This window comes from Melospiza georgiana, chromosome 2 (genome assembly GCF_028018845.1).
Source record: "Melospiza georgiana isolate bMelGeo1 chromosome 2, bMelGeo1.pri, whole genome shotgun sequence".
Lineage (NCBI taxonomy): Eukaryota > Metazoa > Chordata > Aves > Passeriformes > Passerellidae > Melospiza > Melospiza georgiana.
The window spans coordinates 67,294,021-67,365,279 of record NC_080431.1 but is presented as its reverse complement, the minus strand read 5'-3'; the positions used below and the strand labels follow the sequence as shown (position 1 = coordinate 67,365,279).

Sequence of the window (71,259 nt, the reverse complement as noted above, 5' to 3'; positions counted from 1 at the left end):
GCTAAAGCAGTCAGATGACTATCTCCCTCAAATGTCTACCATACCACCCCACTTTAGGCTTACATTTTCTTAGGGATGAAAATGGTGATGGTGCTCCCCATGATGAGACTTGCAGATTAGTGAAACATCACATTCAATCCTTTACTTTGATTTCCTGGTGGGATCAAAGCCAGTGGGTTTCTCACAGCAATAGCAGCAGCACGGTGGTACTGCTGCTGTCTACAGCAAGTCAGGTGGGCAAGGTTCATGCTGGGGCACTGCATTGTTATAAAAATATACACAGCAAAAAGAAACATCTTACTAAATCATGGGAGAGGTGTGTAAAACAGACAAATATGTGAGAACTGGAGAACAGCAGGACAAACCAATACTGAGACCAGGTTCTCAGATATTCCCAGCCATGCACTCAGTATGGCCAAGAACTTGGTAGTGTGTTCTGGGCCTGTTTCCAGAACTAAATGTAAAAGAAATACCTGTAGAGGATATGACTGTGACTCTATAAATTTTGTCTGATTTTGTGAGGAGTTTGCATGGCCACAAATTTTGATGCCTCTGGAGTTTGCATCTGGCAATAAACGCCAGATGTATGAAAAGCACATGATTTGTATCAGCAGAGCAAAGGTTGTGCTCCATGACATGGTGGTTGAATCTATTCTTGAACAGGACAGGGCTGATGTGTGAAGGATGTAATTCATAGCTTCAGACAAAGTGAACACTGATGAAATGGTAATTTTTATGCTATAAAGACTGATCAGGGTGATTATCAGGTGAAATAATTTATTCAGACATTGGCACTTCAGAGTGATTTGGTGTCAAAGTACTGTTGTGATATGAAAGGGACAAGGCTACAACAGCCAAAGAAGAGCAGGACAAGAGGCAGGAAAATGCATCTTCTGCACAGTGCAGAAAAGCAAGTAGCTAATGAAAGCTTGTATCTTGCAGATGGAGAGAAGAGAAGCTTGCTCTTTGGAGAGAAAAGAGGCAAAGTACAAACATTGTATGCTGGAGGGATAATAGAATATCAACCTGCAGCTTTCACACCTCAGAAATGTAGAATGCCTTCAACAGATGAAGCAGAAAATAGTGCCATCAACATAAAACTCTTTATTGCCATACTATTAAAAAAAATCCCCCAAACCATCTGGAGAATAAAGTAGTAAATTATTTTGTATAATTTTCTCTTATGGGAAAAATGCGATTTTGTTCTAGTATTTGAAAATAAAATTTAAGCTGACATGTTAATTTATTAAAATACATGAAAAGTGTTTTTGAAAACTAGTCCTGTTGCCTATTCCATAGAGCGGTGTACATACAAACAATTTCTGAGATCTCTGGAATGGTAGTTACTGTCTTTCACTGAATGTAAGAAAGTTTAATGATGCTAACAGTGAAACCAGCTATTACTCTTCATTTCCCTGATAACTTTTTTAGCAACAGGGTCAAACTCCCACTGTTTCAGTCCATGAAAGAAATAGAATAATCCTGGAAATGAAAAAGAAAAGCATTATGTTATGGATACAAGAAATAGCTTCATTCTGACAAATCCCCTTCATACACACAGGAGAGCATCTCTTCATTTCTGTCTTTTGCAGGATGCAGCAACAATGACATTCATCATAGTTTCAGAACTTATGATCTTTAGAACTAAACTGATTTTACATAAAGGCTTATTTCATTTACCTTTCTGTTGAAAAACAGCATCAACTCTCTGACCAATTCCTGGAAATTCATCGACTGTCAGTCTAGGATAACCCTTCTCCATGGACTGGCTGCTTTCATCAAACCTAAATCATATGAAGGGAGACATGCAATTTTCCAGAGTTTAGACTTCAATTCTGCACAGAATTTAGCATCTTTTAAAATATGCCCACCCATCTCCAATTTAGTTGGTTTCTCTGGGGTTGCAAGAGAAAGTTGTGTTATTTACTTCCACACATGGCTGCAGGATGCTGGCCACTGTGTTTTCCAGGATGTTGTTTCTTGTTTGCTGAGAAAGGTAAGCACTTCCAAAGAAGCATCTTAAGTGAGAAAAATGGGAGGAAGACTCACATTTTTGACTCCAGGGATGAGATGTCCCTCCTCTGATGATAACAGTGTGACAGTGCATGGAAACTGGACAGATTAATTCTTGCCATAGCACATACTTATAGCGTGAATTTTGACTCTTCCTCTCAGACTTTGATAAGATATTGTACATAGTCCTCTACTAGCTGACAAATTTAGATGGTGGCAAGGAATCTGGCTTATTTCTAATACATCAAATTCTTCCCATGTGAGCCAGGACAATTTTTATGAGATAGGACTAAATTCAGGGGACTTGAAAGGAGAACCTGAACTGTTCTTCCAGATTTGAGGAACCCTCTCAGGGGAAAAAAAACCCAAAACAAACCAAGCAAACAAAGCCTTTGTTTCACTTCTCCTTGGATACAAGAAATATTTTTCACAGGCATCTGAGGCTGAGAGAATGAGTTACTAGGTAAGAAATGCGTGTTGTGGTTTACTTCCATGCTGTTGTCTTGTGACCAAGGCAGTAAAAGAACAATGCAAGATATTGTAAACACTCTACCCAAATTAATCAAAACCAAAAAACAGGAAACCACAGGAATCTCAAAATCCAGATGACACTGTATGTATCACTGAAGAACCCCACAGTTAGTCACAATAAAGTCTGTGTGGACCATGCTTGCCCTGGCTCTGTCCTCTGGTTGTCTGAGGACCTTTGCAGCCACTGTGCTTGCACACAGAAGGAATCTTTCAGCTTCCCAAAGCTGGCTTCTTTCTTCCCCTGCCTGCTCTTTGGGTATCAAGACTCACTCATGCCAGTTTGGGAATAGGGTTTGGAGGGAACCTACAGTTACCTGAAAGGTCTGCTTTCTCTTTTATCACAGGTTCACTTTAATTTTTATTCAGATTTTATTGGAGTTATTAATAGGAAAACATTTGTCAATTCTTCTTACCTCCAGTACTTGTGACCTATGAAAAAGTCTGTTTTCCCTGTATTTTTATTATAAACAGCTGCATCAACTCTCTTGACACCTTTAGGGAAGCCCAGTGTGTTGATATTCTTTGGATAACCAAGCAACACCTGATATCCACTGATAACCCAGAATTTGTTGCCTGATAAGACAAATTAAAATATTTAGTTTTGCCAGACATTTTCAGACAGTAAATTACAAAATGCATTCCTTAATTGTAGGTTGTAGGAAAATAGATGAAATATTATGAGTTTTTATTTTTACCTATTTGAAAAATGTATTTTATGCAGACATCCCTTCTGCCCACATCATTAAATTATGAAAAAAAATTAGAGAAAATCTCATACTTCACCTTTGAAAAGCAGGATCTGATCTTTTGAGTTCTCGTATGCAGCTTCAATACCAGGAGGCAGATTTGGCCAGAAGGCAGAAATTAATTCACGTTCAGCCTCTGAGTTATCAGGATATACCCGCCATAAGTGCCTGATTTAAATATGAAACAGGTTTGCAGTACATAACAAACCACAGAAACTTCTGTGTGTGCAAAAGAATGTGAGCAACATTGTGACTTACAAGCTCTTTCTTGTCAGTGGAGCTACCTGGCTTGATGTGTCAGAAAGGAAATAAGTCCCCGGACTGGGAAGTGTCTGGTTTTTTTTATTCTATCTTCATGCTGGCATTTCATTGATACTGATTGATAAATGATCAGTTATAAGCAGTTGAATATTTCAAGTTGTCCCTGTACTGTATAGTGAGAGGTTTATAGGAGCCCAGGTAGAACTTACTGTAACCTCTTCAGCAGATGAATTCCCCAGATGATTTTGGGCTTGCAGAGGGGATTGAAGGAGAGATTGGTTCAACTGTATGGTCAAATGTACTTATTTCCTAGTTTGTTAGTTACTTAGATTAGTAAAATTAGGTCACAACTGAGTGCAACCATCTATGTGTGCATTTGGGAATAAGGTCTCATTGGGACTGAGTTTTTTTCTGGAAAAATATGAAGCCATTTTTTTTCAGGGGATCCTGTAAAATATTAATACAACTAATATCTGCTAAAACTTTCATTTCCATGAATTGAAATACTTTTTTCTCATTGTAAATGCTGTAAACATGTGAACCACAAAAGTATTCAGTCTTTGTATAAATCAAGAAAAATTAAACCACATGCAGACAAATGTCACATCAGTATTTACCTGCCCTTTAGAAAAATGATTTCTTGTCGGAGTGTAGTTACAGCATCAAAAGATATCTGGGAGCCACAGATTTCAGGCGAGGTAGGGGTGGTTGGCCTTTCATCTGGGGCATTTGGTGGGGATCCTGAGGGAGAAATTTTGGAAAGATTACACCTAATTGTAGAAATATTAAGGTTTCCACACCTTGCTTTTTAAAAATATTATGTGAATATGATTAAGTTTATAGTGAAACATTGTGAAAGAGATTATTTCTCCTCTGCTTACCTTTTTTTTTAAAGCCATGGATTTTACTCACCATAAATTGATTGAATGCCACTTATATCATCTGGAGAGAGGGGAAATTCACTGGGGCTGATGTAGGCATAATTGGGGAACATGAGAGCTCTCTGATCATTAGAATGGGAGAGACCCAGGGCATGGCCAAACTCATGAGCAGCAACAAGGAACAAGTTGAACCCTTATGAAATGGATAGAGAGAAGAGATCAGTCAAATTTTACTCTGTGAATGGCTGATATGATCACAGCATCAGGCTATTGCTCAGACACAGTTTTCATACAGTATATTGACCTTCACTAGGAATGCATCTAGGTGAACATATTTTTTGCATAAGACAAGATTGTGGTCTTCCCTCAGTAGAAGGGGTAGGCTTTTGACCCTCTTGCTTTCTGTTAGCTACTGAAAGTGTGCGTGTGTCATGAGCAGATATCTGGGGATGAGTGTGGGTGCAGCTCTTTGGAATGTCCTGGCAGGGTTTCCTGGCTGAGGAAGAACAGATTGGATAGTGAGTCAGATCAAACTAACAGCTCTCCAGGGCAAGGCACGAGGACACACTCTGTGCTCACCGCAGGTATCAAAGTGTCACTCTGTGTGTCACTCTCCCTCCTACAAACCTGAGAAGGAAAGGTGAGATCATGAATGGACAAGGAAAAATAAAATAGCAGCAGAATGCTTTACCCTTTTACCATTGGGACTTTAAAGCATACAGTTTCTTAAGAGATTTATGAAACAAAATAAATTTTTAAAATATTATGCTTCTGCATGCTTATTCCCAGTCAAATATGTTAACCAAATAAAGAAATAAAAATGAAATTTCCTTCAACATGCGTCCCTCCAAGTAAGATGCCTTTCTGAATTAGGGAAGAATGATCATCTGTCCTGCAGACCAAGATCCAGAAATGTCAACAGATTTAATGAAGAGCACAAGTCTGTGGCAGAGGAGAGGACTGGTCATGGATTGCCCAAGAAAGGCTGGCTGAAGCCAAGATATTCATTTCTCAAGAACCCAAACAAAATAAAATCTCATTTTTTCCACACATATTTCCAGTCAGTCCTCCCCTCTCACAAGTCTTCTGAGTGCTCCAAGTTCTGCAATGTCTGGCTGCTGGAGCTGGGCTGCTGAGGAACAGCAGAAAACATGTGGTTGACCCATTCAGTCCCAGTGTGGGGAGAACATCACATTTTATCATGTGACATGTCCAGCACTCATCCCTCTCTTTTTTTCCCACTTTAATAAACCCACAGTCTCCTCCTTGTGCAGTGGTTTTACAGCACTTTGTTCATTAGTGCCTTGCTCTTCCTGACCTCAGTTCTCTTGTTGCAGCTTTCCACCCCAAAAAGTGGATGAGAAAAGGGTCTAAAGTAGCAGAGGGTAATGTGCCAGAGGCAGTAGGTGCTGTACAGCCAGCCTGGAGGCTGAGCACAGCAGACATCCCCAGACAGATTGAGCCTGGGCACTCAGTGTTCCCCTCTCTGCTGCCTATTGTTGAACCTACCCTGGAATTTTTAGTCAGCTCTTCATTATCCCTGGAGGATGTATTGATTTTTAGGTAGTGGGGATGTCCTCTGAGGGCTCCTGCAAAGCACAGGCTACAGTAGTGCCAGGCCTGGTGTGCACCAGAGGGGAAAAGAGAAAGCTTTTATCAAGGCTTGTGAAATTCTGGGCCACCACCAGTCCCCAGGTAACAGTGCTGTGTCTGTGGCATTGCTACCTGAAAAGGATTGTCCTGTTGGTATTTTTACCAACAGGACTAATTAGGGACTAATTAAGGACTAGAGTAGATCAAGGTGTTTATGTCTGTGTCACTGTAAGTATCCCTGTTAGTGAACAGCCTGCAATATCTGTGGAGAGCCTGGTTCAAGCGTGGCTTAAAGAAAGAGGCCATGAAGATATACAGCTGATGGGAAAGTAAAAGGCAGCTGTAAAGCAGCAGTGCCCAGGCTTGATTTTGTAAATAACTAGGCTCTCAGACACCTTTTCTATAAACATCAGGATTCTCAGACTGTCTTCCCATAACAGGCAAAACATTCTGTCCTTGGGCTCTCTGGGAACAGATAGCTGCTCTGGGAACAGATATGAAGGTTTTGAGAACTTTTCATATCACAGTGAGAACGCTGGTCCTGTTTTCAATAAACAAACGACAAGTATTGTAAAACAAAAGGAGGGGTTAGAGTTTTCTCCGTAACCTATCGTGAGCTCGAGTTTTGCAATATGCATGAAGTTAATTAACACTATTATAAAGGGTGACTGATTTGATCAATAAATCGCAGTCGATGCTGATCAACAACAAGATGGGTTGGCTCCCTTTGCTTTCAACAAATATCCTCAAACTGCTCTTATAGTTAGTACAGTGTTTCATCTCAGTCTCTTCCTTCACTTAAATAAAATCAGAATGAAATTTATTCATCTGCATAACACTTTATAAACCACTTTTGAACCTACCAGCTGAGCCTGTGGTCCAGTCTTCATCCTCGTCAAAGTGCACATCACCGCCTAAACCATTGCCAGGTGGAAAGGCGTGAGCCAGAACTCCAAGGGGGCCATCAAAATAGCGAGGGCAATGTCCATGAACTAAATAACATGAAGTTGATACAACACTAAGCTTAGATAATGACTATTGAAAAATATATTAATTAATTTTAGCATTGAGTGCAGTATTCATTTTACCTTTGGTCCCAAAAGCAATCATCATATCTGCTATTCCCCTATGAATGCGAGTGAAAATCAGCGGGGTGACAGCACTCCACACTTTAAATGCCTTCTCAACTGCTTTATCCACATCCTCCTTGCTCATATCTGGTGTGTAGTTCACAATTCTACAGTTATGAGAATTCAAGCATAATATTTAGTATTTGCAGAAAAAGGAAAATCCCTAACATGGTTAAGAAGATGAACGTAAAATAAAGAAACAATGTAACCTGTAAACAAATAGTTCCCAAGATTCATCTTGGGCTGAGCGAGTTTGATATGTAAATACAGAGTGTGTTTGAGTATGTGATAACTGTCCAACATGGCTTTTTCATAATAGTTGTGTACACATTATTGATTTTTTCTTAAAATGGGCCTTAGCCAGGAGGTTGCCCCTTGAGCATGAGGAAAGTTGTCTCCTCAGATTTCTGTGACTACTCCACTGTTGTCTCAGCAAATTTTAAAGATATAAAGATATAAATTTTGTCCAGGGTGCAATTGATGTTTCTGTTTGGCTTACAGAATATTTGTCAGGAGTGATACATGACAGGCAAAATACTATGGTTGAATCAGTAAATGTAAAATACCCAGCTTGATTTTCAGAAATTCTTCTCAGAAGCATGCCCAGCTAACAGCTGAGGAGAGAGAAACTTTTTTGTATTCCCAACAGGAAACAATTGCTATAGAAGTTATATTTAAGTATAACAAATTTGGATACCCACAAATCTAAAATTTAAACTCAAAAAGTAATTATACTACCTGTATGTCAGTTTGGTTTTTTTCCATCCAGGCAGGGTGAAGCCATAGAGACCCACATCAGGAACCCCACACCTGGGTTTCTTCATCATTTCCAATGTCTCATTATCCAGTTTTCCCGTCACTTTCAAACCAAAAAATTGTTGCATTTTCTGGAGTTTTTCAGCTGCAGATTCAGCATTTGTTTTCCATCCAAGTTGATTTGGATCTGGCTCAACAGCATAGAATTTATTCAAGTAGTTCTAGTGAAAAAAAAAAGCGACATGTTTCCCATTTTGATCTGTTTCTTGAACAAATAAACACCTTCAGACTGATATTATTTGTGTAGGTTGCTGGCAAAACTTTCCTGTGATTTTGGAGCGCAACAGATGTTTTCATGACGATCATAGCTAAACAGAAACAGACAACATTTTCCTGACTCTTATTAACTTGACATTTCCAGTTTGTACAGATTTATCCTACTTTAATATAAAGTTCGAGCAGCAGAGCTCTATGCAATAGCATTGTCTCAGAAATGCAGCAAGTCTAAAAATAGAGGGCTCATTAGATCCCAGATATGGACAACGCAGTTACCTGCACAAGCTTTGCATCTTCTTCATTGTCTTTCTCTGGGTGGAAGGGAAGAGCGCTAGAAACAGCTGTGCATATCACAAGCCAAAGTGAAAGAGCCTTCATTTTTACTCTCATCCCTGTCCTGGCAGGAGAGCTGTCTGCTTTCTGCTCCATGCGCCTCCTTTCTCGTGTCCCAGTTTGTATGGTTATGGGGTGCTCTGGAGAGTCAGCTGTAGACTGACTCAGAGCTCATCATGCTCTGATTCCCCCCACACAAGTTATAACACTGTGCAGACTAACACAATAAAACTTAATTGAGCCCATCCGACTTCACAGTCATCTGAAGTCAGTTGGGATTTGAATCTGTCTAAGCAGATTTGGCAACCCTTTCAAAACTGGCACTCAATTTCAGGTATTTTACACTGACTTTGACAAACCTGAGCAATTTCATGCCAGATTAAGTGGTGGGCAAATGCAAAACCTTTTAAGTTGTCCCAACACACCTCTGTGAATTGGGACCACCAAATGTCAGGGTACTCTACATTCTCCACCTAGAAAATGGGAATTGTGCATGAGGTATGAATCCCATAAAAAAGAAAACAGAACAGACTTTGGGAGAAATGACTGTAAGCAGAATATTTTCTTTTCAAATTGATTTATGATGGAAAATGCCAATTCCTTACCCACCTCTTTCTGGCAATTTTTTTAAAACAGTGTGTTCCTTTTAAATTATTCTGGTGGAATCCAAAATATGCATAAATGAACCTTATAAATTGAGCCTAACGAATGTGAATACTCTTATATTTCTCTCTCTCTCTATCTATCTATCTATCTATCTATCTATCTATCTATCTATCTATCTATCTATCTATCTATCTATCTTTCTGCCATTTCATCACTAAAGGTTTTTTTCAGTTTAACCACATTAGCCACAGGGCATATGATTATTTCCTGTCTTAAGTAATTCAGAATAGGGGAAGTTTCAAGAGTCACACAAGCTGTGACAAATTATGGGATTTCACCTAGTTCCAGCCAAGCACCTTCCTCTTCCACTGGCAGCAAAGGGAGATGAAGGTGTGTAGCACCCCCGAGGAGCTCTCACAGCACATACTCAGCTTTTACAAAACTGTTGAAAGAAATGACTTCACGTTGGACTGTGGCTTTTTCAGGAAACCCATGCTTCTGGTTTTTGGCTTTTTTGCTGTCCCTTCCAGCCAAATTTTCTCCAGCTGGAGGCATTAATGGTGAATTTTTTCATCCCGATATCCTCGTTGTTAGACTTGTTGTTAAAGGCGTTTCTCAGATGCTTAAAAAAAACCAAAACAACAAACTCTTCTCTTGATTATTATAATTGCACTGTATGGGCCCCATTCAGTTCTGTCTTTATTTTACCATATTGATTAGATTTTTTGTTGATATAATGCAGATTTAGACAGCTACATAACAGACACCCATGTTGTGAACAATTAGGAATGTTGAGTCCCTGCTGTTGTAGTGTTAAGGTCATGACCATGCTGCAGCACTATTTCTGGTTCCTTGGACGCTCTGTGTAACATTGTCAGTACTACTGATGTGATAGACAGTCAGCTTTCTCAGTTAAAACAGGGGTCACATTGCTGCTGCCTTCTCAGAGGAGAAAAGAAGTCATGGGGTAGTTCAATATCTACCAACTCTAATAAATGTCAAAGATAAGCATTAGGAAACCGTAAGCAGAAGCTACTTTATACAGCTTCTTCTTTTCCCAGACCCCAAGGCCAGCTACAGACGTGCTTGTGAAACATCACTTGTGAACATTTTCCGGTCTCTCTCCCTTGGGCAGTGGGAACTGGCTGCTGAGTTGTGTAGATGGCCACGTTGCAAAACCCTGGTAGTGTTTTCTGTGATGTGTATCTCCATCATTTGTCACTCAAATGTCTTCTGAGCAAACACAAATGTTAGCTGAAACTAAAAATATAGTCTAAATTAGAGATTTCAACTTCTCTAGATTGAATGAAGCCACCGTAGATAACCCTATTTTAAGTTAGTTGGTTGAATCGCTCTCCAGAGATAAGTATTTCTCTGTTTTCTGTAGAAGAAAGCTTAATTAATAAATGCATAAAGTTAGATGAGCTGATCTTAACCTAGCTGCTCTTATTGTCTCTATCCTTCACTGCTACATGGCAGACAGCTCTGGGGATCTGATAGCCAGCCACAGTGGGAAGCAAGAAAAACACTTTTCCCAGTTCATATCAAATCTGCCCATTGTTCTTGATTTTCCTATAAAATTAAATTCATGTCAACTGAAACATGTTTTCCAAAAATGTATTCTAGTGCCATGGGAAAATATGTTTGGTGCAAAAGCCCTGAACAGCATTTGTCTTTTGTGACATATGCATGAACGTAATCCGACTGTAGCACCTCTAGCTTTGAAATGTTTGAGACAAACAAATATATCAATTTAAAAATGTAAGACAGATCTCTAAAAAGAAAGCCACACTGGTGGCTGCGATCCAGAACCTAGAGGAGACCTGTGGCTTGTAGACTGGTAGTTGGAAACCAGCTGGAAACCTTCAGGCACCTTAATGGCCACTGCTCCTCAGGCTTAATCCTTCCACAGAGCCAATGAAATTGAATTTTCACTCAGCCTGGGTGAAATACATGAAGGCAAAGGCAAATGGTCCATGTACTGTCTTTGACTCTTGATGGACTTCTAACAGACTGCAGCGTGTGAGGGCAGGACCCAACCATGCCAACACAGGTCCCTAGGGACTGTGTGGTCTCTGTGGGCCTTTGGGAAGTGATGGGCTCACAGGAGTCCTGTTCCATACCTGCATGGGTTACTAGGAGACCTTACAGAACTGCAAATGTACTAAACACATTTAGGGAATTGAATTCCTGGCTGGGCAAATCTATCTTTCTGATGATATGGGCAACAATTACACACACCACCTGTAGCAAGGCCCTGGGGAGGGGTACAGTACTTTAACATAGTACAGTAATTAGCAAATAGAGGTAAACTTATTAAAAGGCAAAAAGAAAATGACAGGCAATTTTATGGACAAAACACCCTAATTTTTCTAATTCCTGAAAGCTTGCTTTGTGCCTGAAGGAAGACAAGAGCAGCTGGCAGCAGATGTGCCCTCCTCCTCATGGTGTGGCAGGTGTGGAGCAATTGCTGCACTCCACAGCAGAGGAAATGGGCTCTCACACAAGCACGGGGCAGATTTCTCATGAAGGAATCACTTCATGTAGAGCTCTCATCTTCCTGTTCATGGGAAATTCACAAAGTGAATTTCAAAACTGCATCTGGCAACTAAAATTTGGACAGGATGCGAAAAGGCACGGACTAAAAATATTGCATTAGAAACTTCATCCTATTTTTAACTTCTTCATATTCCATGGTCTGTAAATTACCCTTTATCTCTCTTTCCTCTAAAACATGATCACCACCTTACCCCTCATGTCCCATTTAACTTTTTCACTGCCCCATGACTGCTCACCACTATTTTTTTCTAGAGAGGACTAGCATTCTGCTCTAAATCTGAGAAGCTCTTTTGACATCACCTCAAGATCCTGTGCTTTTACTTAATATGTGCAGGGAAAATATGCCTCCAGTTTTTATTTTTTGAATATAAATTGTTCTAGTAAGAAATATTATCTTTGCTTGTAAATCTTGTGGTATATTTGTCGACCATTTCTGCTAAAAAAAGCAGAACACAACACAAAGAATTTAGATTAATATACTTTTAAAACCCTTTTTTTATTTAATTGTAATTCAGTAGCACTGGCTTACACAAGAAAATATGATTCAATACCATTGCTGGTGAGGTTTGATATTAAAGAACCAGTATCTATAACACCATGTGAGAACTGGATTCACATAAATTAACTTCTTAATTAAAGCTTTTGATTTGCTGCAATTTTTTTATTATTTTGCAATATTTCCTTAGGTTTTATAAAGTATATGATCAAATTAATTTTCAATTATACAGTTACTTATCTTTGAATAGTATTGAGACTGATCTATACTGAATTTAATAAAAATAAGAACTACTAACTCGGTTATGTATTTATGAAGGATAAAATTTAATACCCTTTTAATACAGACAGATAAGTATTATGACACTACACATTATTTCCTCAAAATATAGTAACTTTTATTACTCTAACCTTCAACCTTCCTCTGTAGCCCGTTGAATTATGCAGATATAACATCTAATAAATTTTGTTCTGTTCATATGGCTTCTAATGATATCAGCTGAGCTATAAAAGGCTGAGGAGAATGTGAATTCAAACACCATTTTAATTGAGGGTTTTTGCAGAAAATGTAGTTAAGCTGGAAATCAAGCGGTCCTTTTTATGATTCTTTCTATCAGAGGTATTTTTGGCCAAGAATTTTAATCTTTTAGGCAAACTTCTTGATTCTCTAAACCGCTGGAATGACGTGGGATTTAGTAAGTACTGGAGTAGTAAGAGAGTAGAAAGAGCCTTGATTACAGAAGTTTATCTGTTCATTACATGACGAACAGGTGATATATGTTCATTATATGATGGCTACCTTTGAGAGCAAGTGACGTGTTTCTTATCTCAGAGGTCATTTCTAATCTAAATTTGTGCATTTCTGGACTTGAAACCAGTTCCTAAACCCCAAAATATGAGAATATTCCTTCTCCCCTAACCCCCTGCCCTCTTCCCATAGTCGTAAAGATGAACACCCTGGAGAGTAGTCTAAGAGGGGAAGTAGGGGAAAGAGGAACAGAAAGTGGAAGTAGATCTGTACACTGATGATAATGAGCCCCAACTAATTAACCATCAGATTTTCATCAGGGTTTGTGAGGAGTGGGGGGTTCAGAGACAAGTGTGTCCTCCTTTCTCTGTCTTTGTGAAAAAACCTGACATTTCCTGCCAGAATACATTTTTTAGTGTTTGAAAGTTAGACTTGCATCTTGAGCATCAGGGCAAAAACAACATCAGGAACAAAACTATATGAGAAACATAATTTATTAGGAAACTTGACTGTAACAGGAGAAGTTGTGATAAATTATATAAATTTATTTTACTTAAAATAAATAATTATTAAGAGTATACTGCCATAGAATTTGAACAGAAATCCTTTCTGACCTGAGAATCATGAAATGCTGAGAAATGCCGCAGATAAAAACATACAATGTGCACATAGAAAAACATTGCAATTAACAATTAAACCAGCTGGTGCTCTTCATTTTTCGAACAATCCGTTTGGCATGAGGATCAAACTGGAACTGGGTTGTTCCATGGAAGAAATACACATAGCCTAGAAGTAAAATTTAATCCAATTATATTTCATTTGAAAAAAAAAAAAACCGACTATAGACAGTACATGTATACCAGATATTTTTCATTTTCTCTTCATTAAGGTTATAGCAGCTTTTTGAAAAAAAATATTCTACTTGTAGAAGCCCAAATATTCACATAAGCACAGCTTAAAGGTAAGTTTCACTCACCATCTTTCCGGAAAGCAGCATCAACCCTGCCAATGTTTCCAAAGTCAGAGACTATTTTCCTGGGATACCCATGATCCATGGATTTTTTATTTTCATCGTATCTTAGAAGAAGAAATGTCATTAGAATTTATGAGGAAGCAGACATTATTTTGAAAATTAAAAGCAAATTCTTACATGCAACTCTACTGTTACTAAGAAGTCTCATAGAGATTAACTTAAGTAGCTTTTGATTCTTCTTATCAAGTTTCTCTTGGAGATTTCACTAAGATTTGAAAATTCTGTCTATGGTAAAGTTTGTCACAATGTTTCCAGGGACCCTGGGAAGCACAGCTCAGAAATTTATTTTTGTATTTCTGGACTAGGAGAGCCCTGGCCATGACTTGCACATAAAATGAATTTCTATTTCAAGGATATCCAGTTCAAGATAAAAACAGAACATAAAATTTCGGAGAAGACAGTAGCACAGTCCTGAACCATAGTTGAATTAGTGTCCCTGATGGACTTGAAAAAATTGCTCTCTGAAATTTGTCATGAGCTTCAATTAGAAACATAAGCAACTTTAAAATTGGAGAATACTTGTAATTACTTCATAGAGGAATTTATTTACAGCACTTTGCACTGATTATTCATTTTGTTTGAAAAGTGAATTAAAAGTGGATGCTATCACAGCATAGCACAAAAAAAGCAGAACTGTTGTGGAGGAAAAGTGAGCAATCTATTAGAAATTGACTCTTTTTTAATTGGGTAGCTTTTCATTCAGGTGAAAGTACTTATAATCCTGCTACAGGAGTCTAATGTTTTGGAAAAAAAATCCTGATGAAAGGGTGATATTTTCTAGGAAATTCCTAATTTTTTTTTTAAATCCAAAGAAACACAACTAAATTTCTGGAATATGCCTGGTTTAAACATCGATCCACTCCAGCTATATAGCAATACATCAGTCCCCAGAGAAATGAAAGCACGTCTTCTGGTAAATGAACATGAGATCTTACCTCCAGTATCTGTCAGCTACAAAGAAGTATGTTTTCCCTGTGGCTTCATCGTTGTAAGCTGCATTAACCCTTTTGACAGTCTTTGGGAGCCCAAAGCGATAGATTGGTTTGGGGTAGCCAGGTAGAACATCATATCCCCTGATGACCCAATATTTATCCTCTGAAAAATAGGAGCAAGTTTCATTTGCTTTTGCTATTTATAAAAGCGGTTACTCGTGCTTTAGATGTCTGGAAAACAATATGTCTAGATCTCAGTATTTTTCCTTTCAGTTTACTACTTTAGAAAATGTTTCTAATTCTTACACTGGGACTACGTAATGAAGACAGTGGAAATGGCTTTTGTTTTTATGAGTAAAACATTACAATCATGAGGTGTGTTGGATAGAGCTTTCCCCAGAATGAAAAAAAAATGAATATAAGGTGTTTTTCTGGAAAACACCTTGGGGAGGGCTGAAGGTTGATGAGTTAAACCACTGACCTTGGATTGGGATATTGAATTTGGTAAATTCCTGTAATATGCTACTTGATTATAGAGCTGTGTAATGTTTTGAAAACTATGCAATGTGCATCAAATTAAACTATTAAGAAAAGCACATGTCTAATCAAAATGCTCTGGTAATTTTAGATGCAAGGAGCATATGGTAATAAGTAATGTATACGGTAATAGGTCATGCACTAGAGCAATTGCATATTGAATTCATCTGAGATATTTGAAGGGTATTTGAGACCTTGAAAAAGAAGGACTGATTGTTATTTCAGTGAACAATTTTTCTCTCACAGTACAATTTTCCTCCAACATTTTTTTTCTCTTTTCTTTTTCCAAAGTACAACGAATAGTAATACACATATCAGTAACTGTAATATAAAAATGCCTGTATTTATCAAATGAATTCAGTAAAAATCCTTATGCACAAAACGAAATGCTGTTACCTGAAGACAGCCAGACATGAAAAAGGGTAGCTCTTTTCATAACTTTTTTTTTCAGGGCATTAACTATAACAGAGGGGAAATTTTTCTAGAGGATGACTTCTGGAGATCTGTTACAGCAATATGACCCTTTGGTAATTATTTTCAGAATTGTAAGATTATCTGTTCAATTTCCTTAAAAACACTTTAACTTCTGTAACTGTGTAGTTTATAAGAAGCAGGAAGTAAAAGGTCAGAAAAAGTGGAGACCTTCTGATTAAAATACCTTTAAAAATTGTAATTTCATCTGTTTCAACGTTTTCATAAGCAGCTTGAATTCCTGATGGTAACCTTGGCCAGAACAGTGAGATAAAATTGAGCTCTGTCTCTGTCCTTTCGGGATGCTTGCGCAGCATGTATCTGTTTTAAAGAAAATTTAAGTCATAAAATAATTCCACTCCTATCAAAAATTCAAAATAAATATTATAGCTTCTGGAGTACAACAGAGAGGAGATGTAAATACCCCTGTCCACTGAGTGTAAAAGAAATCTGGAGCACGGACATTAGTAATTTTAGCACCTCAATTATGTGCTAAAATTTCAGCAAATTGAATATGAGACCTTCTGCTTCTCTGTAGGGCAATAAGGCTCAGACATCCTTCTCCCTGGTAGTGCTTTCCCTTCTGTCCCTGCTCCTGTACTGAGGATGAGTGTGGGACCCATGGACACACTGCTGACAGATACATGAGTGCTCTTGCTTTGCTGTTTGTTTGAATCAGTTTCAGAGATAAGTGTGCCACAGTGGCGGGCACAGGGATAGAATAGTTGGTAAACAGCATACAAGCTCCTGTCACCTTCCCTTGTCTTGTCAAATAGGGCTCTTCAGATTAATGATCTGAGAAGGATCTTCTAGTGATTCTTCTCTTTGTATTACATTCCAAAAGGACAGTTTTCCCTCAAGGATTTTTTTTTTGAACTACTGAATATTTTAAAAAAACAATGTGTATGCTTATTGTTGTTACCTGCCCTTGAAGAAGAATATTTCTCCACGCAGAGTAGTAATAGCATCAAATGTCAAATTTGGGTCACAAGCTTCTGGAGTCACAGGTCCTGTTGGCTGCACAGCAGCATTAGACCGTCCTGTAGGATGAACACTTATAATTTATTGTGGAGAAATATAAGGAGAGTGTTCAAAAGCTCTCTGAGGACCCAGAAAACATGTTTTATACAGAAGGAAAAAGGATATAATTTCAAAGTAAGAGTCTGTCATTAAATGCAGAATTATAATATTGATAAAACCAGTTGTGTTCCTCTTTTCAAAATGAGATTTTTTCTGAACTGGACTTCAGCTGAAGTTAGCTTCCAGGAATTTTCTCCCTTTTGTTATCCATTTTTCAGAAACTGATAAACTTCCTGTTTTGATGGAATGTTAAATACCTTCATTTTACCATTTTACCAGCCTCCCAAGTAGAAATATTAAATAAATATATTATTTCTTACCATAGATGGCCTGAATTCCATCAATGTCATCCTGAGGAAGACGGAATTCACTGGGGTCAGTGTAGGAGTAAGTTGGATACATCAGTGCTCCAGGATCATTTGAATGAGACAGACCCAGTGAATGGCCAAGCTCATGGGCAAGAACAATGAACAAATTGTAGCCTGTAGGATGAAAACCATATGAAACATAAAATCTGTTTCAATACTCAGCACGACTGACTAAACGGGAAACTAGTATACACTAGAGGTACAAGAGAGACTGTAAGTAATCCTATCATCATAAAAACACAAAAACATTGTTACAGAAGACCTGTACGAGTATGTAAACAATGTCTGGCCTTAATTGTGTTCTCATTGTCATCTCTCTAGTGTCCTTTTGTCTTAAGCATGAGTTGTTTCCCCACACACAAACATTGTTCACATCAAGGATCATGCCCATGATGAGGGATTGTTGGCAGTGATCCAACAGAACAAAGAACTTAAAAACAAACAATGAGATTACAGTTTCGGTGATAATTGGAGCACTCTAGTTAGCACTAAACTTTGAAATGTTAGGTTAAGAAAAAGAAAGAATTTGCCTTCAGAAGTCTACCAACAGATTTCCCTGTATCCAAATTTTAGTTTTCCTCTGAACAAAAAAGTATTTTAAAGTGCTGACCTTAAAATCATTATGAAACGTTACGATGTAAATATTTATATGCCATTATAAATGCCACTATGATCTAAAAATCAATTTTCTGCAAGTTCATGCCTAAAAGTGGCAGTAAAAAACAATGACAAAGGGAAAGCAATTATAAATTAAAAGCTCTGTCTCTTTTTCTCACTTTTCTGCCTGTAGGGAGGCTCATGAAATAGTAAACATCATGTGAGGTAAGACCGTGTGAGTTTAAAACTATACAGATTCAGCTACAAAACTTACCTCTTCCATCTTTTGTCCAAGCTTCTTCCTCATCCATATGCACATCTCCACCAAGACCTTCACCAGGCTGGAATGCATGAGCCAGCTGTCCATTGGGACCATCAAAAGGAGAATTGTCACGGTGGTCTAAATTAAAGAGGGAAAAAATTAGTTAAAGTCCTGAATTACTCCCATAACTTCAGATGGGTATTTAATATGCTGCATTATCACTGTTACCTCTATAAGCAAAAGAGATCATTATATCTGCTACTTTGTCCTCAACCCTTTGGAATGTCAATGGTGTCACGTTGCTCCAGACATTGAGAGCTTTTCTGATGGCTTCATCTACATCAGCTCGTCTCATCTTTGGGGTGTAATTCAAAACCCTTCAAAGAAAACCCAGCACATAATAAATACATTGCTTAGGAAATATTTGAAATTTCAGCACTTTAGCTGAAATACAATTACTTGAGAAAAAAATCAAAAATCTTAGATGTAGTATCTTTTGTGAATGAAAATTAATAAAGACTTTGTTTTAGATACTGTCTTCTAAAGTATCTGTTTTCTTCCAGAAATCACTAAATCACTCCATATGTCCATATATGAAATAATATGATTCCTTCAGACTCCCCCACCCCAAAGCTGATGTGCTAGATTTTTTTGAACCAGATAAGGAAAGGTTACCTGTATGTCAGATTATTTCTTTTCCATTTGGGATTCCCTGGTGTGAACGCATATCGCTGCACATCAGGTACACCACATCTGGGTTTTTTCATCACCTCCAATGTGTCAAGATCAGGTCTTCCAGTCACTTCTAGTCCAAAGAATGACTGCATTTCCCTGAGCTTTGCAGCAAGGGGGTTTTCACCACTACTTCTTAAGTGGGGATGGGGATCCTTTTGAAGGTCATAGAAATTCTGTAGATAACTCTGAATCAGAGTTTAAAAAATTAAAAAAAGAGAGCATTGTGACTTATCAGTACTGCTTTTGGTTACACTTAAATTTACTAAGTAATCTTAAACTATTCCCATATTGACATGCCCTGTGTTTACCAGGACCAACAACAACCTTTTTTCTTCAGTACAGTTTTCCTATAGTTTTCTGAATTGTTTGTTTCATTGATGAAATATATCAAGAAATGTCTTGAAAAGTCTAATATTTACTATTGATAACTAATTCTACATTATTTACTGCTATCAATTACTCTACATTAAAGCTTACAAGGAAGTTTATAACTGGTCTCATGCAAGGAAATTGAGGCTGGCGATGAGACTCCACACAGCTGGGACTCCCACTGAAGCAGCTGAGAGTAAGACTTGGTGAATCATGCCTTTTATTTTTAGCTACAGATAAATTCTGATACTAGAAACTCAGGCCTTCCTACTGAATTTCAAGAATTTTGTCTACAACAAATTATGTTGTGTCTGTGTTAGTTCCCTTTTTCCAAAATATTCTGTAAGAGATCTCTTCAGCCAAAACACGGAAAAACATGCCTGCTTCAAGCAAGTTTCCTTCCTTATATTATTAAGACCAGTCATATCACAAGTTTCAAAGCACATTCTGAAAAGTAAATTGCTGCTGAATTTGACTGTTCCAGCTAGAACTCACACCTCAGTAGTTTTGTTATTACTTTACTGGCAACACCAAAAATGAAGTATATCATATTCAGATGACTTCTGAGTAAATATGTTCCTTGCAATTTGCACACACTTTCGAGGCTGATAGGAAAAACTTTCTCCTAAAACCTCTCCAAAATGGTACATCTTTAGTTTCCACCCATATTCTGTGAATTGCAATTATTGTTATCTCTCAGAATACCTTATGTTTCCCTTAGATATGCACTGAAAAAATACTTACCTCTACAAGCTGTAGGGTTTTTCCTTCATCTTCTGCTTCTGGAGCCACAGGAAATGCGGAGGAGATGGCCACATAAAGCGACAGGAGAATTGCAAAGGTCTTCATCCTCATCTAAGGCTGTGTGCCTCAGTTTCACTCTTGAGCTACTGAGCACACTTCTCAGCTGTGTTTATATAGCTGATAATAAATCTGTGACAGCCTGACTCATGCTGTATAATATCCTCTGATTAGTAAAAATGATGCATAGCAGTTTCATCATCAGGTAGTGACGCAAGGTGTTTAACTAATATTACTATCCTTATTTTGCCCAAGTCTTCTGGTTTGTGCAATTTTATAGCATATTTAACAAATAAGGAAATTTTTTCAGGTAAGATGTTGAGCTACATTTCATATGGTTTTTTTGAATCATGAATTTAGACTATTTATGGCACAAGGTTTTGACAAACTGGGGAAATAATGAGAAATAAGATTTAAGAGCAACTTAATAAATTGTATGATAATTATTCAAATTATGCTACATATGCTGCACATGATTTAATCTTAAACAGACTATATAATATAATGTAACAATATGTAATATCAACATAAAAATGACAGTACAAAGAACCAATCTTTTTTATGGAATAACCAGCAGCATAACTCCAGGAAGACTGTCATCTAACAGTTATAACAGTTATCTAACAGTTCTATCTAAAGCAATCTTATGATATTAGCAGAAGTGAGTGCTAAAATGATTCAATGTTTTTTTACCAATATTAACAATTTTGGTCATGCTACTGGAATGCATAATCTGGGTTCCCATTTGTATGGTAAGTAACATTTCTACTCTTGCCAGCATGGATAACCCTCTGCTGGAATAGTGTGTTTCGATTCAGGCAGAGCGAGATGATAGAAAAGACACCATGAAGGACAACAGGAGTTTTTATCAGTGTGGAAAAAGAAGATTAAAGTAGCCATTTTTATGCTGTGTTCACTATCTTGTAGAAGGAAGAGTGGGATGAACAATGATAAAAGCTGGTAAATATAAGGAAGTATTTAAAAAAAATTTCACAGCCTCCAGTCTCCAAGACCCTAGTGTGGTCTTAAACAAGAGTGATGAAGTTTATATATGGAGTTTGGGATTCAGCTGCCTGAAGATTAGTGTTATTTGAAATTCTCTAGGGAATCACAAATGATTCCTTGCTCTGGAAGGATGCAGGTAGCCATAGCTCCTGTGCCATGGCAGCCAGCCCTGGGTGGGTGTCTCAAGTACAGGCAAATGAGTCATGAGGTGAAATCTGCTTTAAGTGTTCTGTTGTGTTGATATCTGTAAGTTATTTAGGTCTTCAAGTTCCCCTATTTTGGACAATGAATTCTAGAGAGTGATTCAACTGACCACACGACATGGACTTCTGGATGAGAAGAATTTCTCTTCATGCTACATTGACTGTATTGGCCAGGTCCCTAACAGTGGTAAGAAGAGTTTAAATATCCTGGACAGTATAGACTCCTAAACTGAGGAAAACATTTCTAACTGCAAGCATCAGAGTAATTGGCCTGAAAGGGATGTGTGTTTGCTAACTCTGCAGGCTGTCAGGTACAGGCTGAACATCTTTCAGGATGGTTTTGATGTTTCTGTTCTTATTGGAGGTAAAGATCCTCCTTGTAAACCTTAAAAGAGAAACAGTAAATGTTAGTGTGAGAGTGAGAAATACAAATAAATATCATTATTTTAATTATGTTGGGAAATTCTTGACTTACTTTCCCAAATATAATGAAAAAGAATCTATTTCATATGAGATGCTACACTCACTGTAGTGTATCACCCCCTAATTGCATCTAGGTTCAGTAGAGCATACATCACTCGTGGGAAAAGTAAATTGCCTTATAGCTTCCAATGCAAGTCACATGGTTTGCCTGGAGTGACTGATTGAAGCTAATACAGGACACTTCAAAAGCAGAAGCTAGGATTTTAGATGACTAGGAAAAGAATACCTCAAAGGGTACAGTTGTTGTAGACTAAAGAAATTCAACTTCATGGTTTATAATCCAAGGAGACTTAATTACTGGTTATTCTTACTCCATCTTGAGACATGTAGAAACAGAATTTTGTGTTTTGGATACTTCTCCAAAGATCTAGCTACAGCTTGAAGGATTTTGGGATTTGTGAAATGCTGCTTAACTTCTCTAACTCACTTTCTAGACTAATCTTATGACCCTGTAAATTTTTCTTGTTCCTGTGTTTCTTTAGGATGGTTAATATTGTTCCTGATTCAATAGCTTCACTTTTTATTTTTTTTCCATAAGAAGTAGCTAGCTTCTTGTTTCTTTTATCTTTTCCTTTTTATTTTCTGAAGACATCATAGACATGTTTAAACAGACACATGCAAACAAGGGAAGAACATTAATCAGATGCATCTGGTGGCTGAGACAGGAACATAAAGAAATCCTGTGGCTTTCACAGAGCTTCTTCTGCTTTGCAGATTTCTGTGCAGGATCTGTGGCCATATTTTAATGTGATCAAGAGGATACTGAGTTGAGCAGAGGGTCAGAGAGGACTCTTGGATTTTTTTTTGACACTTTAAATAAATTACTTTCCAAGGCAGCAAGTGGAAGGACTAGAAAATCCTGGACTCCAGCACTAGCTGCGGGAGCTCTGTACATTTGAGAAGTAAAAACTGTAAGCAGTATCAGGAAGAGGAAAGAGAAGCAGTGGTGTCCCCTTCTCTCAGGAATTTCCATGATGATGGGTTACAAAGTCATCTCCCATTTCACCATCTGCTCTGACTTCCTACTGCGTGTGCTTCGGCACAGCTCCCTCGATCCCACACTCAAGGGAAGGACAGGTTTCAGTCATCTGCTTTGCTGTGGTGTGGCATCTTCCCTTCTCAAGCACTTGTCTATAGACAAAGGCTCAAATCCCAACAGAAGGAAACCAAGGAGACCAATAATGAATGCCAAAATGAAACTGAGACCTCTTCAGAGGACAAAATCTCATGAGAGTTATTACCGAGTGCCAACTGGGGTCTGCACAGTTCCTCATTTTTCTCACAGGACCATTGTGTTGTACCTGCATTTGACTGGCACTGTCCTGGCCTCTCACTAAACCCCATTTCAGATTATTTTTCTGTGTGAGGGCTCTATCATGTCGGGGGGATCTCAGTGAGAGCCTCTGGGGTGGGGCTGGGCCGGGAGGCCCCTGTGTCAGTGCTGTGACTGCAAGGACACCAGGGTGCCCACATTGGGTATGTATGTACGTGTGTATGTACCTGTTGGGATACAGGCACAACCTCTCTGCTGGACCTGGGGCCAGGGAGCTGCAACAGCCTCAAGTATATCAGGGTATCAGATCTGGACCACTCCAAACACACTGTCCCTGCCTGGAATTTGTTTAAAATCACAGAAATTTAGAATCATAGAACGGCTTGAATTAGAAGAAACCTTAATAGCCATCTTGTTCCAACACATTTACCATAGGTAGGGACACCTTCCACTAGACCAGGTTACTCAAAGCCCGATCCAGACTGGTCCTGAGCATTTCCAGGGATGGGGCATCCACAACTTCTGTGGCAACTCTTCCAGTGCCTCAACACATGCCAAGAACCTCTTCCCAAGATTTAATCTAAATCTCTTGTATTTTAATTCAAATCCATTTGCCCTTGTCCTATCTATCCCTATCTACACCTGTAAACAGTCCCTAAACCTCTTTGTTATAATTCCCTCTTCCCTCTGGAAGCCCACAGTGATGTGTTCCTGAAGCCTTCTCTTCCCAGCTCTCTCAGCCTGTCCTCACAGCAGAGCTCTTCCAGATGTGCTTACATGGAAAGCCTCCAGGCAATCAAAGGAGAGAAGGAAGCTTTACACTTACCTATCCCTGACAGCTCTCACCCTGAATCACCCTGCTAGGTGTGGTACCCATCTGCTAAGCCACTTCTAAGGAAGAGGAGGTGGCACAGATGTTAAGCCAGTGTGTACAAGAGTTTTTCCAGTGTATATCCAAGCAGTACACATTTATGTTTGCCTATATTAACAATAATCCTGCTTTATTTTTACATTTCTTCCTCAGCAAAACTGCACCCTTGTTCCTTGTGTTGAGACGAGAGACCTCAAAACGTCCCTTTTCTAGGTACTCTACTGACTGCTCCTCACTCTCTAGGTCTTCACAGAAATGTAAGCATTGCCAGAGTTCTACCCAGAATTGTTTCCCTTTTCAGCATTAACTGAAAAAGACATTTAGGCAGAGGCATTAAGAGGAGACATATTTCCCCAGAAGTTCCTAGCCTTGAGCAAGATTCTCTCTCTGTGATTTCGATTTACTTTGTACCTCACCTACCTGGGACTTGGATTTGACTCGTGTATTTCCTCTTTCCCCTAGCATTCTCTGGTAACATGTTCTAATGACTTCCACCCACACCCCTGACTGAATAATGTAAAAATAAATACACACCGTGAATCATTGTGGGGTTTCCCTAAATCATCTCTCACAACAAAATTACTGTAGAAAAGGGAACATTGTTTGGTAGTTATGTAATTTTAATGTTCCAAAAATGAAAATAGGTACCTCATAATTCAAAGAATTGTTTACAATTTGTCACAATGATGTTAGCAACTGCTTTCTCAATAGCAGGTGGTACTATGAAATAATCATCATTCCCACAGGAAGTATTTTCTTTCCATTCTGTGCTCTTATGTATATCCTAATCTTCTAACGTCTTTCCAATCTATTTTGAAACAACAAAAATCTTTCTGAAAACCTAGAATTATTATCCTGAAACAAGCTACTTTCCTTGGAGGTTGTCACTTTTCATGTGAAGTCTAATGTGTCAAAATATAAGTCATGTCACAGTGCAGCAATATTCTACTGATTGCCCGATATTTGCTTGAAGTTAGAGCGTTCATGAGGAGTTTTCCCTGAATGAACCAAGTACATTTTAATAGTGAGATGAAACAGCCAAACGTAAGCCTCCAAATCAGCTGTCTTGAAGTTTGCACAAGCTCATGGCTTCACATCACCCAGTGTTAAACATTTCCTTTATAGAACTGCTGTTGGCACAGCTCCAGGGGAATGATCAGTCACTCGGTTTACAAACCAGGGTGCAGTGCTGGGCAGTGTTCGGAGCACAATTCTATAGTTCAAACCACTCAGAAGTCCAAAGGCCACTGTGATAGGGCTCAGGATGACATGTGCTGAATCAGTTCTAATTATCCTATTGTAGAAAAGCAATTCAGTGTGACCAGTCCCACAGTGGGGCAGCACTTGTTACACCTCAGTGACTGGCACAGTCTCAGACATGGCATCATCAATGACTTTAGTAAAAGGAGAAGGGAAGGAGTGCCACTTTCCATGCCAAGCACCTGTTTCCTGAACACAGGAAACTCAAATTACATTCTTCATCTTTGCAATTGAGCTGTTAACTGGGGTGGGAATCTGGTCTGTTGTGTTCAAGTCTTGATTTCCTTGATGGCAGATAGGCCTTGGGATGCTCTGCAGAACCAGCATTGCCAGCTTGAAGTCCTTTGCCTCTAAACTTAGTGGTTTTCACACAAGTTGTGCAGATGTAAACCTTGTTCTGAAAGAGGCAGCAGGAAGAAATCAATGTGTCCACACTGATCTACAGACTAAATCTGCATATTTCCTGGAGATCTGCAGCATTTGGGACACACTGGAACTCCTACAGGTTCACAGTCCCCCAGTTGGATACATGGCACAAATGCCAAAACACTTCATGAGGCAGCTACTTCTTCTGAACCAGCAAAGGCAGTTTTCTTTTCTTCCTGGCAGCCAGATGGAAGTTCAGAGGCTGCCAGAGAATAATCTGGAAACAAAGTCTGCACCTTGTCAGTTTTAAAGTATTTTCTCTGTAGTATCAATGGCACCTAAGACATGCATTGTTGCAGCTCTGGGTTGTCTCAAACACTTCTGAACCTACAGATCTGCAGTTTTTGTTACTGAGAAAGGCTTTCTTCCCCCCACAGCATTTCCATTAACCAAACCAAACATATCACTAGGAACAAGTTCCTGCAGACAATATTTAAATGGACTTGTTTCAATCTTACTTTGCTCTGCCAGCACTTATCGGTTACTTTTGTCTGGTTTACTGAGGTGTAAACTCTCTGCTCTTAGTCTGCTTGTTTAAATCACTACACAATGGCTTTCCGCTCAGGTCAGCACCGCACGCCTACCTTGTTTGATCATGTATTTGTAATCCTGACAAGAACAACATCAAAGGTCATTCGCCCCTTCTAGGCGGGATGAGTGTGTGAAACTGGAGAAAACCAATAAATACCAAGAAAAAGAACTTCTGAGCCAAATAGCTTTTCCCCTTGGTTAGATAGCGTTGGGACTTCCATATTGAACCTTCTGGATTGTGTCTGATGGTCGTGCTATGGAGTCCTTGAAAAGCAAAAGCTAAATATATACCTTCAGATGTAGGCAAAATGTCCTCCAAGACAAGATGGTGAAAACTGCAACAAAGGTGACCACTATATATAAAACACAGAAGAAAACAGAGAAATTCTTGTGATCTGAATTCTAGAGCCACATGTTCCTTGTGAGAGATACTTTTGTCTTCACCCAAGTTTCTATACAAACAGAGTAGAAATTGTCTAGAACATAGAAAATCTGATGTGCTTAGAAGATGAGAAAACTATAACTGGAATGCTTGGACTAAATGTACCACAGACAAAGAATGTATTTAGCTCTGAGGCTAGGTCTCAAAATGTATTTTAGAAGAACACAGGATATTGAATACAGGTCAATCACCTTTAGTTCAAAAGCCTGTTTTCACTCAAATGGTCAGGCTGTCTTGTTGGTGATACCAGAGATTGTTAAAGTAAGAATTGTGAAGAAAAAATGATATCAACATCTGATACTAAACCAGCTAAACTATATTAAGATAGACAGTACTGGAGTCAGCTAAGCTCTACTTCTGCCACAGATCTAAGACTTCATATTCACAATTGGTAGGACTATCTGTGTACACAGAAATAGGTAAAGAAAGAGCTACAACTAATCAGAAATCATCAAAACCCCCCCAAAGAAGAACTAGTTGGATAAATATGTGACAGTCAGAAAACTACAAAACAATCATGAAAGGTCATGAAGCTGCTCCCCCATACCCTTTGGAGCTCCCAGTTTCCCTTAGTTCTAGGACCAGCCAGCTCTGTTCTGAGAGCTATAATCTCATCTGAAAGACAATATTTCCTAAAGAAAGTTGGATAGACCAGCACTGGAAGAGATTATCCCATTTAAAAGAACATGGTCTCATGAAGTTATCCACAATGGAAGTGATGTGCAAGGCACAGACACCATAGAAGAGCATTAACAGTAGGAACAATGAATAAAACTATTCAAACCAGAACAGCTGGAAACTTCCTGAAGGAACCAAAACAAACAAACAAACAAAACCCAAAACCCAAAACCCCCCTCCCAAAAAACTCCAAACAAACCGACACTATAAAGTGTGAGCCAAGCTGTTCATGCATTTTTTTAATTTTCACTGTTTTAGCTGAAACCATGGACTGATTAAGACTTGCAGCTGCAAGACCAATCAAAAACCCATACCAGAAACGTGAAGGAAATACAGAATTAGGGACATTACAAGGAGAGTATTAAGAAAAAAAAAAAATAAAACAAACAGCACAGAAATATTTCTTAATAAATTCAATAGAAACTTTCGAGTTACAAGACTTGAACCTACTTCTCTGACCTCAGCAATGTCAGACACTGACCAGAGCTACTAATTTCCTTTTTTCAAGGTCTTGTGATTAAAATTAATCATTTTACCTTTAGTTTTGCTTTGATAGCAAACCTTGTTTGCCACCTCTACAGCAGGTGTGGCAGCAGTATTTGTCTTGCAAGTCTGACAGTGCCATTATACGTTTTTGACCCTGATAAAATTCAGATAAAGATTCCTCAGTCACTGGAGTGCCCCATTTGAGTAGCCCTGCTACCAGGAGTTTTAAAAATGCATCAGAAAAAAGGTTACATAAAGTGTGTTGAAATATCTCCTTGCAATCTTGCAGTACAATTTTATGCATAAATAGAATACAATCACCTTATCCCAACAGTACTGAAACACGGGAGGTTACTCTCAACTTCAGGAAACACTTATTTTACTGTGAGAGTGAGAGAACGTTGTCACAGTTTGCCCAGGAGGTGGTGGAGTCTCTCCTTGTGCAGAAGCAGTGTCCCCAAAAGCCACCTAGAGACTCAGTAGCCGACTCTAGGTGGGTTTGAGCAGAGGGGGTTGAACATGATAAACTCCAGAGGCCCAACTAAGCTCAGTCATTCAGCGATTCTCTGATTCATGGAGAAGCAGAATCAAATAGAACAACTATTTTTTCTCAGTTTTCTTGTTTTTGGAGGGATGTTGTTTAATGAGGAGGAGACAATAGGTTCTGGTAGAGATATTTTTACATGCCTGAAAGAGAGGATACCTTCTCTAATACCTTGGATCTTGCTGGCTGTCCATGTGAATAATTGTGGCCCCCGAGCGATGTCTGGCTTTCAGCATCAGGTAGATGATGTCAGCAGTATTGAAGTGGCAGCTGGTTCACGTCTGTCCCTGGGCCCAGAGAGCTGTGAGAGTGGCCACAGAGACCATCCCAGACAGAAACCATGGAGCACTTGGACAAAGATGAACAGGAGTTGTGGCCCCACTCCATTGCTCACCTCCCCTGATGAGAACTTCTGTCCCACGGTGAAGCACCAACGTGAAAATGCCAATAGAGCGTGGAGCCCCCAGGAGTGCTCTTAGGCACACAGCCCTCCCAGGAGAGCAGCTGGCCTGGCACCTCCTGCACCCCCAGGAGCCTTCATGTCCCTGTGGACTGCAGCCACGCTCCAGCTGCTGGCATTCAGCTCTCTTAAGCTCCTCAGCAGCCAGTCCAGCTTGAAGCTCAGCCAAACTCAGACAGGAAGAGCTCATCCACACATAAGGTGTGATTTACTGAGAAGACAGGACCAAATGTGTAGGGCATGGCCAAAGGAGTAGCTGACTGCAGTCTGTTTGCACACAACCAATCCCTCTTATGCACTTATCCCCCTATTTTCCCTTTCCTCCCCAATCTATCTTCATCCTGTCATTTCCTTGCCTTTGTTCTTTCCAGTAATCAACTCACAATAAATTTTGAGCATTCCCATAGTCCCCTTTAACATGAAAAAATAAATTATATGAAATGAGCAAACACTCTTACCCAGGATTTTGATCCCTATCCCCCCAACCCCTAAGGTGAGGTGATGGGAACGTTCTCATTGACACATGACGGGTGTCCCCCAGCCCAAGGGGACTCCCCAGGGAAAATTAGAGAGGAGCAGAGGAAGGGCAGTGGTGTCTGGGTTTCCCCCACATGCCAGTGTGCCCCTTTGCTCCTGTGTCTGTGGAAATGAGCCTCTGCTGACAGAAAGGATAAGGTTGGGAGGGACAGCAGTAGGGCCATCTGCTCCATCCTCTCTGAGAGCACACTGCGCAGGAAATGACAAGTATCAATAAATAGTTTAGGGTAGAATTCGTCACACTTTAATCAAGCCTTCTATAATCAGGTGTCCAACATAAACTGCCTCTCCAGTCACTGTAAAAAAGAACTTCCACCTCCCAACACCCCTCTGGCTGGGAGGGATTGCCCTTGGGAACCCATGTATGTCTCACTGTAACTACCAGCACTAGCCAAGTCTTCTTGCTTAGCTCTGAAATATCTAAAACAGGTTGAGAGCAATCCTAGCTTTAGGAAGAGAAATACTCTTCCTCATGGACTCCTGGCTCCATGGGAGGGCTCTGTGTAGGGTGATGTATGGCAAGAAGAGTGAAAAGAAGATGGCAGAAATAATAAAATCAATCACAATTTTGTATCAAAAGTAGAAACTGCATTGTTGTTTGATAAGCTAGCCAGCCTGATGTTAACTACATACATATGTACACATCGATATGTTAAATACTGTTCTGTTATTTAAAGAAACACAGGTTATGCAGGAACTGATATCTGCTGACTGGTGCTGAAGTACTTTTACATTCTACATGTTTATAAAAGAAAAAGCTTTTCTAGCACAAGAATGGTACATTCTTTCCAACACCATTACATATTTCATTTTATTAGCATGGAAACCAAAAGTTTGTCTTCAGGAGGCGTGTAACTCTCTTCTTATTAAGGTCAAACTCAAATTGCTTTCTTCCACTGAAGAAATAAAGGAAGTCTAGAAAAAAAAGAAACAATAAAAACCCAAACCCAAATGAATTATGAGATTGCAGATATAAAGGTTAGTACACTTTAACAACATCCTCAAAGAGCTCAAAGCAACCTTTGGATACAATTATTCTGCCAACAGCATCTCCTCCCAGGTGTAACTTCTGCAACACATGACCCAGCAGCATGGGGACACACTCCACAGTAAACCAGCCATGAATGTGCTGCATTGTGTACTTGATGACTTGATGAACCCCACAAGGTCACTCTGCAAAGGATGTTTCCTGTGCCTTTCTTTAGTTTGAAATATCTGCTCTTACACTCCAGCTGTGCTGAGCCCCTCAGCAGGGTGCACTTCTAGCCACCTGTGGGTAGGCATTGCACAGACCAGAGTGTGGCACAGAGCACAGCAAGGTGTGAACAGGTGCTTGCTTGATGGGTGCTATGCAGGGAAAGAGAGGTCCAGCCTGGGCTAGTCACATCCATACTGCCCTCTTGGGTGTCTCAGCACCACGTGTGAGACTCATCGAGGGTGAGGAAGTAAGATTTGCTATGAAACAATGAACTTGCATAGTTTGGATGAGCAGCAGATGAGGAGCAAGGAGGCAACTGGGAAGCTGTGACATGTGGCAGTGTGAATATATCCTCAAGTCTAGTCCAGCATTTCCATGTCTAAGCAGTGCTCACCCTCCTGCAGGAGAAGCTGGCTCTGACTGTTTTATGTCAGAGGGACAGGCTGTGAGAGGCACACCTTATGGTGTTGGGATGTCACTGTGTGGAGTGTTGATCTCATGGCATGATGTGCACATCAGCATGAATACAGGTATATCTGTCCCATAGAGCTGGCCCTTTCAGATGTGCAGCTGCCACCAAAGGTCTACCATCTCCATTTTTGAAGGGGGTAAAGTGAAACATAGGAGTGTTTTGTGACTGCTTCAGGGTCTTGTTGGTCATCCTGTGGGTTCTGAGCAGCACGTAGATGTACCTGTCTCTGCCCAAGCACTCTCAGCCCTATCACGTTGAGCATTTCTTACAGATTTTAGCAAGAATAGTTACTCACTTTCATGTCGAAAAACAGCATCAATCTTCCCATTAATTCCTGGAAAGGCATCTCTTATCAGTAATGGCTTCCTATCCATAGACTGACTTCTTTCATCATAACTGAAAAAAATGATAAACAAACAGGAGTCAGCAAAACCTGCAAACAACTCATGATTAATTCCTCTCAGCTCATTATCTTCTATGTATCAACAGATAACCAAGTTCATTGAAGATTTTCAGTGTCATTTGCTAGTGTAGAAAGAGACACAATTGCCATAAACTAATTATTACTTTATTATTTGCAACGGATGTATTGGTTCTCTTTACTCCACCTAAGAATACCTAATATTGGAACCATCACCATGAATCTGTTTTTTATTTTTCTAAGAGCCCATGCCTAAAGGAGCAATAGATAATAGATTACAAAAAGATTTTTTTCACATTATATTTCCGTAGGAAAAGTTTACCAGGAAAAATCTGTGCTTTTTCTGAAATTATAAGGTATTTTAAGTCAATTTACTTAAGTTACTTACAGCAAGCTATTACATTTTTGGTGAAGTTTATCTATCAGTGCTGGAATAAAATGGCTTGTGAAAACTTTTCCCTTCTGTAATTTGCTTAACAGGAGATTTAACGATGAAACTCTTAAAGTTATGAGAGTTTGACCTAAAATGTGGACATCTGATCTTCTGCTTAAAGTACAGACATGTGGCTGAATAATTCTCTAGAGTGATATTTGTATATACAATTGTTTCGACATTGTGGTGGAAGGTAAGAGAAGCTTTGTTGTTCATCTAAAATAATTTGAGTTATTTACTGCTTCCATTACAGGAGCACCTCCTTTGGCTGTTAGAAATCTATGTCCTGTAAGACAAACTTGAGCAGCAGGATGGGATTGAAAAGAAAAAAATAATTACCATGCACAGCACATAACTCTTTGCAGTACATGGCATTCATCAGCAACTCTATGAAACTATCTGTTAGTAACTGGAAAGTGGGTGACATTCTTCTTCTTACTCCACAGAAACATATTTGCTTTGTGAATAGTCAACTTCTGCCTGATTTCATGAGATGACTTGTGGAGCTATATAATGACCAAGACAGCTAAATGAAAACAAACAAACAAACAAATAAACTGTTAAATGAACTAAAAGGAAAACTAAACACACTGTTCCACCTCCTTTCAAATATTTTTCCACAAGTTGTGATGCTGAAAGAGATCACCAAAAGTGTCTGATTAATGCATCCTAAATCATGACAGGATATTGATCATGTGATTATGGTTGCTCCTATTTAGAAAAGTACCACAGGAAATATTACCTCCAAAATTTGTCTGCTATGAAGTAATATGTTTTCCCCTCAATTCCATTATGAAAAGCAGCATCAATTTTGGAAACATCCTTTGAAAAGCCCAGGGTGTAGAGTTTTTGAGGGTATCCAGGAAGTATGGTATCTCCTCTCACAACCCAGAATTCTTTCCCTATTAACAAAAGTTGATAACAACATGTTGTGAGAATCTCCTGAGAATGACACAATCTTTCTAATGAAAGCTGATAGTTACTTGAAAATAATTGTTGAACTTGAAAACAACTGAAAATAGAGTAAAAAAAAATTGCAACAGTTCTCCACATTACTTTTTTTTAAAAACTTAAAGAAATTTCAGTTTCTTTCTTCATATTAATACTAGTATCATTCTTAAATTCAATAGAAAATTTCCCAGAAGAAAAGTAATGAAAATTATTTTGGCAGGGGAAATTTTCAATGTAGATAATAAAAAATAAGACAGATGTTCATTAACTTGGACAAAAACTTTCTTATTTCTGTGATTGAAACACACCAATTTATTGGACTAAATTTAAGATTGGAAAATCCTGCGGAAAGAATTTAAGTGGTTTTGAAGCCAAATGCAAACTCTCTAGGCTACTTGGGAAGACAACATGGGAAAATAAAAAGACAACATTTTACCTTTAAAAATGACCATTTCATCTTTTTCAGGAATTTCATATGCAGCATCAACACCAGGTGGCAGCCGTGGCCAGAGTGAAGATATCAACTCAAAATCAGCTGTTCTGACTGCTGGATGTTTGCGCCAAATATGCCTTGTGCAAGTATAGAGCAGGTTTTAAATAAAATTGGATGTTCACACTCACTGATGCATGAAACAACATCATGGCAACCAGGGCAGTATTTATCTGATTAAACCCAGCTGTGTATCCGAGTTAGTCACACTACAGTCCCTGTAACTTAATGTAAAGACAGTTATTTCCATAGAAGGATCGCTCTCTTCTTGATGCAGACATCTAAAATAGGTCAGATGAACTGTTTTGTCAAAACATTTATTTCCCTTTTATGCAGAAGTGGAGCTTAGAGAGACCTGTTTCACAAGGCTGATGCCCAGTAAGACTTTGGTAACAAAAGCCCAGTTTTCCTTTCCTTTTATTAGTATACTAAATCCTCACTACAGAGGCTCTTCAAGCAGGTATTTTGTCAGGGCTGGTGAGCCCTCAGCTCCCTCAAAGCAAGGAGAGCAAAGAGGCTGTGAGGTGTCTCAGAGCTGGTGATGTGTTTTTCCAAAGCTGAACTCTCCAGATGCTGAACACTTGGGACTTGCTTACAACCTGAAGTGAAAACAGCACGTGTTTGCAGAGGAGGTTTTCCCCCACCCTATTCAAAGCACCCCCTGTTCCAAAGGGAATCCTCCTCCTTATACTTATCTCTCTTCATTTCTCTGCTACCCTCTTTGTTTTTTGTTTTCCATCTCTTTTCCTGATTCCTTGTCTTCCTGTCTAAAATGGTTGATATGCTAATTAAAGTTACTTTTCTGTGCTGTGGGGCATAATTTAAAAAGTGACACTCAGGTATTTTACTTTCAGAAGTTGACTTACTTGTCTTTAAAGAACATTATTTCTCCACGGAAAGTGGTGACAGCATCAAATGTCAAATTGGAGCTGCAGCTGTTTGGCAGTGCAGGATCTTTTGACTCAGTTGGGTCTTTTATCTCAGTAGATTCTGTTTGATCATTGTTTGTATTGGGAGATGGTCCTAAAAGAAGCAGTTTATGGAAGAAATTATAGTATGAACTCATTGAGATATATCCACTACACAAAACTGTCACTGAAAAGTATCTGAAGTCTTTGAAATTACAAGCAGTAGTTGATGGAAAATTCTGAATTACCATAGAGGTACTGTATGCCAGTAATATCATCCTGATGAAGAAGGAGTACTGAAGGGTCAAATTTCCTGTAAACTGGATACATCAGAGCATTGGGGTCTTTGGAATGGGAAAGTCCCAGTGAATGGCCAAACTCATGGGCAGCAACATAAAACAGGTTTGTGCCTGAAAACATCAAACAAAACACATGAGAGGAGAGCTGTGTCTTTGTCCTGAATAACGTGAAGAGCATAAGGTAGGTCAGAAGCTTTCAGAACTGCTTGTCCAATCAAATGAAATTCTTGTGGGAAATTTGGTTGGAGATGAAATTATGGTCAGAGGTAAAAATAAGGGAATCATTATAGGGGAGTACAAGGAAATAGCCTGTAGATCCTGCAGAATTCAGTGTAGAAGAAGGACCCTGGGCCAGTGCAAGGGAGGTAACTGCAGGAAGAGGTTTGAGGAATGGGAAGAAGTGGGGCCACCTTACAAATAAAGCTCCCCCTGTGCATGGCAGAAGCTGAACTGGGGCCTTAACTTAAAGCAGAGACTCAGAGGCTTTTTAGAACTATGCAAACCATATGCTCCTTCAAATCAGTGGCAATTTAAATACATAAGGAAGAGAGGAGACAGACACTGCAGCCTTGATTCCATGTGCAACTTGCTTCAGGAAGGTCTTGGAGAACTTAATTACCTACCCTGTGTGCTTTTGGTCCACGTTTCATCCTCATCGAAGTGAGCATCTCCACCGAAGTCCTTGCCAGGTGCATAGGCATGGGCCAGGGAGCCTCCTGGGCCATCAAAGGGGATGAAGTCATTGTGATCTGAGGAGCAAATCCCAAACACAGATGACTGGGGATTCATGCACACACTGAGCAGCACACAGCAGGTATAGATCCACTGAACTACTGGCAGGTCCCTACATTTTCTTTCCCTTTCTCTTCATCTGCCTCTATGCCCTCCCCCAAAGTCTGTCAAGACCTGTAACCATAGCACCTTGAGCAAGAACTGTATTTTCCTGTCTGCTTGTTCAACTGGACATTGATCTCCTCACGTGCTGTGCACGGGAGAAATCATTGCAAGTCAACTGCTCCACATAGGCAGTGACTCGGCAAAAACTCATAATGGTTACATAGAGGTTTACCTCTGGCTGCAAAGGAGACCATTATGTCTGCATCACCACTGTCTTTCTGGATGAATCTCAGCGGGGTCACACTGCTCCAGACACGAAACGCTTTCCTGATCGCTGCGTTGACATCTGCTGGACGCAGGTCTGGTGTGTAGTTTACTATCCTTTAAAACACAGGAGAGAACAAGTTGTGCTGCTGCCACTCACCCTGTACTTCACACTGCCTTGACATGAAGAATTCCATTGTGATTACCTGTATGTCAGGACATGTTTTGTCCATTTTGGCTCTCCTGCAAAGGTGGAGAACCCAGCTACGTCAGGGAATCCACAGCGGCGTTTCTGTATCAAGTCCATAGTGCCAGAATCCAGTTTCCCTGTCACCTCCAGCCCAAAGAATTCCTGCATTTCTTTTAGTTTTTGGGTCATTGCATTATTGCTTTTCCAAACAAAAGGTTCTCCATCTTTCTTAAAGCCATAGTAATTTTCCAGATACTTCTAATGAAAAAAAAAACCAAACCCAAAGCTTAGAACAATCAATGATGTTTGCTTTGACGCTTATAAGATATAAAATAAACACCAGTCAGTAGCCTTTGCTACTTTTCTTTCTGTTCTATGACAGCATGGATAATAGTTAAAGCCTGCATGAATATTTTTCTCTTAATGCTGGCTTTTCCCATTGTATTATCACCATAAATATTTTTCAGTTATTAAAATGCATTTAAAATTAGCATTTGTTTAATAGATTATTTTCTGATAATGTAGCCTCCACTTACCCTGCCCCCCAAGATTACCTAGAGCCCTTTAGAAGTAATTTGAAATGCATTACTGAACATAAAATTTCAGTGGTTGTATCCTGTTTCCCCACATTTTAGACAGTAATAGTTCAGAAAAATATACTATACTTACTTCATGAGGAGTTATGTTTCATAATATCACAAGTCAAATAAATAACCACATTTCCACCCAAGCTACAAACCAACCCTAGACTGATGCAGAAGTTTAATTATTTGTAAAATTAACACAGAGTGAATGCATCATCAAATTTAATCAGTCTCTAAAGAAAAGTAAAATAAGATGGTGCTAAAGTAGCCTTTCTCATCACATGCCTATTCTTATAAATATTCAATCAGTTGTTTATTCTGCTTGCTGTTTGGCTGCACTATACTAGTTGCACAGACTGCTGTGGCTGCTCAACAGTAGCTAAACATCTCCCCAGAGCTCTACATTCCTCACCTGGATGAGCTGCATGCCTTCTTCCTTTGTCTGCCTTGTACTTGCAGGAAAAGCAGAAGAAAGTGCTGCACAGAATAACAGGAGAAATGGGAGATTTCCCACTGTCATTTCCAGTAGCCTCTATAGAAGTCTTTTTTTTAGTCTGCCACACACCTGCTTCACCTTTATATAGTATTCTTTTTATAAAGCTTTCCAATTCCTGACTCATTGATTCTCACAATGTCTAGTTAGCAACAGAACATGCAAAACAAGAGTTTTACCATAAAACAGATCAGTGCTGTCTTTCATCCGGTTCCACCCTTGTGTGGGTTTTGCAACATGGAAATAATGATTAATGAGAAGATAATAGACCTGTAATTATTTTTAATTAATTTATTAACCTTTTAATTGTTAAAATGTAGCCTTACTCTCCAAAACTTGGAACATATCTCTTTAATGCTTCCTATTCAAAGATAACAACGATTTCAGAAGGGTTGTTAAAGTGCCTGAAGGGATAAATGATCACAGAATGTTACATGACTGTAAACTAAAACAGAAAATCAGTCTTCTAGGTTTTATTTCAGGGGATTTTATACTTTTTTTTTATTTTTGGAGGCTGTTATAGTGCCACCATCTTTCCCTTTGGTAGAGTCCTGTCAGTGGTATAACTCCTTGCTTGATGAAGCAATGTTTTGTTTATGCAGTTTTTTAAAAACAGTTTACACTTGGATGAAATGATCTTTTTTTCTGCAGGAAAGTGTGAAATTAACACAAATAAATGAAAGCATATATATATTTTCCCAGCATATATAAAAATTATAAAAATTGAGCCAAGATGTTTTCATGCTACATTTGTTCAGCAGTTTTTCCAGTGTTCTCAGAGAATTGCCCAAAGACTTTATTTCACATTCTCCTTCTTTGATACTTACTATAAGGTTTTAAAAATCACTCAGGTTTTCTGACAACAGAACAACAGAACAACAACTCTTTGATGGTTGTCCTTGTCAGAGAGAGGTTCCTCTGTTCTCCATTTCTGCCATTGGTGTAGGAACTGCTGAGACTCAACAGCAGGCTACTCTAGACTGGGACCACTTTTCCTCCATGCCCAATCACACCCTCCATGCACAAACGAGGACAAACCAGTGGGGATGGGAGTCCTGAAGAGAGATGTTCACTGCCATTGAAGACAGCTCACATATCTGAGACTTCTGTGTGGGGCTGACACAGGATTTCAGGTAAGCCTGCAGCACTGAGGAGCAGGTGAGACTTTGAATGTGCAGAGAGATAAACCCCCTTCCACGGAGCTTCCAGCATGATAGATATGTGAAAGGAGAGTTTATAAATATATTGTATACTCGAGTTATTTGGTGAAATTATTTCCTGCTGAAGAACACTGTGTTGGTACTAGAAGGATCCCCAGAGCACTGCGTGCCTGTGGCCATCCAAAGGCAGGACTTGAGGGATTGCTGGGTCTGGGCAGCTGAATCAGCAAGGTAAGGCTGGTGGGACTCCACAAGGGTTATCTGGTCACTGAGGACTGAATTCCTACCCTAGGAGCTGACATCTACCTGAGGCATTTCCATTAGGGAGAGAACCCCTCCCTAGTCCTGGGAGGAGATGGACAGGCTCAGGGAATGACCCAGAAATGGAACAGCTGAGGTGAAGCAATCTCCTGAGGGAGCTTCTGGTAATGACTGCATTCACAGAGTTACGTGAGGTGTACCAGGGTGGGTGAGATGAATCTAAAACTTGGTGTAGAGTTCTCCTGTGCAGCTTACACACTGACAGTAGCACTCTGCAGAAATAGCTTCTGGAACTTACAGCTCCCTACAGCCTTCCAGCTCTTTTTCCTCCTCCCTCACTGTCTCCATGTGCTAGAAGGAAGAAGTAACTTTCCAGCGTGTAGGAATTAAATTTTCATCACTCATCTTGCTCTCTAATCAGAGGGCTACTAAAAGGCATCAAAACTGTCTAGGAATGCTTTGGTCATTAATGGTATTAATGACATTTATATAGTTTTCTTATTACCAGCTTTCTCAAGTACATACTTCTGCTACTCTGTCAACCTCTGTCTCACTTTTTTGGATACTATTCCCCATTTGTCTCAAGAGATCAATCACCTAGGATATTCTATATAAAAAAAATTCCGTAATCACAAAGACCTTCTTTGTTGTTTGTCACTTCTTTGAGGTGGCTTTACCTAAAAGTAGCACGCTATGTAATGCCAACCTCTGGTTTCAGTTTAAAGAAGTCAGTGTGAAAATTACTGTGCTGTCCTTTTTACAACCTGTAAATTTGTCTGGGTAAGCTCCTAGGATTGCCCTTCCTCTTCAGGACTTAATCTTCTGCCTTGGATGCATTCCCATAGCCCCACCATAAGACATATAACACAAGACATATAACAGGTAACACAATATGTTTATTGTTATTATTATTAATAGCCTTGACAAAAAAGTTACTGCTAAGTCACAGTTTATATATTTTAAAACTAATGAATAATGTGGTATAGAGAAAAGAGCATCTCACAGAGCCTCAACAGGATGAAACTAAGTTGGCTTGCTGTGCAAAGCCAAGGGCTTAATTACTCAGAGCTTGAAATGGCTCCTCTCTGGTGCCTTATGTGCCCTCAGTGTCCTGGCCAGGCTGAACTCTGGTAGCAGTGCAGGACCCCTGGCCAAACCCTGGGAGAGCAGGTCTGTGCAGGGGAAACTTCTGAGCTGTAAAACTGCAACTTCAGCCTGTGCTGCCACCAGCCTTGCTCAACTCAGTGTCTCTGGCACCTCCTTCCTGGCTGTGCTGCAAACCCTCAGACCTGGCAGCACAAACCTAGCCTCAAAAACATCTTATTGCTGACAAAGTGTGACCTACTTCTGACTTTTATATAACAGCTGTGGGTCTCCAGCATGGCAATGCTGATTCCCCGGCAGCATTCAGTGTTCCAGTTCCAATCAACTTGCACATGGGTCACCCTTGATCTGTCAGTGAAGTCATTAAGGGAGTTTTGAGATTTCATGTGCAAGTGGTTTGGTCTAGGTCAACTGTTGTTGCAATCAATAATTTTAGATGTAACAGGTTATATTTCGTGAGTCTAATTTGCATGCCTGCCCTTGGGTTTCAAGGAAATTTCCTATTCATGAAGGACAAGTACTTGAAATTACGTTTGTGGATAAATTTCCCCTGCTGGCACCTAAGAGGTCTCTAATTTCAGCAATAATTTATGAGCTATGACAAAATCATGGTTACAAGAAATATTCCCTTGTTCACTGAGTATAGACAGCTCAAGCACTCCTGCTTCTGATGTCTCCAACGTCATCTGAGCTACATCTTCCATTTACCAGGAATTTCATTGCTTTTCCCAAACTGAAAGTAGTGCTGTTTCATTTCAAATTTTAAGACATTAACAAAGCAAAAATACAGACAGAAATTCCATGATTAACACACCTCATTAGTCCCCTGTCTACGTGAAATCCATGGCATGTTGTCATCTGTTTCTGCTCCAGGCTACATTTTTCTTCACAGCTAAGTAAATATCACTCATTTTTCAGATATTGTGAGTTAAAGGTACTTAATACTCAAAGGTGGAGGGAGTATTTTAATTTTGCTGTTTCCTGGATGTCATAACTAAAAACTTATTACTAACCTTATGCAGGAGAAATACTTTAATCTAATGTGTCAGTATAAACACCAACAGTGATCTGCTTTGCAGTTGCTGAAATGTTTCTTTTGGTTCCTCCCTAACCACTTTCAAGTCTCAGACAGCAACCAGAGCCTAAAGGCCTGATTTCTGAAGGTAGCCTTCACATACAAGAAAGCATCTATTTACGATATCAAAGTATGTAGGCATTTTTAAAAACAAAGGGAATTAACCCCATTAGTTATGCTATACTCGCAAGCACCCTGCCTAAGCCTGGAGGCATCTGAAGTCCTTGGAGTGAAGTTTGTTCAGGATAGGCTACGTACAGGGAAAGAGCTGTTGAGAAAGAACTGGGAGATGTTGGGGCAGCACCAGTTTTCCTGTGTCTCTGCCCTGCCTGGACTGCTGCCAGGTGAGCTCAGCCACTTTTCAGTCCATGACTCCTCCATGGTGATCTGCTGCCCTTGGGGCAATGCTGAGCTCTTGTGTCCCTACTTGACACAACTGTAGGGACTGTTGTTAAAAGTTGTTAAAAGCAACTTTTAAGACATGCTCTGATTTGTAACATAGGTCAGTTTTAAACCTGGCTTTAGAGGTACTTAGAGCATATCTAGCATGGCACAAAACATGCATGAGGAGAGCATGCTAGAGATGAGATATTCCAAGATCATAAAATTGAAAAATTTTGGGGGGAGAAAGGACTTCAAGGAAAATCTTGTTCCAGCCCTCCTGTGAGAGGCTGGGACACCTTCCACTAGACCAGGTTGCTCAAAAGCCCCTCCAGCCTAGCTTCATCTCTGCCGCCTTTGTTTGATGTTGTCTGTGAGCACTGTGGGCCTGTGGGTGCACTGGGACACACATGGCTTCCTGTGGCCCACATGGATGAGGGGATAGGTGGTAGTATGTCTTTGATCAGATGTCTGAGGCAGCTGCCCTGTGCAGAAGACCAGGAGCAAATTTTACCTCTGCCTAATGAGGTTTGAGCTGTGGCAATTGGAATACTGTCCTTGTCAGCCATTCCCAGCCTCTCTTTTTGCCTTTGCCAATTCTGTTAGAAAAAGATTAACAGCCAGTTGACTTCCTTGCACAATCACCATTGCATCAGTGTTGTAAGAGGTGGGATCAAATCCCTCCAAAGAGAGGATGTACCACAGCCAAGCTCTCTTAAAGCCCAAGGGGTGTTTAAAATCACTGAGCTATTGCCCTGTGAGCAGGACCCAAACAAGGAGGAAGCAGGTGTGTCTCACCACTCATCCTCTGGAGGATTCATCTGTGGTAGTTACATAAAAATCCTTAGGTTTTTTTCTTATTATTTTGGCTTGTGTGCTCTAGCAGGAAAATGGTTCTTGTTTCTGGTTTGTTGTCAAGCATTGTGAGTTGGACTGCCAGCCCTGACTCCATTTCCATGGCACATGGTTACAGCTCAGGAGGGCTAATCCATTGACTCCCTGCGACCCTGTGATCATATCTCCATCACTTCCCAACCTACCTGCATGCTTCCTCCATCCCCAAACTGGACACTTATCCTTCTCTCTGGTTGCTCATGTCCTGCTGTACCAATGACTCTGTCCATTAAAACCACCCTCAGTGGCACTGGTCCTCTCAGCCACTGCCATGTTCCCACCTACCTCTGTCCCTGTGCCAGGAGTCATGGCATGCCATAGACTCCAGTCTCTCTCTTCAAACACTCTTGTGTAGGATCTCCTCTTACCTTTTATGCCTCCCCCACATTGTTCCTGAGCAGCTTGTTTCCCTCCTTTGTCACCTGGGTAATTTCTAATAGCCAGCCAGAACTGCCCCTCCACTTCTCTTTAACTTTCCCCTCACAGGCACTGAGCCCTGCTGAAAATGCTGATGGAACCTGGCACCACTCAGCTTGTGTGTGGCTGCAGCAGATGCCTTGCCTCCAGTGGACTGAATCAGAGCACAAGAACTGCTGAACTCAAGCAAAATACTTTATTTCTCAAAAACAACTTGATTAATAAATAGATGGAGAACCAAAATAAATTAAACTGTACATTAGGTTTTACATTTCAAAGGTTTTAAATTAGAATTGCCAAAGGCCATCATTTCAGACTCAGATGCACAGGAACAGGTTAATAACACTGTTTAAAATCAAGAAACATGAAAAGCTCTTTCTGGTACAAATATACTCCTGTATCATCACTTAATATTTCTAGCAATTAAACCAGCTGTTGCTTTTCATTATACGGATGAGTTTCTTCCTCTTGATGTCAACCTCATACTGGTTCGATCCATGGAAAAAGTAGAAGTATCCTAGAATTGGAAGAAAAAAATATGGAAAAATTAATAGTTCAATTTTGCATACCTATTGTTACATGTTCACTATTTCCTTGGGTGACTTAAAAAATCAAACCAAAAATTTAATATATGTATTTAAACATACTTTTTTTGCCTTTGGCAGGTGGTCTTTGGGGTTTTTATATTACATTTTAATTTATTTACCATTTTGCTGAAGGGCAGCATCAATTGGATGGCCGATCCCTTGGAAGTCAGCAGCTATTTTTCTTGGATAACCTCTTTCCATTGATTGATTATTTTCATTGAAACTAAATAAAGAAATTGTATGGAAACAGAAAATTAGCATGTGACATTCAAAGTTGAAACCAGATGGATTTTTTACAAAATATGCCTACTCTCAGATGAAAATCCAGTACCTGCAATCTGTGACCTCATAGAGCTGTATAAATCCTGGCTATGTGAATATTTACATCTTTAGTACCCTAGGTAAGTCTGTTTTCAGAATATCAGATTAGAATATTTACTTTCACTCCCTGAGACTGACAATAAGGCTGAATGGGGCTTATACTGAGTAGTAATCTTAAATAATTAATCAAACAGAATTATTTTAATTTTACAGCACACAATCTATGAAATGACCCCATAAGAGAAATGTAAACTTCAGGTGTAATGACACTCTTTCAAGATAGTATTACAGACTAATTATTAGGATAAGATTGCTGCTTAGCTGAATTATTTCTTAGGAAGTATATATTTTAGTCTCCTATAACTTTCTTGGTTTGTCATTTATAAACTTCACAGAGTACTTCTGCTTCTTAGTAATTACTGAATGAATACCTGACATGATGACAAATTCCACTCGATTTATATTTTTATACTAATTATAGTACATTGTATTTTTATACTAGCTCACACTACTTCTTAATGAACAAACAAAACTCATCTGCCCCTTAATCACAGCCTGATAAGGGTAAGTGAACACTCAGGTGTAACAGACTGTTTTAAGAAAACACTTGAGTAATTGAGTTTCAGCTTTTAGTGGCTGAGAAGACTGACAAAAAGAGGACATGAACTTCCTGTACAAATACATCACTTGGTTAAAAAAGCTGTTTTGATTATCTCTTGTACAGAAGAGAGAGGAGCCTTACCTCCAGTACTTGTTGCCAACAAAGAAATAGGTTCTCTTGGTACTTTGGTCGTGAACGGCTGCATCGATTTTCCCGACGCTGCTGGGGAAGCCCAGGTTCTGGATGGGCTTGGGGAACCCTGGCTCTATTCTGTAGCCACTGACAGCCCAGTACTGGCCATCTGCAGGAAAACAGAAAACATTGTGAGGATTCTTGAGGAGTCTGATCTTCTTTTTGCCAAAGCCCCAGAGCTTTCTGTGTAGTAAAAGCCAAAAACTGCACAGATGTCCAGCTGAGAACATTACCCAATTAGGACGCACAGAAGTCTGAATATCTCACAGCTGATGGATTTTCTATTTTTTATAGTCATTAAGAGTATTATATACTCAATAACTAAAAGTCTATATTTTAAGTGTGTTTCATCTTTAAAAATGTATTTAGATAATGTAATGTAGGAATTAATTTTGTCTCAGGTATGGTCTTTGCTGTCACTGACCAAAGGAAATCTATGTAGGACCACTGTGAAGCAGCATTACTTACTGACAGTAACATAATTTGCAAAATTTAAATGGGTTTAAATATTAAGAATATCCTCTATTAGTGGTAGCACTAGTGTTAGAGTTAATATGAATATTAGCATAATATACCTTCCATTATGATTAAATAACATTTAGTAGTATTGCTATAACTTCACATATGCATTAAAAAATGATGAAAATGTAAGAGAAGTACCTTTGAAAAATAGCACTCGATCCTTCTTGTCAACCTCATATGCAGCATCAAAGCCAGCTATCAGTGATGGCCAGAAGGAGAAGATGGTGTCATGCTCAATTTCTGAGAAATATGGACTTTTGCGCCAGACAAAGCTGTTAGAAACAAAACCAGCAGTGCTTCATTGTCTGTCATCTCATTAGGAGATCAAGGGCCCATAAATGTACTTGAAATCCTGCTGTCTGGGTGCTGGAACCAGTGTTCCCTATGAGGCAGAGATACCACCCCTTTTGGGATGCAGTCCTTCACTCTGCTCCCTCACAGACCTGTGTCCTTTGCTACAGGCGGCTCTGAGGTCACAGAATAGTTGAGGTTGGAAGGGACCTCTGAAGCTCATCTTGTCCAACTCCTGGCTCAACCAGGATCACCTACAGCTGGTGGCCTGGTGGACTTCTGCATTTGCACCATAATGGTTTGTCCAGGACACCTCAGGATATCTGTGGCAGTGCTGACAATTGCAGCTTTCTCTTCATTATGACCCATGTAGGTGAGCACAGCTCATTTCAATTTGATTGCAAATGTTAAATAAAAATTCTTGAGAAACACAGTAAAACCCAGGTTAAGAAAGAATTGCTCTTTCCCCCTCCTCCTTGAAAACTATTAAGCTACAATACTTCATATGTTTTAGAAGGAAAATCAGACCCACATCATCAAAGGAAGCTTGTTCAATCAGAAGACAACTACTAAGCCAAGAAGGGGGTGAAGGCCTGACCCTGCTGTTTGCTCTCACCAGGGTGGATGTGCCCAGCCAGCACCTCTCTACAAAGAGTGCCAGAGCGTGCCCAAAACAAGGCCATCCTGCAACAGCAGAGACTCTCTGCAGACAACACTGGTCTAGTGCAGAATCCTAGGTCAGAGTGACACTAAAAATCACCAGAGACGTTTTCCATGGCTCCCTGGCCCACACACAGGATGGTGTGATGAAGACAGTGCTGCATGTAAAGCAGCTGCAGGCTGAGGAGTGACACTGTAATTATTCAGCCTTGCACAATTTTAATGGACATGGACAGTGATGTATGATGAATTAAAGCATTGTACTCATTACTAAACCATGTTACTCACCCAGCACAGGTGGGCTAGCAAAATTTTTCAAAGCTGTCTTAACACTTACAGAAAAAAAAATATTTTCCTTCATAACCAAGGGAGGATAAATTCCTTGAACTGAACTTCGTGCTTTGCCTTTGTGAGTCTCACAAAAAGATGCTGCTGGAAATAAAAGCACTTACCCATCCTTGAAGAACAGTGTTTCCCCACGGAGAGTCGTGACAGCGTCAAAAGTCAGATGAGGGTCACAGTCGTCTGGTCTTTGGGGTGGTTTGGATGGTGTCATTTCTGTTGGTTCTTCCCTGGGAGACATTGGAGTTGGTGATTCTGCAGGTACCATTTCAGTTGGTTCTTGTGGGGGAAAAGCTTCTGTTGGAAGTGCAGGAGATTCCTTGGGGGGTCCTTTGGAAAATAAATAAGAGCGGAATTGGAAGGTGGATCAGAGCAGTTCATGTCACAGCATTTCAGGCAATACCGTTTGAAGTCAAGTGTATATGCAGCTGTGCACATACAAAACCACCCTTCTGTGGAAGATAAGAGAGTTTCATGCTACAGATGTGGGCTGTTCCTCTGGTATCACTGGGGAAAGGCTCTTGGACCTTTTGACTAATTGGAATAAATACAGTCTACAGATTCCATTTTGCAGTGTAGACTGTTAGCCACAAAAACCCCAAGAGATTTGCCCAAAAATAATAACAAGAAATAAAACCTCAGTATTTTTTTTGTAGTGGGAAGTTCAGTACATTTTATCTGCTGGGTAAAATTAATTATAAATTGTTATCCATCATTCACCAGAAAATGATGCTTCTTGCTTACCATAGAGGGCTTGAATGCCATCAATGTCATCCTGATGAAGCTGGTAGTTCCTCGTATCCGTGGCCATATATACAGGATACATCAAAGCACCGAAAACGTTGGAATGACTGAGACCTAGTGAGTGGCCCAGCTCATGAGCAGCAACAAGAAATAAGTTGTATCCTGCAAAAGATCCACACAAACACAAAATAAATTTTTTTCTTGACAGCAGGATACAGGCACTATTCTCTCATGTAGGGTATATCATTCACAGTCCTAGAAAAATGGGAAAATCTAACTATGCCCAAGTAAGAGCTCTCTGGCCTCCTGGAGAAGAAATGAGTTTTGAATCATAGACATTGATTTCTCACTGGAAAACCACTCTGGGAACAGTTTTTGCCCATATTGCAGAAAATTTCCAACAAAGAATCAAGGTTTCTTTACTATTAATAACAATTGAAAAGCAGGTGAGAAGGTTTTAGTCACCTGATCAGATTTTGGGAATTGTAAATGACATGGAATTTGCTTGGTAACTACCTCACAAAACCAGTAACGTGTAACATAATCCCTGGACATTGCTGGAAACCAGAATAATTCCCTGCTATATTTAATTTTATTCACCAATTAATTCAAGATGTTTTTTCCTTTCTAGAAGTTAAAGATGAGCATGACTTTAAATCAGAAAAAAACCCAAACCGAAGCAAACAAACAAATGTGAGAGGTTATGTTGTTACTTAAAACATTATCTGAGGGTGAAAATTCCCTATCTTTTGAAGTCACAAGTACCTAACATTGCTAATCAATGCTAACTTAATTTCCTCCACTGGAGCTGTAACCGCAGTCTGCATTAACTTCAAGGGACTGTTGTGACTGCATCCCAGATCAAAATATGCAGAACTAGTTTACTAAATTTTGCTGACATTTTACATCTCAGTAAATACTGGAACTACTGCCATGGGATATGTGACTTTACAGCATCTTCAAGACAACACTTTCTAATAAAATAACAGTCAACACAATATTTAAGTTTGCCTACCACCATAGGTCGTAAATTTGGTCCAGTTTTCGTCTTCATCAAAATGGGCATCTCCTCCTATCCCACTGCCAGGGGCATAGGCATGAGCCAGAGTTCCTCCTGGACCATCAAAGGAATAGAAGTCACCGTGAACTAAAAATAAGGGGGAAAAAAGGGACGCTTTTCATTATCTTGCTAAGAAAATGTGACAAGTACTATGATTCCCTGACAACAGAGCTTCCTTACATCCAGCTGCAAAGGAAATCATTATATCTGCTTGACCTCCATAGACCCTGGTGAACCTCAGAGGGGTGACGCTGCTCCAGAGCTGGAAGGCTCTTGCAATTGCTTCGTCTACATCAGCTTGCAGCATGTCTGGAGTGTAGTTCAGAATCCTGTGAATTAAAGACAAAAGGAATTAAAAGCAACCAGATCATATGTGACTGGGACACATGGTATCAAGGTCAAATATTTTAATCTACAACTATTTACGTGTCTCAAGTGGTTTATTTCCAAAATATTTGCTTACATAACAGATAAAGATTTCACAGTTTTATTTTATGCATTTCAGAAGCCCTAACATTTATGCTCAGCTGTATTATTTCCACCCACTGAGTATAGTATTCAGTAGGCTATTAGCTAACTACTGTAAAACCCTATTTTGGTATTCGCATCGCTGTTTGGTAGCCTGAATAGTTCCCACATTCCTATCCCTTTCATCCTGAATGGAGCTTTTATATGGAGAAATACAGAAATAAATAGTAAAGAACCTGTTTACATTACTTCTGCCTAGCATTCACAAAGCTTCCCAGAGGTGTGGAGAAAAATGTGCTCTAGTGTATGTTACCGATAGGTCACATCTTCTTTGGTCCACGTGGGGCTGCGTGGGAAGGCACTGTATGAACGGATGTCTGGGATTCCACATCTAGGCTGCTTCATCATGTCCAGCGTCTTCTGATTCAGCTCCCCAGTCACCTCTAGCCCAAAGAATGACTGCATCTCTCGTATTTTGTCAGCCATGTGGTTGAGGTCCTTTGCTTTAAACAGAGAGTGTTTCTCTTCTTTAAAATCATAGAAGTTTTCAAGATACTTCTGATAGGGAAGAGAAAGCAACAGTTTAGAATATAAAACCTTCTTTTCAAGTGCAGAGATCTGGTAATAAAATACTCTACATTGCTAATAGACCGCTATGTTCATTTTCTCAATAAATTATTTCATCAGTTCTGTCCATAGTCCTTACCTTGGCAAATTGCATATCTTCCTTTTCCTTTTCTGGAGCCACTGGAAAAGCAGAGGAGCACGTAAAATATAATAACTCAAGGAAAAGAAGGATCTTTGTCTTCATCTTTGTCTCCCTGTCCTACCAGCCCTTGCTAGAAGACCTCTCAATCTCTTTTTCCTCTGTCTAAGACACACCAGTGTTTCACTATTTATATCAGCGCTGTGCTTGCTAAAGTCAATAATGGCATGACTCAGCCTATAACATCCTCTGATTTTCCACAGAAACGCAGAAAACAAATTTGGGTTTAGAAGCAAGCAAACACATGACAGTTTACCTTGCCCAAAACCCCCTGATTTCGCAATCATATTATCGGACAGTATGTTGTTTTTTTCTTCATTCCTAAATTGGGCTGGACAAAAACTACCCCACTTTTTGGAGGTGCTGAAGTGACCTGGCTCTTTGTAGGGGTCAATAATCTGTAATTCCTCACAGTGCTTGAGAAGAAACCTCCAGAAACTGCCTCCAGTTTTCTCGAAGTCCTTGCATTCAGGACCTCAGCATACCAGAAAAAAACCCCTTTCTTTAGCCCATCTTGTACCTGATAATTTTTGTGACATAGCCAATTATACAAAAAAACTAATTTTTCTTTTCTTGAACCTGACATCCCAGCATTGTTACAGAACCATTATTTGTGCTGCTACCTGGCCCATGTAATCATGGATCTATGGCCTCATCCCCTTTCTCCCTCACACCACAAAGTCTCAGCGGAGTACCTCATATCATATATCCTGGTCTGCGTGTCCTATTAGCCAACAACTAAAGAAGGAATGGAAGAAATTGCCCTACAGAACTACAGGCAGCTTTGGGATAAAAGGTCTTCAGCAGAACCTCTTAATAAACTTCTCCAACATCAGATGGGAGGTGATGAGGATTTGTGCCATACATTCCAAGCTTCCCATTTTGCCAGAAGTCCTACTTTCAGTTCCTATGACCTTTTCTGCACCTGGTGCACTGCGCCTCATGGAGGGATTGCAGAACCACTGTCACTCAGTGACTATTGACTGTCATTTCTGAGACATCCATCTTTGGAAACAGAATTCTCCTGTGTTGACTTAATACCCACATGCAAGTTCAAAAGGAGAAACATTAGCTAAAATTAGTCCAGTTCTCTTTGAACATGAGAAAAATAAGAAAAAAGGAACCACTTCTCCAGTGAGAAAAAACATATTAGAGACTTCATAAAAACAATTCTAGCACCACAGCAGCTGAGCTCTGCAGTCTGCAAAGTGGCCTGGGGAAAGGCATGGCCTCCTTCCAAAGGAAACTGGTGTTGAACGCATTGTGTGTGACCCAGGTCAGAGCCCAGATCCCTGAACCACTGAGTGAAGTGGTACAAATGTTTATGTCTAAGGCTGCAGTAGGATGAGGGTGGCTTTGCCAATAGCCCCTGCTGCTGTGACAGGGTCCTCCTGCTCCTCCCAGCCTGCCCTGTGCTCTTGCTGTTTTCTTGTGCTCATCTGATACCAAGTGTGTCCTCAATAAACCAATTCAGAGGGCTGAAGCTATAGGAAACAGTCCAGAAAATTAACCCCAATCCCACTAAAAATAGTTTAATGCTGAAGTTATCAAATGCACTGGCACCCTAAGAGATGTGAAGGGTCTCCATGAAGGAGGGGTAGGATATCATGGGTGGGAATAGTGGTGCAGGAAGGCTGAGAAGCTAGGACCTCTCCTTTGGCAGCAGCAGGTTTTCTCTCTGCTGGTCATGGAAGAGCATCCCAAGCTGCATTTGTAGGGTATGATGTTTGCATTTCCATATAGAACTCCAGACACAGCGGAGGGACATTTTAAACACTGTGTTTGTATCTCTGTGCCTGGCAGCAGCAGCTTGCATATGGCATTTATCCTCTGCTTTCAGCTGAATGTTTTGTAAACACCCTGTTTGCTGTGTCCAGGGGAGAATCTGTCAGAGCATGAGATGCAGCACACCCAGTTGGCAAACATTGCAGTGAGCCTTTTTGGATGTTTAGGAAGATTTTCTTTCTCTGTGACTTTTGCACAGCTGCCAATAGACATGTTGCATCTCCAGCTGTTGGTTTCTCCTTCCAGATCCCGTTGCCTATATGCTCTAGCTGATATTTGTGGAGTGCCTGGTGAGTGTTGGGAGAAAGAGCTGTACCTTGCCTTGGGTTTGGCAGCACAAGTGATGCAAATTCACTGCTGGGAAGTCTGCATGGCTCTGAGATGTGTGAGCAAGTGTGATATTTACACATGGATCCAAGAGATGACTTGCCTTCTTATTCTGAACCCTAAGATAGCAATCTTAGTGTTCAAACTAATGTGGGTATTCAGTCCCGGGTTTAAGTACTGCAGGATAAAAACAGAAGATGTGTTGTGGCTTTAATCAAAAGTTTAAAGTGTTTGAAAATTACATTGCCAGGGGACACAGTGAAGTTTTACTTCAAAGTAGTTTTACTGAAGTTTTACTGGCAAAGACGCAGCTAGAATTTGAATGGAGTGAGCTGAGCTGATACCTCACATGGCACTCTTGCCTTACCTACAGGTCAACTCTTTGATGGGTTCTGCTTCAGGGGTGCCCAGAATCACTTAAATAAAGCAGGCAAGATGCCTGTTTCATGCCTTGGTCCCATAAGTAAAGAGATGCTGATATTCCCATCCCAGTCCTGGCAAGTCGATCCCTCCTTTGCCCTGAAGTCGCTGTTTTCCTTCTGCTGGGCTGGAGACCATGTACATGTCAGGGGTGACTTGCCAGCTTATGCAGCAGTGAAGCAGCCAGAATGGGTCCAGGAATACTGCTCATTTCTTCCCTCAGCTCATCAGCACTCAGACTCATTTGTCCCGTATCGCCAGCAGTTAACCACACACTTGGGGACAAGAGTGGGTGCTTTCCCAGGAAGACCCCTGCAGCAGAACAGGGCATTTCACTGAAAGCCTGCCAAAATCATAATATTCTTCCACCACAGAACTGTTTGTCCTCTGGCAGTGCAATTTGTATTATCCTGTGGGGTCTAGTCCAAGTGCCAAGGTTTTTAGAGGATTTGTCAAACATCTACCTGGGAATTTTGCCATTTCTTTTTTTTTTTTTTTTTCTTCTATGGAGATTTCATCCAGAAATGTCATTCCAGTTCTGCTTGGCATGTTTGACTTATGGAAAGAAGTAGAAGGATAGAAGGATACTTAACACAGTCGTGTAAACAATTGTCATTAACTCTACAAACAACAGCAAATTAAGTCAAAAGAAGCTTGAACTAATAACATACACAGACACACAGACACACAGACACACACACACTATAATTTCACCTCCTAAACTTTTTAGAAGGATCTGTAGATGTCTTCTTTTCCACCTCCCCTTCACTCACGCTGTTTCTAAACTCTCCCTACTTGTGCTAAACATGCAGGATGTGTTATAAAGGTCTTGGACGTGTCTGGACATGGAAGAAGCTGCTGGTTTCTTTCACTTGAACAGAATTGGGAAATAAATCCATACAAAGAGATTCTGGGACTTGAGGAACAATAACTGAACAGAAAAAAAGACTTAAGCCCTTTACATTATGAGCCAGTCTTTAATAAATAACAGCTGGATCATAGCATGTAAGTGGTTGGGGGAAGTAGGCAAGCAGAAAATTTGTGATGTGGAAAAAGGAAGGTCCGCTATTAAAAGACTCAGAAAAAACAGAGAATATTTACTGACATTGAACCTTTCAGTCTCTTTCTGCAAGACAGTATTGTGAGAGTATTGAAGCTGAGCCTGAAAAAGGTATTGACTTGAATTCCATAATTTTTCCTGTATATCCATATACTTCCATTTATCAGTGGAATCTCTTCATCCTGCTTTTCTAATATACAGCTTCTAATAGTAATAATATCTCTCACTTTCTACTTCATCTAAGCATTTTGTCCAAGTTTCATTGCAAACTGAGAGATAGCATGTAGAAGTAGACTCAATAGCTGATCTTAATTACATAGGAATTTGGAGATTTTTGATGTCTGTATCCTTGAGTATTATTAGCAATATCAAAGGTGAAATCACTTCCGTATTTGTATTTTGTATATAAACAAGTTTCTTAAGCTGCATGTCATTTCCTCTCAGCAATGTCTGACTTGGTAGCTCAGAGGGCAAGGTCACTGAGTGATTGCATTGGTGTTATATTATCCATCAGTGAATAAGAGGTGTGACAGAATCCAATGCCCAAAAACTCTGGGGTTTGCAGGAGCTAAACTGGAATATGAAAGTTGGAAATAATAGCACCCTTATTTCATATGTGGCAATGTAGTGGGGTCATACTCTGAATTTGGATATGGCCTGAGCAATAGGCATGACAGGAAGCACTGTGGTTGTGATACACAATTAATTCACTGTTTCCTCTTTACCATTCTGGCCCCTATGACACTCAGGCTGTCACACCAAACCATTGAGGTAAATGAAATGTGGGCAGGATCCTGCCTTTCCTTCTGAAGGGGATGGCCAGTAAAATGTTGCAGTACTCTCTCCTTCCAAGCACAGTCTTTTATGGTCAAGGACCTGTGGGATTCTTATTCTCTTGTAAAGGATATGAACAAGCTGCCAGATCTCTGGTTGTTTATTAAGGTGATGGGTTTTTAGACTCAAGAAGATTTACTGTAGTTTTTTGGTTGTGTAGAGAAGAAGAAAGTCCACAGAAGATGATTTCTGATGTGTGGTTGGTCATCCCATCTCTTTAAAACTGCTTAATCAGTTGACTTTGCTAAGTCCATTAGCCATATTTTTAATATATTATATGCTAATGTTATATGAACTCCACTGCAATGCTTTGAACCAAATATTAGGAAGATATAGGGAACTTTGCCATGTAAAGAATCTCCTAAATTTTCTGGAATTCCTTTTCATGTGGACTGGAAAAAGCTGAAAGCATTTACAATTTGACTTGGTAGCCCTTAGATATTTAGCCAGCTCACTATTGATGCATGAAACAAAAGACACCGCCATGAGAAGCCTGAGTTCTCTGTCCAAAAAAAGACCTGAGGAAGGAGAGTGAGTGAGGAAGCACTCTAGGAAACAGTCTGCCATCCTGCTCTCATATGTCATGGTCTGTCGTGGTTTGAGAATAATTTGAAAATTATGTAATCAACTACTGGCAGTCATTTTATGTAGAAGTCCACATTGATCCTTAAATAGCTGCCAGTAGAACATGAGTTACCAAATATAAACTTTACCCTGATTACTTACCTCCTTTATCTGGAGACCAAAATCATTTGTGCAATCAATCCTTTCTCTATTTTGATGAATAAAATGGTGATACCCACCTTGGAGCCATGTCTGCTCAGAGGAAACCTGACAAACGTTTCACTTAGCAGAAGGAGATCTTTGAACAATGTGATGAATAGGGAAATCTTTCGATGCTAGCGTAGAAGACCAGGGTGTAATTTAGCAGCTTTGTAATAAAATTGACAATGAAATGTTTTAGTGATGTTCTAGGACAAGAAGCCACAGAGCAGAGGGCAATTGCTAAATATAAGAAGCCAAAAGAATTGTATACAAATTGTACGTCTAAATTTATTTAGTTTAAACTCTTGTAAAAAAAAGGTAGTCAACATCTCAAACCACTTCTTTAAAGATGCTGACTAGTGAAGTTGCTGTTATTGTGCATTTGTGGAAATGCTAAGCTAAAAGTAAGTAATTTACTTTCTACATCTCTTTTACTCTTGCGTACAAAAGAATATTCCTATTTTGAATACCAGTTCAAGTAATCAAATGCCACAGTTAACACATTAAATTGCCTTGGAAAATAATTTCAAAATGTTTCTTGACTAAAAAAGAGATGCATTTAATAAATATTGCAAGTATTAAATTCACAATCCATTTAATTTATATGGAAAAAAATTACCTTGAACATATGATTCTTGTAGTTAACAAAGAACTGCTTGTGATTTCAAGAATGCAGAGTCAGGACGAAGTACAGATATGAAATTACTAACTAATATGTCAGTAAGACACTTTCCAGCAGTGTCTTTCTCCAGCTCACCACTATGTCCCGGCACGGGGATTGCTGAATATCTAGCGGAGGTATTCAAATGATACCTCACCCAAGATAAGTTGAGCTGTAAAACCTTTGCAACTTTAATTGCTAATTAAATTCAAGTGATCTGAGTGAAGTGTGTCAGGGAGGGACGTGCTCTGCTGTGGAGCAGAGGAAGAGGCTTCTGGGCAGCAGTTTCTCCAGCTGTCACTTCTGGGGATGGTACATGGGCTAAGCTTGCATGTGCAGTCATGAACATGGACAGGGATTAAGTTTCAGATAATAAATTGAAATATCTTTTCATGCTCACAATATTCTCAAGGAATTGGACTCACATGACTTAATTGGAAATGATTATCCAGTGGCCTCCAGCTAATTAAAAAAAACACAAGACAGGCTCATCAGGATGTTGCTTCACTACAGTTTTGTAAGACTTGATCACAGCCTTTTTTCTCCAAAATGCCCTGGGATATTACTTCACATGCTAAAGACATGCTAAACTGTTCCCAGATTTAAGAGAAGTTCTTCAGGTGTATGTGAACAGAAGGAAGTGCTGTGGGCTGTCATGGAGTTTGAGGAATGAAATAATAGGCAGCTGTGTAATTCAGAATGATTTTTGCCTAGATCATGCATTTACAAGACACACAGGGCTTGTCAGTGCATCTCCTCTGCCCTTCCTGTAAACACTTCATCACAAGCCCGCTATGATTTCCAGATCATAGGTGAACTTCTTGCAGAGGAAGGCACTTCATCCAGGGTACCATGTACTCTCTCAGTAGCTAGCTGGGGTGAACTAAGGGAAGCTTACCCAATGTCTTTGACAGATGTGCTGGACCCCAAATCACACAGCTGTGCTCAACACCAAAACCCTCAGCATCAGCACACACACCATTAGGGCACATCATTAGCTCCCTCCCAGTCACCACCCACTGTCCACGGGTCAAAACTTGTCTTTCTCTTTTTTTTCCAGTGATAACTATATTATTTCTTTTCCCCAGGAAATTTTGGTTTGCCTTATCTGTATCTTAGTAACAGTTTCCTCAGCCCCACATTTGGCAACCATCTTTCCCTATAGAGATTACATAATACACCTGTAGCTAAACTATAAAAAAAATCTCATATTGCATTCGATTCTAAAGTCATCTGCTTCTCTTTCAAACCTCCAAAATATTATTTTTACTGGCATGAACATTTTACTATCTAATAAGAGTTTTTTTTTTCTATGCAATTTAGAAGTTTAATTAATAGTACAAATGTCAAAAGGCCATGGGGAATAGGCTGTGGGTTTTTGAATATACTTTACAAATTTATTTTTTTCATAATTTATGTTCTTGAAGCAGTTACTGATCTTTGGACTTGCACTGCAAAATATAGAGTTAGAATTTTCCAAGATGGCACTGGATTATCCTTTCAAACACAATAATTCTCAAAGGAGTTACAATATAGGGAATTTGTCTTTGCAGTATCCAAATTTTATTTTGTCAGAACTGGGATGCTGTGTAGAGTGGATCATTAGTTCATTTCTCTAATATCTGTGTCATATAGTCTCTCTTTATTCTACTTGAGAACACAAATAATATTTATGAAGCAATTAAAAAGGCAACAAAATAGACAGGGATATTATCATTCTATTCACTGTACATGGAAAAAGAATAAAGGGAATAATCATTTTTGTTGTCCAGGTATTATTAATGTTAGTTGAAGACACCCAGTGAAAGGAAAGCAGGAACATTTCAAACCTTGGTTTCTTTTTAATCTGAAAACCCTCATTCTTTTGACCTGTCAACATTCTTCAAGTGACAGGGGTATCTTCCTTTATATTCTAGGAAAATGTAAAGGTGAGGAAAACATATTTGTTTAAAAAACAGTTCATCCCAATACATCTGAAACCGACTTCTAATACAACATCTAGCAATTATTTCCATGGTTTATTTCTTCTGAAAAGAAATATTGTGTACAGTTTGTTCCCAAGTACTGCAAAGAAAGGACTTCTTGTCTCCTTTTATGATTATTTGAGAATTACTCACTTGTCATTGTAGGATAAAATTAAGAAAAGTATGATTGACATGAAACATTGTTCATTTTATGGAAAGTGAGAAAGAATCTGGTGTGAGTTTCTTTGGTGTTAATAGAGATTTCAGTGATGGAAAAGTGAAAAAATTCTCCTGTTGCAATAAGGGCTCAAACATGGCTCAATTAGAATAAAAATCATAGCTGGAAAAGAAAGTGAAATAAATTGCTGCCCATTTGGGAAATTCCATAATACGGAATATGAGTTAATCATGAATATGTCTTAAAAGTAATCATACAAGACTCTTAAATTGTTAATAGAGAATTTTTCGCTATTTCTCAAACATAATATGGTTGGCAACTCCTTGTTTTTCTTTGTTCCAACAATAAAATTTCCCTTTCCCTTAAAAATATATAATAGTCAAAACCACCCAAAATTTCCCACATTATGTTTTAGCTCTTCCAAACTTCTGCACCACTTATTACTTCACATATTCAGAAACCATTTCCTGCTCAAAGCTGACAAATAAAGGGAAAGGGTTATTTAAAAAAAAATTTAAACCACATTAAATTCAGAAAGTGTTGAGTAGCAAGAGCACTGAAAATATTAAATATAGTTTTCCTCCTGAACTTGGAAAATTTTGATTTCTGGTTTTACACATTTTAAATACTATTAAACTAAGGCTACTATTATTAATACTATTAATAGTATTACTACTACTATTAATAGTAGCACTACTACTGTTTAATACTACTAAATTAACATCCAGTCAAATATATGTTGCTTGTAACATATATTTTGAATTTAAAAGGAAAAAAATATTTCCTTGAAACACATCATTTAAAAGAGCAGTAATGTTCACCTAAGTGCTCAGAAACAGAAATATGTAGTTTTTAACCTTACACTGGTGCCATAGCCGATGTACATATCTATCCACGCTCTTTACTTCTGAACCTACCTCATATACAGAGCAACACAACCATAAAGAGAGGCAATTATGGTGAGAGAATAAAGTTCAGAGCTCTGATGTTTCTCAGTCTGTTTTTCCTGTGCTTGGGTCTGGACAACATCTTAGTACAAAACTATTGTACTACAGATGAATTATCACTCTCAGGTGCACATGAAAGATTGAAACACTGTTGTACTGCAAAGAAAATGAAAGTAGCAATCTTTGTTGAAAACTACCTTGTAATCCCCAAACTGCAATAATCACACCCATCAGAGCAGGGAAAGACCAGCACTCAAAGCAGCACTTGTGATTTCATCTGTCATGGCTAATAAGGGCTTAAACAGAACCTGTCTTTGTGCCTAAAGGCAGATGGAGAGAAGGAGAGATGGACAACTTCAGTAGCTGCTTATACACCTTGCTTGTCCTGCCTAACCTAGACAAAAACTAGTAAGATTTCTGGATGCACAGTTGACCTTGGAGAGGAGATAATTTACAGGAAAAGAAAAGGATATTCTTTCACAGAACTAGCAGGGCCTGAAGGAGAAGAACCTGAAGGGAGGTATTGGTACCTGCAGACAAATTGCTTTAGAGTACTGGAGTATTTTTCTGCAGTCATGTCCTTTGTTAGTACTAATCCCCACACAATAAGCGTGAGGCTCAGTTGCACTTTTATCTGTGCAAAGACAGGGATAGACTTTGTTGGCAGTGCAGCTCCCATTACTCTTAAGAAGTATCTGGGAAACAGAATTCACTGAAACTCCCTGAAATAACTCCTTGAAGACAGAGTGAAACAGCCCTTCGAGAGTTTCCTCTGTTTGTCCACTGACCACAAAAAGGCTTTTATAACAGTGACATAAGTCCTTCCACGAGAGATGTTCCACATTTTCATGCAGCTGTACAAGCAATTCTTTATTTTTCCTTTTAGTAAAACAGTGCGAAAACCAGCTGGCTGTCATTTTAACTACCAACTCATTAGCACAGGGAATTGGAAACACAGTCAAGAGTGTGTTCTGCTCACAAGCAATTTACAGATTCCTATATATATATATTTGACCAATTATAAATTAAAGTGTTGGTACAAGAAGGATAATGAAAAAGGAAAAAAAAATCCTGTTTGCTATTACACACAGACTAATGTGGAAAGTGCAATAGGATTTTCATCGTCCTATAGCATCTTGTCCCCAAGGCAGTAAAAGAAACATATTTAGTTAATTTTTCTGAGGAGTTTTTTAGGAAAAAAATCTTTAGTGCTGTCATTGGTACCATACTTAAGTTGTGCAATTAAATAGAATGCACCAATATATCTCAGTGCCTCCCAGCAGGCATTTCGGGAAAGGAGCATTTAACCTAAATGTATTGTTAAAATATCCTTTTATCTCAGTAATCCATATCAATTTTCTTGAAGCTGATTCTTTTGTAAGAGCATTAAAATTATGCATGACTCAGGTGTTTACAAATTATTTAGCACAGTGAGTCAATTAGAAGTATCTGCTTGAGGCTCTGTTCTGAAGTGAAGAATTTGTGAAGAATTTGCATTTTGCTGAAGCAGTCACGTACCCACTTCCACACCCTGCAGAACAGATCTGGTGGGGACTGAGCAAATGCCCAGGAGACTCAGGTCTGTGGGAATGAGGAAGCACCAGTGGGACAGGAGAATATTGTGAAAATCACATATGCTTTAAGGAAGGCCTGGGCACTGATCCTTCCCAAGAAGTAGCTAAGTAGAAATAGTTCAGGGAATTTCCTTGAAAGAAAATATTCACTGTGTGTCTCCTTGAGTCTGGGCCACAGGTAATTTCATAAGTAGTGTCATTGGTATCAGTTCAGGAGAGGCAGCACCACATGTGTGTCATGTAGGAAATGCTCTGCACCCACTGGAAGCCTCCTGGCGACACCTACCCAGGTCAACAAGGAGTGTCACCCGCTGGTCCTGGAAAGTACAGTGTGCCTTGTGCCCTCCTGTGGCTGAGCTTTTGTGCCCTCTCTGCTCCAGAATGACCCCTTTTAGTGGAGCTGTCAGCCAGGGTGCCTGGCTGTGCCCAAAGGCCCTGCCTGCAGTGTGGCACCTGGCCCTGGGGGTGGGCTGAGTCCTGAACCCCACAGTCAGTCACCTGCCCCCTGTCCCTGCCAGCTGAGTAGCCCTGGTGTCTCTTTGGACCATAACAGGCCAAATTTGCCCCACAAGCCACAGTAGCTGCCAAAGCTGGTAACTAGCTGAATTCAGGAAAGAGCTCCTTCCTTCCTTTCCCCAGTGCTGTGCCCGAGCCCAGGTTCCTCAGTCCCCATCCCAGGAGCAGAGCCTGCCTGAGGAGCAGCTGCCACCCCTTACACCCTCTCACTGCCCTTGGCAGAGAAGCCACTGCCCTCACCTTCTCTCTTGCCAGAACAGGGGAGATGGACCTACAAGCTCAGCTGGAGTCACTGAGGTCTCACTTTAGAATGCTTAACTGGAGGATTAATCTAGGTTTGTCACTTCCACAATGTTGTTCAGCCTGGACTGTTTATTTTCTTTGTAATAACAAAAGCTCTGTGAGAAGAGATAAAACTGAAAGAGGTGGAATCCAGCAATCCCTCAACAGAGATTTGCCTTGCCTCCATTTCCCTGTTACCAATAAGAGCTAAGATTTGGCTTATTTCTGTCTTTTCCCACACTTCTACACTATTTGTCCAAAAGCATTATTGACCACAGACGCTTCCTGAATCCTTCTGCATCATCTGTTTTTTTGTCTTCAAGTGTAGTTTGAAAATATTTGTACAATGAAGATTCACTTATTCAGAACAACTGTTTGCAAGCAAATATATCACTTCTCTTCCTTTTTGCTATTTTATTTTATTTATTTTATATTTTCTTCCCAATCCTTATTAATTTAATTTTTCTCTTGCATAATAGTCCTGAATTTTAACTCTGGATTTTTTAAACTCAACTCATTGTTAATTTTGGACTGTAAACAGAGACAGACATTAGAATGTTGACAGCTTCCAAACATAGTAGATAGTATCTCAGAACAAGAATCCAAGGCCAAAGTTAACAATAACATGGCGGAACAAAAGTGTGAGTGGAACATAATTATTCATGTGTGCACATTATGGGCTGATGTGAGAAACAAGAAAGGGATGATCAGTTAGCCTTAAGCATTATGATGTGATGGAATAAAAACAAACGAGTCACTTCAAAAGAAAAGAAATTTATCTGGATCTAAATTTTGTGCAGTTGAGTATCTCACTGAGATCCCTGTGTTGATTCTGATAGTATTGGAATTCTTTTAGAGAAATAAAAGCTCTGAAAGTCATATTCAGGAATGAAATTAATTTATCTTAGTGTTGGATCTCTCCTTTTGAAAGATTAGCCTACAGAGAATGTGATTCATTTCACCTAAAGTACACACTTAAAATACATTAAAAGAGCTTAATACATAGATTCTGTTGTTTTGCTTTAACAAATGCATAAGATCAAAGGGAATAGAATGGATTTACATTTATGTTTCATGCCATCTTCCTAACAAAAACCAGCTGCAAGGTCCAAACAGACGTTGGTGTTATAGTCGACATGGTGATTAACAGTAATCAGTGCCCCACTATGAAATATTTCTTTTTTGGCTTTGATTTTGCTAAGTGGCTACAAAGTGTGAAAAGTCATTTACTAAGTCATAGTGTCTAGAATTTCATTGGATAAAATCAATGAATTGATCAGAAGTTAGCTGAAGCAAAATATCCAGCTACTCGAATGAGAAGGGATCTGAATTTTCTGAGTGTCTAAAGGTGAAAAGAAACTAGATGCCCCAAAGACAAAAACTTTGAAAAGTACTTTAATGTATCAGAATGTTAGTTATTTGATTAAAAAAAAAAATCAAAAGCAGGGGTATTATACGTAAAATCAGAAACCCGGCTAAATCTAAGACAAATCTTTCAAAAATGTAGCAGCTTCATAGATTTTTCTAGGCTAGGAGCACAGTCATCCAGTTTCCTAACTGCAGTCAATGAAGAAAAACAGATGCCTTCAGACAGAAGCTGAAATATTAGTGGTGTGAATCACTTTCTGTCTACCTTTCTTCATTCACTAAATGGGAACAGAGGACAATTTTGCATATGGCTTAGCGTTTCATTTAGAGGCCATTACTCTGGTAAAAGTTAGTCCATGTGGTGAGAAGCTGGTGTTCATGTAAAGAGAAGGGGACCCCAACAACACCCCAACACAGCATCACAGGAGCACATCTGGCCTCCCAAAGGCTGGCATGTGCTTGCTGGGAATATGTGATCAGCCCAGATGTAAGAAAGATTCCTCTTAACACCACATTCAGTAGGTCATGATGGCTTCAGCCCTTTACCTCTGCTATGGCTCAGTCCTCAATCTGCACAAAAGCAGATACCTGAAGAAATGAGCCATTGTTGAACATTGGAGGTGATTAAGCAATTTGTACAACCTCAAGGATGTCCCAGGATTAGAGAACAAGATTGCAAAACCACCAGAGTTCCTTAGGTAATGTAAGTCAGGTTTAGCTTATGAATACGAATGAAGTGTGTTGTCCTTATTTAGAGCATTAATCTACCTTCAATAACAGCCAAATCTTTCTACTTTCTTTATGCATTTAGCCAGAAAATCTTTTTGCTTTGTTTCAAGTTTTGTTTAACTCTGTGATAAAGGTGAAAATTGTTTCACTTACATAGCTCATGGTGCCAGTATGACCACCCATGGGACTTGAGGCAATGGAATGAAGCTGCCTCAGGGCAAATTCAGATTGGACACCAGGAAAAGGTTTTTTAATGAGACAGCTGTCAGTCATTGGAACAGGTTGCCCAGGGAAATGATCATGGCACCAAGGCTGCCAGAGTTCTGGAAACTAATTGCCAAGACACTGGGTTTTGCCTTCATATCAATAAAAACTTTTTAAAACCAAACTCATTCTTAAACCAAAATAATTTATATATTTCAAAAAAAAAGTTATGTTTCTTTCACAATTAATCAGTTCTACTTGAAAGATACCTCACTTAAACTCAAATTGAAATAACGCACATGATGTCAGTTATCTGACTTTAAGTCATCCCTTACCCAATGAATGCAAATAATTTACTTTAACTCAGAAGAGGTTGCATGGACAGAAGTATTCATTATTAATAAAGAAGTAATAACTCCACTGAGCTGCTTCTGTTGTTTTTATCTCACAGCTAAGTATGAAAAAGGAGTTTTACAATTTATCCTGCAGTTCTGATTGTTTCCTTCTTCTGTTACATGCCTAGCTGATTTTCTTCATTTTTCCTGGAACGCTGTGGAAGCATTTCACCAAGTCTGCTGCAAAAAGCCTTTATGCAAATGCATGTTCTTTTCTGGGTTTTTACTTTCTCTTACTTCCCTGAAGGTTGTTCTGTACCTTCCTTCACTGATTAACTGCATGGCAATCATTTTTTCAGAGAAGTGAGTCCCTTACATTACATCATCTGCCATCATGTGTCATCACCTGTTCGCTGCCAGGTGGTTTGGGGACAAGATTGTGACAGAGAAGTGTTTGAAGAAGCCTCAGGACACTTGCATTACACCTTCTTACTTGCTGATGTTTTCTGCTGGATGATACTTGAATTCCTTTTGAAGCCTTTGAAACTAAACAACATGAAAAATTTTAAGGCAATGTGGGGTGGGCAAAGTGGGAGGAATGAGGTGCCTGATTTTTGTCATTTTTCTGACAGCTGAGCCCAGGGGATCCAATCTGGATGGAAATCCTGCTTGCTTCCATGACATCCAAATGCAGATACTGCTACAGAAATCACGTATCAGGGAAGGCACTAAAGCTGCTCTTTCAACACTAATCCAAACTATATTAATCTCCATTCAAGTCCTAGCAGGCATTATTTCCTGCTGCATGACATAACTCAGCCTGGTGCCTTTGTTCTTTTGCTGGGTGCAGAAAGGCCCTCCAGGTCTTTGCTATTTACTCCATGCCAGCTGAAGCAAGAATGTCTGACACAGCAAATGAGAGGGGGTTTGTGGCACCTGAGAGCTGAAACAAAATCAAATCTGTGCAATCTGCTTGATGGAAATATCTAATGATTCAAAGTGAGGAAGCAGACTAGTCAGTGGGATCATGCTAGACAAGTACTACACCCACACAATAAATCTGGGATATTCCCAAGACAAAACCCAACAGTTACTTGTGATGATCTCCAGTACGAAAAATAGCAAAAAATACTTCTGAGCCTGTGGAGCTGATCCACTTTCTCAGACCTGCACAGAATTTGAATTTGAATGTGTTTTAGCTACTTAAGTGAATTTGAAATACAGTCTCAGATACCCCAGAAGTATAACAATTTTTTGATGTGTTATAAGCTGTGGGAATGACCACAATGACTCTACCTGTGAAGGCACATCTATGGCATGATCATTCCCACCAACTGGTGTGTTTGTTCTTTGCTCTCCTTTCATTGTAACAGGAAGGAATGAAGACCATGCAACATCTAACATTTCTTCGTTAATCTCACACATGGGATTACACTGCTTTCCTTGGCATAACCTGTGTTGAGTAACAACTTAAATTTTTGCAGAAAGATGCATTATTTAGAACTGAACACCAAGTCTCAGTAAATCACTCCTTTTGAGGACGCAAGATCTGATAAACCAGCTAGATCATGGAAAATATTTACTGTTTATACAAAAATAACTCATCCTTCATTCTCTGAAACTTCAAACAGGAAGATTTCAGCCTGAGTCTGAAAACAGTTCTGAGAGAATAAACAGGCAGGCTTGGAAAGCTTTTATTTCTCCACATCTCCTAGAAGTCTGCTGCTTTCTTAGCAAAATGTCCAGCACAGACCATAATCTAAAAATTCAGTAACAAAGCACTGTAAGTATGAAAATTTGAAAATAAAATGTCATGTCATTCAATGAAACTTTTAAGAAAGCCAGGGCACTTAAGCATCTTCCTTACATCTAGGCAAAGTGGTCTGTGAGCAATTCCTGGCTCTCAGTTTCAGCTTCCTCTAGGAATCAAATGAAGCACAAACTGTAACATTGCCATAGGAAGGAAACGGAGCAGCAAAGGACCCACTCAGCCTTTCCCATGAGTGGCATCCATTATAGCATTGAGCTGCCCCACAGTCCAGGCCAGTCTGAGACAGTCGCCCATCCTTCCCTTCCCTTCCCTTCCCTTCCCTTCCCTTCCCTTCCCTTCCCTTCCCTTCCCTTCCCTTCCCTTCCCTTCCCTTCCCTTCCCTTCCCTTCCCTTCCCTTCCCTTCCCTTCCCTTCCCTTCCCTTCCCTTCCCTTCCCTTCCCTTCCCTTCCCTTCCCTTCCCTTCCCTTCCCTTCCCTTCCCTTCCCTTCCCTTCCCTTCCCTTCCCTTCCCTTCCCTTCCCTTCCCTTCCCTTCCCTTCCCTTCCCTTCCCTTCCCTTCCCTTCCCTTCCCTTCCCTTCCCTTCCCTTCCCTTCCCTTCCCTTCCCTTCCCTTCCCTTCCCTTCCCTTCCCTTCCCTTCCCTTCCCTTCCCTTCCCTTCCCTTCCCTTCCCTTCCCTTCCCTTCCCTTCCCTTCCCTTCCCTTCCCTTCCCTTCCCTTCCCTTCCCTTCCCTTCCCTTCCCTTCCCTTCCCTTCCCTTCCCTTCCCTTCCCTTCCCTTCCCTTCTCCCTGAAGGCCCTCTTCTTGGTGGTTCTTGTCTCTGAGTTTGCCTTCTCCAACCAAAAGCATGCCATCCAAATTTGGGGAAAAGAAATACACCACGGATTGGCTCTGGCTTCTGCAGGCTGGAGCCCTGCTCATGGGGTTGTACCTGCCAGCTCACAGTGTGTTACATCTCCCTGGAGCATAAACTCTTTGTAGGAGGAATTGACTCATCCCAAACTGGAGTTTCAAAGACTGCTGTTCCCAGGTCCATGAGAAGGAGCATGTCTGTGCCCAAACAGAAACCAGTTTACCTCAAGATGTGTGGCCCCTAAACTCTACCTCTGCTTCAGTCCTAACATTTCAGAAGCAAGAGTCCCTTTTGGTCATTCTCATGGCAAGTCACTAATGATACAGTAATCACCCTATCATGTAGCCTTGCAACTTCTGTCTTGGCTGTGCAGACACACAGTGTGTTGTCTAGTCATCTGACACAGAGGAAGTGAGGCTAATCATGTCATTGGGATATTTTAAGAAATTGATATTTTACATGCGCACTATTTTCAGTAACAAATTGCAATGCTAGAAATAATAGTGAGACTTGTTTTGATTATATCATCTCATCAAAATTTAGTCTACCCACCCTGAGCCTAAACACATCTGTGCCACCTACACAGCTGTGGTTGCTCTAAGGTGTGTTGGGGGGTGGTAGTGTTGGAATTACAGCCCCACAATCTTGTAGCCAAATCTGCTATGACGGGTGATTTAATCCACCCATGCATTTCAGCATTGGATCAAAGCTGTGGGTCTCACATATTTGTAAAGGTTGACTTGACATTTCTTGCTCCTTTGAGTTTTGTTTCCATGTATCCTCCCTTGTAAGGATAACAGCACTGGTGGAGCTTACTGGCAGCAGTAACCTTCCCGCTTTTCCTGTTGCCACAGTTTGTTCCTATCCTGTACCCCAAGGGTTGCATTCCATACATTCATTAAATCCCTGCCCTATTATAAAGTAGGTTATTTTCCCAGATCCTTTTCTTCCCAGAAGTGTACTTTCAGGCTGCATTTCTTGCCTTCTGGCTATTTATAAATTTATTTTCTAAAACCTGGCATCATAAAATTGGCACAGTAATCTGAGCGGGTAGTACCCTTTAGTAAGATGCATCAGAGGAAGGAAAATTATTCCTAGTTTTACACAGGTTTTACCAGTGTGACTAGTGTAATAAATACACTAGTATTTATTACTTTATTCCTGAGTGGTTTTGCTATAACAGGATGGCTGGGCTTCTCTGTGATTCAGTTCTGGCAGTTGGTGTTGATGCATGTTGAAATTTTAAATCTCTGATTTTCAGTAAACACAGAGAAAATGGTAGATTGCAGATAGCTAATCACTGAAGCAATACTGATGATGTCCTTGACTCCTGCTTATTTTCCTGTAATTCTGGGGGAATTTCTTAAATTTATGGTCCTGTGGCTTGTCTTAGATGAAATATCTTTATTAGATGAAATCTCTGTTAACTGAGATTAAAGTAAACCTTTCATAACAACTAAAACCAATACATGTCTACAAAAAATAAGGCTATAAAGTGTAGAGGAAGACATTAATGATAATTCTAGAAACATAATGACCTGATTCCATCTGACCTGAATGTTGTGTCTAGCTCTGGTCACACAGTCTTACAAAGCAGATAGCAAGAAAAATGTCTGCCAAAACTGTCAGGAGAAATAAAAAATATTGCTCACATCAAAGGGCAAGAAATTGTAACATCAGTTTTAAAGTTAAAACAAATAAGAGCTCTGCTAAAGATACATAAGTAAGCAAGTTACAGAAACTAGGTCCTCTTATTTACTGTTTATTGATACTCAGTGAACAAGGACAATAATGTAAAAATAGATCATAGGGAAGTCGCCTTTCATAATGAACACAAAAAATCAATGTTGAGTTTACTGTACTATTTTAAATCTGAGATTCAGTTGAGAATGTGGATATTAAGAATGCCTGTATCTATGCAAGAAAGAACTAAAGAAAAACAATTAAAAATTCAACAGCACTTGAAATATCACAGGACAGGATCTTGTTTACTCCTCGTTTCCATTATGGATAGAAAAGAAAAGGACCATCTGAGATGGCCTGATTTGGACAGCTGAGTATTGCTGACATTCTATGACTCTAATGATTAGATTCAAAGGGAAATGTCACAATTTAAACACATGTCAACATAATGCAAATCATTCCTTGGGGTGCCATGAAAATTCTAATGCAGAGAGCTATGAATAGAGCAAGTGGAATCATAACAATTAAAATTTCCGGTGTTTATTTGAGGCTGCATGCACAGCACTGGATTGTTTAAGCCTGATATTTCAACAAGCATTTTCCTTCTGGAGTTGATGCTTGTGTAGCCTCATAGAGAGAGAAGGAGCCCACATCCGATATTTACTTTGTGCATCAAGTGACTCAGTTTCAGAGAGTGTAACTCATACTCTAAGTCTCATGAACATAGAACAGAAAATTCCCGAATGCAAAGTTCTGAGCTGAGTGTTTCCTCCTTGGCACTCAGCAGAAAACTGCCAAAGGGCTTTTGTTGCCCCTTTTTTTAAATGCTTGAATGGTACCAGATTCAGATGCTGCTCCAAAACATGTGTTTGTAGTCACTTCTCTGAAATTACTATTAACTTTGAGACTGCTTATATGAGAGCAACGATTTTCCCTAGCAGTTTGCAAAGCAGCTGTTATCTGGGCAATTATTCCCTGAACAAAAACAAAGTGAAGCCTATGTTAAGATTTCTGTTTTGTTTGAATTGTGGTTCAGATCCTAACAGGTTTTATTGATTATTTCTTTCTTAATATCCACACTTCAGCTACTAATACTAATTTTACAAACACAGTAATTGGAGATAAGCTGATGCTATCAATTGCTTTATATTTTCTACAACATCCTCATTCTCCTGTTAGAGATCTCTATCTCCCTGTTGCAATGTCATTCACAGTTTTCTACCACGGTTTTCTAACACTGTAGACAGACTTGGTGTGCTAAATTATTAGTGTTACAGACCCAAACTTTCCACAAGGAAGAGTCCTTGGGTGATTCCTGGAAAGTACAGCTGGATTGCCCAGCCATCAGCTAAATCTCTGGTATGGGCTACTTTGAGGCATAAACCAGCCTTGTGTTTAGTCTCTGTCAAAACAATGGAGATGGCTTTCCTTGATGGTTTTTGCCTGCAGGGTCTAATCTAATCAGCTGAGACCAACAGACCAGAATATGTAGCCAGGAGGAGAGCAAACATTTTACCAAGATCAATTATTCCAGCTACCTGGCCACATCCTGGCTGCACCTTGTTTAAACTACACCCTATAGCACTGCATAGACCACTCTAATGGCCCTGGCTTACCTGAACTACAGTTTCCCTTGGGAGACCTCAAACATGGTGTTTTATCCCATGGGTCCTTGCAGCTTTCATGACCAAGTTTTTTTCTGGCATTTGTCTCACGCTGTCTTCTCTGCACCCACGCTGTCTTCTCTGCACCGCTGATGCCTTTTGACCCCATCATGCATGGTTTATTTGCCATTATATCACCAATGTGCTATAGCAAAATAGCACATAATTTGGATCAGAGGTAAGATTTGTATGTTAAATTCTCCTGATTCACCTGAAGACAACCTGGAACCATTAATTTAACCATAGAACCACAGAATCATAGAATGGTCCAAGCTGAGTCTGAAAAGGACATTTACTAGATAAGCAGAGAGTGGAAAGGACACTGTGAGCTCCAGACCCGTCAGACATGGTTGATTCCCAACAGACTTTCACAGGTTCTTCTTAGAATGACAGACTCTGAGGGGGGCTACAATATTTTTTGTTCCTGTGAAAAATTTATTCAGGTAAAAAAAATGCAGAAATGAAATTTCTCTTACTTTCTACCTAGGCTGGTAATCCCTGTAATGATGAGATTACAGAGTGTTGTAATAATGTCATTTGGGCTAAGAAAGCAACACTTGACCCTGGACATGACCCATCCTCCTCTTCTAAGAAGAGCAGAACAGGATCATGTAAGAGCATGTAAAGTCCAGCAGAGACTACACAGTATGGCTGTGACTATTCTGAGGACACTGCTCCATCAGGCTCCTCCTGCCCAGCGGTAGGACCCCAGTGTAGTCCAAGAAAAAGTCAAGACACAACATGGATGGCTTACTCCAATGCACACAGAAATGCACCATCCTGTATTACTGTAGCAGTAGGAAATGTGTTATGTGACATTTAAATAGGATACTGAAAGCTGCTTGTCTGCTGCCTGGTGAAAGTTTCTTTAGAGGAAGATATTCTCTGATCCATTTTCTGTGAGTTAAAGGGGCAGGGGCAGAGCACACTCTGTAGCACAGCACATGGGAAATATGTAACGTGAGAGCCAGAGGTAGTCCTGAACAGCACTGGCTGGAAATTCAAACTGCAGTATGTAATTGAAAAGCTGTGACTATAAGGGAAGTACCAACCACATCCCCTGTGCTAAGCAGGAAAGAGGAGGATCACAGGCTGGAGGGACTCTGTGTGGGCTTTGTACCCTCTGCATCATCTTAGGGAGAAGTACTGAGATTTTACTTGGGAAAGTTTTTTATCAGAAGCAGCAAAAGCACCAAACCCCAAAACTGGTATGGATTCACAGTTTGTGCAAAAGACACCCCGCTTTGTGCAAAAACCCCTAAACATAACTAACAAAAGGTCTATGAACCTCAAATAAGGTTAATGGACCATCAGTATTTCCACAAAGTACTGTTTAATTGTATATGTGTAAACAGAAAATATCTCCAACAGAACAGGTGAACACACACCACAACAAAAGTGAATGTGCAGTTCTTTGATGTAGGCTGAGGGCTGAGGTCTAGATCCTTGTTTAAGTCAATGTGAGAAAATACTGAAACAGTGAGTTTTCCTCTCCAGACCCAGTAAGAATCTGTGAAGGGTTGCCATGTTCCCAGGCAGTTAGAACATGTCTGTTTATGTGTATATGGAATTTTCCAGTGAATGGGGTTAGAGTAAGGGGCTGCATTGTGCATAGGACAAGAGTGTACTGTTTGAAGTGCTTTGCATTAAATTCTGCAAAAGACTAAAAAATTAGTATCCTTGATAGTGAATACATCTAGCAGCTTCCTGAACATTATTATATCCTAACTTTTTACTCAGAGATCTGCATTTCAATAGAATAAATAATTGAATTCTATTTATTAGTGTTGGGGTTTTTTATGTCATCACATAATGTAAGAACTCACTATAGTTAATCGTGGCTTCCTCACCCACCATTACAATTTTTAATTCTGTACAGAATCTCTAAGAAGCAAAGCTGTCACTGCCATCTAGTGTCTTCAGAGTAGATTTCTGGAGATTATACTAAGGAAAAAAATCCATTCTTGTAACTTTGAATCCCTTCTCAAGTTTATCAGCTACTACTAGATCTCATGTAGTTCATGGAAATTCTTACAGTGTTGCCTAATTTCTCACTTTGGAAAGTTTAGATGGTGTTTGCTCACTTTTTTTCTCACTTGCAATATATATTTGCATCCTCTAAGTCCTCCCTGTTCAGGATCATGTAACCAACACAGAACACTGCCTGAGGAGAATCTGACAGATTCCTTTTCTTGCCTTATCCTTTCTCTCCCTTCAAATGACCATTCCTAGCAGAGATCAATATGAATATAAAAGACACATTAATCAATAACTGTTCATGTACTAATCACAGAATCACAGAATCAATCATAGAACCACAGAATCACAAAATCACAGAATATGCTGAGCAGGAAGGGACGCACAAGAATCAAGTCCAACTGCTGGCCCTGCACAGGATACCCCAAGAGTCACACCATGTGCCTGAGAGCGTTGTTCAAATGCTCCATGAGCTCTGGCAGGCTGATGCTGTGACCACTTTCTTGAGGAGCCCGGTCCAGTCCCCAGCCACCCTCTGGGTGAAGAACCTTTTCCCAATATCCAACTTAAACCTCCCTGAAAAAATTACCTACTATTAGGTAGGACTATTCTGTCCATTCCTTTCTATTAGATGGATTATGTAGTTCCATATAAAAAAATTTATGT

General features: G+C 39.7%; 4 protein-coding genes across 4 annotated transcripts; all 4 read right to left on the bottom strand.

The window, feature by feature from the left end:
* Nucleotides 1-1,381: 1,381 nt before the first annotated feature.
* LOC131096760 (matrix metalloproteinase-27-like) lies at nt 1,382-8,616 on the bottom strand. Its single transcript, XM_058045342.1, has 10 exons — nt 8,464-8,616; nt 7,894-8,132; nt 7,114-7,262; nt 6,889-7,017; nt 4,464-4,625; nt 4,169-4,292; nt 3,328-3,458; nt 2,958-3,117; nt 1,681-1,784; nt 1,382-1,482 (listed from the first exon to the last, which is right to left on the bottom strand). Exons 1-10 carry the CDS (start codon nt 8,614-8,616, stop codon nt 1,382-1,384), a joined length of 1,452 nt encoding a protein of 483 aa, XP_057901325.1.
* A 4,997-nt stretch (nt 8,617-13,613) lies between these two features.
* On the bottom strand, nt 13,614-20,167 carry LOC131096765 (interstitial collagenase-like). The gene is made up of 10 exons (XM_058045354.1): nt 20,057-20,167; nt 18,884-19,128; nt 18,437-18,585; nt 18,221-18,346; nt 17,302-17,463; nt 16,824-16,941; nt 16,089-16,222; nt 14,897-15,056; nt 13,905-14,005; nt 13,614-13,714 (listed from the first exon to the last, which is right to left on the bottom strand). Exons 1-10 carry the CDS (start codon nt 20,165-20,167, stop codon nt 13,614-13,616), a joined length of 1,407 nt encoding a protein of 468 aa, XP_057901337.1.
* A 9,959-nt stretch (nt 20,168-30,126) lies between these two features.
* LOC131096792 (stromelysin-1-like) lies at nt 30,127-36,879 on the bottom strand. The gene is made up of 10 exons (XM_058045403.1): nt 36,772-36,879; nt 35,792-36,033; nt 35,554-35,702; nt 35,108-35,233; nt 34,434-34,595; nt 34,144-34,300; nt 33,224-33,357; nt 32,579-32,738; nt 31,278-31,378; nt 30,127-30,227 (listed from the first exon to the last, which is right to left on the bottom strand). The coding sequence occupies exons 1-10, from the start codon at nt 36,877-36,879 to the stop codon at nt 30,127-30,129; spliced, it is 1,440 nt and encodes a 479-aa protein (XP_057901386.1).
* Nucleotides 36,880-42,321: 5,442 nt separating this feature from the next.
* Nucleotides 42,322-48,743, bottom strand: LOC131096731 (stromelysin-1-like). The gene is made up of 10 exons (XM_058045289.1): nt 48,639-48,743; nt 48,246-48,490; nt 47,645-47,793; nt 47,420-47,551; nt 46,405-46,566; nt 45,771-45,990; nt 44,506-44,639; nt 43,795-43,954; nt 42,851-42,954; nt 42,322-42,661 (listed from the first exon to the last, which is right to left on the bottom strand). Exons 1-10 carry the CDS (start codon nt 48,741-48,743, stop codon nt 42,561-42,563), a joined length of 1,512 nt encoding a protein of 503 aa, XP_057901272.1. The 3' UTR covers nt 42,322-42,560.
* Nucleotides 48,744-71,259: the final 22,516 nt, after the last annotated feature.

Coding starts and splice junctions, on each gene's coding strand:
- LOC131096760 (XM_058045342.1), bottom strand. CDS start 8,616: ATGGAGCAGAAAGCAGACAGCTCTCCTGCCAGGACAGGGATGAGAGTA. Junction 7,018..7,113: donor GATTGCTTTTGGGACCAAAG/GTAAAATGAATA, acceptor CATGTTATTTAG/TTCATGGACATTGCCCTCGC. Junction 1,483..1,680: donor TGCTGTTTTTCAACAGAAAG/GTAAATGAAATA, acceptor TTTCATTTCCAG/GATTATTCTATTTCTTTCAT.
- LOC131096765 (XM_058045354.1), bottom strand. CDS start 20,167: ATGAGGATGAAGACCTTTGCAATTCTCCTGTCGCTTTATGTGGCCATC. Junction 17,464..18,220: donor TTGGACAAAAGATGGAAGAG/GTAAGTTTTGTA, acceptor TTCATCCTACAG/GCTACAATTTGTTCATTGTT. Junction 14,006..14,896: donor GTAGCTGACAGATACTGGAG/GTAAGATCTCAT, acceptor TCTTCTTCTAAG/ATACGATGAAAATAAAAAAT.
- LOC131096792 (XM_058045403.1), bottom strand. CDS start 36,879: ATGACAGTGGGAAATCTCCCATTTCTCCTGTTATTCTGTGCAGCACTT. Junction 35,234..35,553: donor GGTCTCCTTTGCAGCCAGAG/GTAAACCTCTAT, acceptor TTTGCTCCTCAG/ATCACAATGACTTCATCCCC. Junction 32,739..33,223: donor TGAAATGGTCATTTTTAAAG/GTAAAATGTTGT, acceptor TTTTGTTAATAG/GGAAAGAATTCTGGGTTGTG.
- LOC131096731 (XM_058045289.1), bottom strand. CDS start 48,743: ATGAAGACAAAGATCCTTCTTTTCCTTGAGTTATTATATTTTACGTGC. Junction 47,552..47,644: donor GATTTCCTTTGCAGCTGGAT/GTAAGGAAGCTC, acceptor CCTTATTTTTAG/TTCACGGTGACTTCTATTCC. Junction 45,991..46,404: donor TGGCATTCAAGCCCTCTATG/GTAAGCAAGAAG, acceptor TATTTTCCAAAG/GACCCCCCAAGGAATCTCCT.